This window comes from Scyliorhinus torazame, chromosome 18 (genome assembly GCF_047496885.1).
Source record: "Scyliorhinus torazame isolate Kashiwa2021f chromosome 18, sScyTor2.1, whole genome shotgun sequence".
Lineage (NCBI taxonomy): Eukaryota > Metazoa > Chordata > Chondrichthyes > Carcharhiniformes > Scyliorhinidae > Scyliorhinus > Scyliorhinus torazame.
The window spans coordinates 1,733,255-1,794,202 of record NC_092724.1 but is presented as its reverse complement, the minus strand read 5'-3'; the positions used below and the strand labels follow the sequence as shown (position 1 = coordinate 1,794,202).

Sequence of the window (60,948 nt, the reverse complement as noted above, 5' to 3'; positions counted from 1 at the left end):
GGGCACTGGGCTGTGTGGGGGGGGCACTGGGCTGTGTGGGGGGGGGCACTGGGCTGTGTGGGGGGGCACTGGGCTGTGTGGGGGGGGCACTGGGCTGTGTGGGGGGGGCACTGGGCTGTGGGGGGGGGGCACTGGGCTGTGTGGGGGGGGCACTGGGCTGTGTGGGGGGGGCACTGGGCTGTGTGGGGGGGGCACTGGGCTGTGTGGGGGGGGCACTGGGCTGTGTGGGGGGGGCACTGGGCTGTGTGGGGGGGGCACTGGGCTGTGTGGGGGGGGCACTGGGCTGTGTGGGGGGGGGCACTGGGCTGTGGGGGGGGCACTGGGCTGTGGGGGGGGGCACTGGGCTGTGGGGGGGGGCACTGGGCTGTGTGGGGGGGGCACTGGGCTGTGTGGGGGGGGCACTGGGCTGTGGGGGGGGCACTGGGCTGTGTGGGGGGGGCACTGGGCTGTGTGGGGGGGGCACTGGGCTGTGTGGGGGGGGCACTGGGCTGTGTGGGGGGGGGCACTGGGCTGTGTGGGGGGGGCACTGGGCTGTGTGGGGGGGGCACTGGGCTGTGGGGGGGGGGCACTGGGCTGTGTGGGGGGGGCACTGGGCTGTGGGGGGGGGCACTGGGCTGTGTGGGGGGGGCACTGGGCTGTGTGGGGGGGGGCACTGGGCTGTGTGGGGGGGGCACTGGGCTGTGGGGGGGGGGCACTGGGCTGTGGGGGGGGGGCACTGGGCTGTGTGGGGGGGGCACTGGGCTGTGTGGGGGGGGCACTGGGCTGTGTGGGGGGGGCACTGGGCTGTGTGGGGGGGGCACTGGGCTGTGTGGGGGGGGCACTGGGCTGTGGGGGGGGGCACTGGGCTGTGTGGGGGGGGCACTGGGCTGTGTGGGGGGGGCACTGGGCTGTGTGGGGGGGGCACTGGGCTGTGTGGGGGGGGCACTGGGCTGTGTGGGGGGGGCACTGGGCTGTGGGGGGGGGCACTGGGCTGTGTGGGGGGGGCACTGGGCTGTGGGGGGGGGCACTGGGCTGTGTGGGGGGGGCACTGGGCTGTGTGGGGGGGGGGCACTGGGCTGTGTGGGGGGGCACTGGGCTGTGTGGGGGGGGCACTGGGCTGTGGGGCCTCCCAGGCCGGGCCGGCTTGAGCAGCTGATAGCCTGAGTTTCTCAGGCGGCGGGGAAGCGTCCCGGCCGCTCCGAGCTCCCCGCCGCCATCTCACGCTGGCCTCAGCTGCAGGCGGCGCTTCGGCCCCTCACTCGGGAGGAATGCCTGCCTGAGAGCGCCTCCAGCGACAGCGCCTCCAGCGACAGCGCCGCGGAGGACGGAAGAGGAAGTGCAGCAGCTCGGGGGGCCCAGGTCGGAGGTCACAGGGCAGGGCGGGTACGGCTGACCCGGGGGGCGGGGCGGGGTGTGACAGGAGACGCCGGGGGAACAGGGGGGCTGAGGGAGGCCTGAGGGGGGGAGCACTAATTTCCGGACGGAGGAAATACCATTGCGGAACAGCGCAGTGCCGCAAAGCGACTGCATTTGCGACATTTGGAAAATAGTTTGCCTGTTGCCGCGCAGTTTTTTAAATGTGGGCGTGGCCGCAGCACGTGGATGTCATCACGCTCGTGACGTCACACAAAATGTCTGCCCGGCAGTTTCCGGTGTGGCGGCCCAGCATCCATGGCGGTGCCAGCGGCAGTTTCCGGTGTGGCGGCGCCGCCTTCCCCGACTCCGCACATTCAGCGGTAATCACTGCATCCGGCAGCTCGGCATTTGTCTCGCAAACGTTTGTCATTAATGCCAGAAACAACTTGATCACGAAGCATTGAATCAGCAACGGTGGGAAATTTATACGACAGTGCGCTTAACTTTCAAGCAGTGATAAAAAAATCTATCGATTCCTCTTTCATAGAATTTACAGTGCAGAAGGAGGCCATTCAGCCCATCGAGTCCGCACCATCTCTTGGAAAGAGCACCCTACTTAAGCCCACACTTCACCCTATCCCCATAACCCAGTAACCACACCTAACCTTTTTTGGACACCAAGGGCAATTTTGGACACTAAGGGCAATTTATCACGGCCAATCCACCTAACCCGCACATCTTTGGACTGTGGGAGGAAACCGGAGCACCCGGAGGAAACCCACGCAGACACGGGGAGAACGTGCAGACTCCGCACAGTCACCCGAGGTCGGAAATAAACCTGTGATCCTGGCACTGTGAGTCAGCAGTGCTAACCACCGTGCCGCTGTGCCACCCACTGCTTATCTCCTAGGCAACGTGATCAGTTCCTGGAAACAAGATGCTTTATCAGAAATCATCTTCCTGGTAGTGTAGTTCTTAAACGGACTATCAATCAACACATTGACCATCAAACAATATTTCACAAGGTGAATTGTTTTTGAAATATTGGTTTCATTTAGCAATTTAATAGCAGTAACATGCCACTAATATCAGTGAAATTAATAACCAGTGTGATCTAATTTTTTATGGTTTTAGTTGAACCAGGAATATTAGTCATTCTTTGCAGAATGGTGCAATGGGATCTTTTAGCTTTTCACTTAAATCACCAGAACACAAAGACCTTAGTATGAAATGAAAATCGCTTATTGTCACAAGTAGGCTTCAATGAAGTTACTGTGAAAAGCCCCTAGTCGCCACATTCCGGCACCTGTTCGGGGAGGCTGGTACGGGAATTGAACCGTGCTGCTGGCCTGCCTTGGTCTGCTTTAAAAGCCAGCTCTTTAGCCCTGTGCTAAACCAGCCCCTTAATTTGCGATACAACACACCTGAAAGTGTAACATTTACTCAGTCTGGAGAAAGTTCTGAGATCTTGGTGTGTATCTTTTTAGTCTCATCATGGTCGCGGAGTTAAGCTGACATACAAGAAAGAAAGAGCCAGTAAGTTGCATTAGAGTTACCCTGGTCTTTCTAAACTGAAGTTATGGTGTTGTGATGCTCTTTGTTTTGTATTCTAGCTGAACATGAAACACATTTCCTAGAGTAAAATACAAGATTATTTTAATCAAATTTCCATATTTGCAAGTTCCAGTGTTATTTTGGTAGCTGTTATACCATATGGGCCAACTTCTCACCTCTCCAAAAGTAACATTTAACCATCTTGCAAGTTGCTTCACCAGTGCATTTTTTCTCTTCCTCTTCTCTGTCTTATGCTCCCAAAAGAAGGCATAATTATGAAGTTCTTGCCCTGCAAAAGTATGCTTTCAGTTCCCGAATCTCAATAAAGTTCTTTATGACTCTCTGGAGGTGGTGAATGATTTCAAAATATTTTTTTTTAATATGCATGGGTTGTGGGTGTCCCTGGCTGGACCCGCATTAATTGTCCATCCCTCACTGCCTTTGAACTGAGTGCTATTTAAGAGTCAGCCGCATTGCAGTGGGTCTGGAGGTCACATGAAGGGCAGACCGGGTAAGGATGGCAGATTTTCTTCCCGAAAGGGCATTAGTGAACCAGATGTGCCACTGTCTCTGGGTGTTTGCTTGGCCCACCTGCCCCGCTGCCGGGGAACCCACTGCCAGGAGTTGACCTTGGCAGGACAGGAAGAGGGAGGGGCCAGAAAATCCCACCCAATGAGTATATGGGGGGAATTTAATGTTGGTGAGTGTGTGTGTGTGTGGGGGGGGGGCTCTTTAACTCTTTAAAGTGAAAAACCTTTGGTGCAGGTTTATTTTTGAACAGGATAATATTTCATTGAGCATTCACCCCTGAATCATTTTTCACAACAATACTGGCTTTTTTACTGACAGAAAAAGAATTCATCTCACCAGCAGTCAGTTGCAGATACTCCAGATCGCAGCCTTAAATGTCAGAAAGGAGCTCCTGGACTGTTTTGACTTACTTTCCTCCAAAGGACACAGGCAGCAACCAGCAGTGAGACAAGACAAACAATGGAAATCCATAAAGTCTACACTGACCCTCTGAAAGAGGATGCTACCTATGCCCATGTACCTGCCCTATCCCCGTAACCCCACCTAGACGTTGGGCTCTAAGGGGCAATTTTAGCATGGCCAATCCACCTAACCTGCACATCTTTGGACTGTGGGAGGAGACTGGAGCACCCGGAGGAAATCCACGCAGACACGGGGAGAACGTGAAAACTCCATACAGTCACCCAAGGTCAGAATCAAACTCAGGTTCCTGGCATTGTGCTAATTACCTTAAATTGCTGTCTTCTGTCCTCAACCCTTTCACTAATGAGAACAGTTTTGCTGCCAGCTCTGGCTGGTCCCCTGATGATTTTGGACACCTCTATCAAACCTCCTCTCAACCTTCTCTTTGCTGAGGAGAACACACAAGATTCTCCTATCTATCCATGCATCATGTTGTGAGGCACTACTACCATCCTGAATGGAATAGATTCAGAACAGTTCCTGCAACTCCAGACTGGGCATCCATGAAGCGCTGTGGGCCATCAGCAGCAGCAGAATTAAATTCAACCACAACCTGCCACCTCACGGCCTGGGATATCCCCCACTCTACCATTACCACCCAGCCAGGGGATCAACCCTGGTTCAATGAAGAGTGCAGGAGGGGATGCCAGGAGCAACATCAGGCATACTGAAAAATGAGGTGTCAACCTGGTGAAGCTACAACACAGGACTACTTGTTGCCAAACAGCATTAGCAGCAAGTAATAGACAGAGCTAAGCAATCCCATAACCAACGCATCAGATCTAAGCTCTGTAGTCCTGCCACATCCAGCAGTGAATGGTGGACAATTAAACAACTCACTGCAGGAGGAGATTCCACAAATATCCCCATCCTCAATGATGGAGGAGCCCAGCACATTTGTGCAAAAGACAAGGCTGAGGCATTCGCAACAAATTTCAGCCAGAAGTGCCAAGTGGATGATCCATCTCGGTCTCCTCCAGAGGTCCCCAGCATCACAGATGTCAGCCTTCAGCCAATACGATTCACTCCACGTGATGTCCAAATGGCTGAAGGCACTGGATACTGCAAAGGCTATGGGCCCTGACAAAATCCCAGCAATAGTACTGAAATAATAATAGCTTATTGTCACAAGTAGGCTTCAATGAAGTTACTGTGAAAAGCCCCTAGTCGCCACATTCCGGCACCTGTTCGGGGAGGCAGGTACGGGAATTGAACCCGCGCTGCTGGCATTGTTCTGCATTACAAGCCAGCTCTTTAGCCCATTGTGCTAAACCAGCCCCCAAGACTTGTAATCCAGAACTTGGTGCACCTCTAGTCAAGCTGTTCCAGTACAACTACAACATGAAAGGTTGCCTGTGTAGAAAAAGCAGGACAAATCCAATCAGTCAACTGCTGCCCCATCAGTCTACACTCAATTATCAGTAAAGTGATGGAAGAGGTCACCAACAGTGCTTTGAAGCAGCACTAGCTTAAAAATAATTAGCTCGGTGGACAGCACAGTGGCGCAGTGGTTAGCACTGCTACCTCACGGCGCCGAGGGCCCGAGTTCGATCCTGGCTCCGGGTCACTGTCCGTGTGGAATTTGCACGTTCTCCAGTGTCTGCGTGGGTATCAACCCCAGAACACAAAGATGTGCAGGGTAGCTGGATTGGCCGCGCTAAATTGCCCCTTAATTGAAAAAAAATTATTGGGTACTGTAAATTTATAGAAAAGAAAAATATAAAAATAATTAGCTCACTGACGCTCGGTTTGGGTTCCGTCAAGGGCAACTTGGCTCTGACTTCATTAGAGCCTTGGTTCAAACACAAAGAACTGGACTCCAGAGGTGAGAGTGACTGCCCTTGACATCAAGGCAGCATTTGACCAATTATGGCATCAAGGGGTCCTAGACAAATTGGTGCCAATGGGAATTAGGGAAAATATTCTGCTGATTGGAGTCATACCTGGCACAAAGGAAGATGGCTGTGGTTGTTGGAGGCCAATCATCTCAGCTCCAGCACATCACTGCAGGGGTTCCTCGGGGTAGTGTCCTAAGCCCAACATCCTCAGCTGCTTCATCAATGACCTCCCTTCCATCATAAGGTCAGAAGTGGGGATGTTTGTAGATGACTGCACAATGTTCAGCACCATTCACAACTCCTCAGATGTCCAAATGCAGCAAGACCTGGACAATATCCAGGCTTGGGCTGACAAGTGGCAAGTTATATTCGCGTCACACAAGTGCCAGGCAATGGCCATCTCCTACAAGAGAGAATCTAACCACCACCCCTCGACATTCAATGACATTACCATGGCTGAATCCCCCACAATCAATACCCTGGGAGTTACCATTGATCAGAAACTGAACTGGACTAGCTACATTAATACTGTGGTTACAAGATAAGGTCAAAGGCTAGGAATCCTGCGGTGATTCACTCACCTCCTGACCCCCTAAAGCCTGTCCACTATCTACAAGGCACAAGTCATGAGTGCAATGGAATACTCTTCATTTGCCTGGATGAGTGCAGCTCCAACAACACTCAAGAAACTCAACACCATCAAGGACAAAGCAGCCCACTTGATTTGCACCCCTCCACAATCACTCAAACCCTCCACCACCGACTAACACCACCCTGACTTGGAAATATATCGCTGCTCCTTCATAGTCACTGGGGCAACATCCTGGAACTCCTTCCCTAACAGCACAGTGGGTGTACCTGCACCTCAGGGGACTGCAGTGGTTCAAGAAGGCAGCACCTTTTTTTTTTTAAATTTAGAGTACCCAAATCATTTTTTCCAATTAAGGGGCAATTTAGCGTGGCCAATCCACATACCCTGCACATCTTTGGGTTGTGGGGGCAAAACCCACGCAAACACGGGGAGAATGTGCAAACTCCACACAGACAGTGACCCAGAGCCGGAATCGAACCTGGGACCTCAGCGCCGTGAGGCAGCAATGCTAACCACTGCGCCATCGTGCTGCCCGATCCACCATCTTCTGAAGGGTAACTAGGGATGGGCAATAAATTCTGGCCTAGATATCATAGCCTACATCCTTTGAATGATTAAAAAAAACTGAAGACACTCATCCCATTGCGATGGAAACATTCCTGTAAATATTTTCTACAGCCCCTATAAAGCCCATATCCCCTTTCTGATCCCTTTCTGTTATTTCCTTTTCATTATATTATATGCATGTAGAAAACATTTGGATTCCCTTTTATGTTAGCTGCCAATTCCTTCTCAAACTCTTTTTGCCTCTCATGTTCTTATTCATTTTCCCTCTGAACTTTCTATATTCAACTGGGAAATTATGGTCAGAGTCGTGGCTATAGAACATAGAACATAGAACGATACAGCGCAGTACAGGCCCTTTGGCCCACGATGTTGCACCGAAACAAAAGCCATCTAACCTACACTATGCCATTATCATCCATATGTTTATCCAATAAACTTTTAAATGCCCTCAATGTTGGCGAGTTCACTACTGTAGCAGGTAGGGCATTCCATGGCCTCACTACTCTTTGCGTAAAGAACCTACCTCTGACCTATATCTATTACCCCTTAGTTTAAAGCTATGTCCCCTCGTGCCAGCCATTTCCATCCGCAGGAGAAGGCTCTCACTGTCCACCCTATCCAACCCCCTGATCATTTTGTATGCCTCTATTAAGTCTCCTCTTAACTTTCTTCTCTCCAACGAAAACAACCTCAAGTCCATCAGCCTTTCCTCATAAGATTTTCCCTCCATACCAGGCAACATCCTGGTAAATCTCCTCTGCACCCGCTCCAAAGCCTCCACGTCCTTCCTATAATGCGGTGACCAGAACTGTACGCAATACTCCAAATGCGGCCGAACCAGAGTTCTGTACAGCTGCAACATGACCTCCTGACTCCGGAACTCAATCCCTCTACCAATAAAGGCCAACACTCCGTAGGCCTTCTTCACAACCCTATCAACCTGGGTGGCAACTTTCAGGGATCTATGTACATGGACACCTAGATCCCTCTGCTCATTCACACTTTCAAGAACTTTACCATTAGCCAAGTATTCCGCATTCCTGTTATTCCTTCCAAAGTGAATCACCTCACACTTCTCTACATTAAACTCCATTTGCCACCTCTCAGCCCAGCTCTGCAGCTTATCTATATCCCTCTGTAACCTGCTACATCCTTCCACACTATCGACAACACCACCGACTTTAGTATCGTCTGCAAATTTACTCACCCACCCTTCTGCGCCTTCCTCTAGGTCATTGATAAAAATGACAAACAGCAACGGCCCCAGAACAGATCCTTGTGGTACTCCACTTGTGACTGAGCTCCATTCTGAACATTTCCCATCAACCACCACCCTCTGTCTTCTTTCAGCTAGCCAATTTCTGATCCACATCTCTAAATCACCCTCAATCCCCAGCCTCCGTATTTTCTGCAATAGCCTACCGTGGGGAACCTTATCAAACGCCCTATAGGGCAGCACGGTGGCACAGTGGTTAGCACTGCTGCCTCACGGTGTCGAGGACCCGGGTTCAATCCCAGCCCCGGATCACTGACCGCGTGGAGTTTGCACAATCTCTCCATGTCTGCGTGGGCCTCACACCCACAACCCAAAGATGTACAGGGTAGGTGGATTGGCCACGCTAAATTGCCCCTTAATTGGAAAGAAAGAATTAGGTACTCTAAATTTATATCAAAAAAGAGTCGCCGCTATTTCCTCCCTTGCTTCTCCTATCAGCCCGGGATACATTTAGAACATAGAACATACAGTGCAAAAGGAGGCCATTCAGCCCATTGAGTCCGCACTGACCCTCTTAAACCCTCACTTCCACCCTATCCCCATAACACCTCCTAACCTTTTTGGTCACTAAGGGTAATACATCATGGCCAATCCACCTAACCTGCATGTCTTTGGACTGTGGGAGGAAACTAGAGCACCCGGAGGAAACCCCCGCAGACACGGGGAGAACGTGCAGACTCCTCACAGACAGTGACCCAAGCCAGGAATCGAACCTGGGACCCACTGTGAAGCCACAGTGCTATCCACTTGTGCTACCGTGCTGCCCAAAGTCCATCCAGTCCAGATACAAAATACTTGTTAAGAACCATGTGCACTTCTCCCAGCTCTCTACATGCATTACTGACTGCTTTGGTCTTGAATAGGCCCCACTCATCCTTTGTTATCCTCTTGGTTTGATGTATTTCCAAAACATCCCTTGTTTTCCCTTGGATTTATTTGCCAATATTTTTTTGTGCCCTTTTTTTGCTTTCCTTATTCCTTTTTGTTAATTTCATCTCGGCATTTTCTTTATTCCTTTAGACTTTCTACAATTGTGAGTTCTCAGTATTTGATACAAGCTTCTTCATCTAGTTTTATCCTTTTCCATAACTACTCTAATACCTCCAAAATACTCTCCCACTGACACTTCCATCACCTACCCACATCATTCCCTCAACATCCAGAACTACCCCTTTGATTGTGCTTCCACCACACTGGCTAAATATTCTGAGCTATGAAGAGAGGTGGGTTAAACTGCGCTTGTTTTCTCAGCAGAGAAGGCTCATAGAGGCATGGACGGAGTGGATAGGCAGCAGCTGGTCCCCTTAGTTGGAGGGTCAATAACGAGGGCGCATAATTTTAAGGTGAGGGGCAGAAGGTTTAGAGGGTCGTGGGAAGCTGGAATGCACGGCCTGGGAGGGGAATTGGGGCAGGGAACCTCACAATTTTTAAGAACTTGGGCAAGTGCTGGGAAGTGGGATTAGTGTAATTAGTCTTTTTTTTTGTCTGTGCAGGCTTGATGGGCCAAAGTGCCTGTTCTGTACAGTATGATTCTGTGATTGAGAATTCTGCACTCTATACTTTTCACACTGATTTTATCCCAGTTAATTTTATATTTTGATTTGTCACATGCACTGAGGTACAGTGAAAAGTGTTGTTCTGCATACAGTCCAGATTGTTCCATACATGAAAACGTGGAACATACGATAAAGAGTGCAATTGAAACCTATTACTGCCTTATTACTTTTGAACTTCTCCAAAGTTTACCTACTTATTTACTCTTGTATTTCCCTCTGACTGGGTGTCTATAGCATACTCCCAGCAGTGTGATTGCTCTATTTTTGTTCCTCAGTTCAATGCAGACCAGTTCTGAAATGCCTGTTCCTGTGCTGCAAATCCTACGTAATTCTGTGCAAATGTGAAGTGATGAATTTGGAGAAGAGGGGGGGAGGGGCAGTATTAACTAAACGGTGACACTTAACAGAGCCACCTGTAGATTTACGTACACAAAACGTTGAAGGTTACAGGACAGATTGAGAAGGCTGTTGGGAATAAAACACATATTAATAGTGGAATTGAAGAGCCAAAGGGAGACTAGGACCCGGGGGCACAGCCTTAGAATAAAAGAGAGTCACTTTAGAACAGAGATGAGGAGAAATTTCTTCAGCCAGAGAGTGGTGGGTCTGTGGAATTCATTGCCACAGAGGGCGGTGGAGGCCGTTGAGTGTCTTTAAGACAGAAGTTGATAAATTCTTGATTTCTCGAGGAATTAAGGGCTATGGAGAGAGCGCGGGTAAATGTAGTTGAAATCAGCCATGATTGAATGGTGGAGTGGACTCCATGGGCCGAATGGCCTTACTTCCGCTCCTATGTCTTATGGTCTTAAATGATCTTCAACCTTTCAGAAGACTGGTTAAGGGCTCAGCTTGCAAACCGTGTTCAATTCTGCGCACCACACTTTAGGAAGGCTTTGGAAAGAGATTTACTAGAATGATAATGAGGGGTGACTTTGGGAAAGTGGAGAGACTGGAAAAGCGGTTTGCCTTGGACCAGAGAGTTTGAGGCCATTTGATTGAGGCATTCAAATTCAAGCGATTTTTGAGAGTAATAAATAAGAAGGGGGGTCAGTAACCCCTGGACATAGATTTAAGATGACTGGAAAAAGAACCAAGAGTGCTGACGTGAGGAAACATCCCCCCCCTTCATGGTACCTTGTTGCGATCTGGGATGCATGACCTGGAGTGGAAGTGGAAGCAGATGCAATAGTAACATTTGAAAGAGAATTGGATACATACTGGAAGAGAACAGGCCTATGGGGAAAGAGCAGGATTCAGCTCTGTTAAAGGGCTGGCACAGGGATAACGGGCCAAATGGTCGCCTTATAAATTGCATCAATCTGATTCTGGGAACGGAGTTATATTCAATATAACTGCTCAAATTCAGAACACTGCTTGACAAAGAGAAAAAAAAGCATTGCCAATGCCACATTAAAATCCTTTAACATGGAGGTGAAAAGTTTTTTTTCCAGTTTGCAATATACACTAGGGGACGTGTTTCCGCAAAGCCAGGAAAGCTGTTCTCACCTTGTAATGAAACTCCAAAATGCAGTCACAAGAGCTCCTCAGTGGCTTGTTTGGTGTAATTGCGAGGATGTGTCCAGGGTTCTGTCCTTGGAATGTTGAGCTGATGGAGTAACTGTAGGGGGCATGCTACATTTCACTCAACGGAACTGGACTGGGGACACTCAAAAGGTGGGCATGGGGACGGACAGAAGGATGTCATGGTTTCTACTCTTGATTGCTATTCGCAGCCCTCAAGAGATTGCTGGGGGAACTGCCGGAGGATGGATCAAGGTGCAGTAAAATCTCTGTTCATTCTTTGTCGGACTCGTTGCAGGGTAATTTGAATAAAGTATCTGCCCAATTTTCATCACTTCCAGGGCTCCTGCCTCCACAGGGATATTCCTGCCAGGATAGAATAAATAGCACCATTGTGGTAACTAAAAGGATCTGAAAACATTTGAAAATCTCTAAGCCAGGGCAGAATTGCTTATGCTGCTCTCGAAAGGTAGTTAGATCATTCAGATGGCGACTGGGATGTGACATCATTCCAGTCGAGGGTCTCACTTGAGCAGGGCGTGATTCCCAGAACTCCATATTCCCTGTGCCATGGGAATTGTTCTTGGCCACAGAGATTTTGGCAGTTGGCATTATTTTGCCAATGCTCACTCTTCCAGCGATGCCCACAAAGGATAGATGGGAGAGACACAAGTGCATTCACCTGTTTCTAATGCAAATTGGGAAGAGACATAAAAAGTGGTGGATCCCAAATACCAATAATTGGGTTATGCCTGAAATTATTCCTTCACCCTTGATAACAGTTTTGCACTGCCAGGGTATAGCAACTATCACACCCATCAGAAAACTGCAAATGTGTCACATTCATTGGCTACTTTCTGAAGAAATGCAGTTCAACTGACATTGCTAATCCCACAAAGGATGAATTACCCACCCAGTTGATCTGTTTTGATAACTGTTCAGAGTTGCAAGTGATGTCAGAATTCCCTGTTCTCTACAAAAAGTGGCACAAAATCCTACTGTTCACCAGAACCGCTTCAACTTTGATTAGGAAAGTGCATCTGAAGTCCTCCAAAAGAATAAGACTGCCAAACAAAATGCAATACGGTGCTCCCTCCATCATCGCACTTGTCAATGTGGATGAAATGTGTATTACATACCCATGTTTTGGAGTTAAGACTTGGACCCACAATCTTCTAGGCTTAAGAGGCCAAGAGTGCGAGTGAAAGAAAGTTTGGAGATGCTGGCATAATGTCACCCAACAGCCCAGGCTAACGCTCTGGGGATATGGGTTCAAATCCCACCCCACCATGGCTGCTGGTGGAATTTAAATTCAATCAATAAATCTGGAATTAAAATCTAGTCTCAGGAATAAAGACCGTGAAACGATCATCAATTATCATTAAAAATCCATCTGGTTCACAGATGTCCTTTATGGAAGGAAATCTGCCATCCTTTTTTAAAAAATATATATTTATTAAAGTTTTTTAACACAATTTTTCACCCATACAAACATAACCCCCCCCTCGTAACAAAATAACAAGAAATTGCACAGAGCAAGATATATACATGGTAAAATGATACGTTACATAGCTTTGTACACTGGCTCTCTCCCGCACGTGCCAGTTTCCCAAATCCTTCATGTTATCTCTTGCTCATCCACCCTCCCAGGCAATCCCCCATTCCCTGGCACCCCCCCACCCCCCCAGGATGCTGCTGCTGCTGACCGCCCTTCCTCTAACGCTCCGCGAGATAGTCTAGGAACGGTTGCCACCGCCTGTAGAACCCCTGCGCAGGCCCTTCTCAAGGCAAACTTAATCCTCTCCAGCTTTATGAACCCAGCCATGTCGTTTATCCAGGCCTCCAGGCTGGGGGGCTTCACCTCCTTCCACATTAGCAAGATCCTTCGCCGGGCTACTAGGGACGCAAAGGCCAGAATGCTGGCCTCTTTCGCCTCCTGCACTCCCGGCTCGTCCACTGCTCCAAATATTGCTAGCCCCCAGCTTGGCTTGACCCAGACTTTCACCACCTGAGATATTGCTCCCGTCACTCCTCTACAGAACCCCTCCAGTGCCGGGCATGACCAAAACATATGGACATGGTTCGCCGGGCTCCCTGAGCACTTTCCACATCTGTCCTCCACCCCAAAGAACCTACTCAACCTCGCCCCCGTCAAGTGCACTCTGTGAACAACCTTAAATTGTATCAGGCTGAGCCTGGCACATGAGGAGGAGGAATTAACCCTACCCAGGGCATCAGCCCACAAACCTTCCTCGATCTCCTCCCCCAACTCCTCCTCCCATTTACCCTTCAGCTCCTCTACCAGCGTTTCCCTCTCCTTTCATCTCCTGGTGTATAGCCGGCACCTTGCCCTCCCCGACCCATACACCCGAGATCACTCGGTCTTGAATTTCTTGTGCCGGGAGCAACGGGAATTCCCTCACCTGTCGCCTCACAAACGCCCTCACCTGCATATATCTAAAAGTGTTTCCCGGGGGTATCTCAAACTTCTCCTCCTGTGCCCCTCGGCTCGCAAACGTCCCGTCAATGAACAGGTCCCCCATTCTTCTAATCCCCGCCCGATGCCAACTCTGAAACCCCCCGTCCATCTTCCCCGGAACAAACTGGTGGTTACCCCTGATCGAGGACCACACAGAGGCTCCCATTGCACCCCTGTGCCGTCTCCACTGGCCCCAGATCCTTAGCGTTGCAGCCACCACCGGGCTCGTGGTGTATCTTGTTGGCGAGTGCGGCAGCGGTGCCGTCACCAACGCCCCCAGGCTCGTTCCTTTACAGGACTCCATCTCCATCCTCTTCCATGCCGCCCCCTCTCCCTCCACAACCCACTTGCGGATCATCGCCACATTTGCTGCCCAGTAGTAGGTCCCTAGGTTTGGCAGCGCCAACCCTCCTCGGACCCTACTGCGTTCCAGGAACCCTCTCCTTACCCTCGGGGTCCTATTCGCTCACACAAACCCCATTATACTCCTACCTACTCTCTTAAAAAAGGCCTTGGTGATCACGATGGGAAGGCACTGAAACACAAACAGAAACAGAAACCTCGGAAGGACCACCATTTTGACCGAATGCACTCTACCCGCCAGCGAGAGCGGTAACATGTCCCACCTTTTGAAGTCCTCCTCCATTTGCTCCACCAATCTCGTCAGATTCAGTTTATGTAGGGACCCCCAACTCCTGGCTATCTGGATCCCCAGAGACCGAAAGCTCCCCTCCACCCTCCTCAGCGGTAGATCCCCTATCCCTCTTTCTTGGTCCCCTGCCTGTAGTACAAAGAGCTCATTCTTCCCTACATTGAGCTTATAGCCCGAAAACTCCCCAAACTCCCTTAGAGTCTGCATGACCTCCATTGGATCCGCCACGTACAGCAACAGGTCATCCGCATAAAGCGACACCCGATGCTCTTCTCCCCCTCGGACCACCCCCCTCCATTTACTAGACTCCCTCAATGACATGGCCAAGGGTTCGATCGCCAATGCAAACAACAGGGGGGGGACAGAGGGCACCCCTGCCTCGTCCCTCGGTACAGCCGAAAGTACTCCGACCTCCGCCGGTTCGTCACTACACTCACCACCGGGGCTCTGTAAAGGAGCATAACCCAACTGATAAACCCTCCCCCGAACCCTAACCTACACAGCACCTCCCAGAGGTACTCCCACTCTACTCGGTCAAAGGCCTTCTCCACGTCCATAGCTGCCACTATCTCCACTGCTCCCTCCTCCGATGGCATCATTATCACGTTTAAGAGCCGCCGCACATTGGTGTTTAGTTGCCTGCCCTTTACGAATCCCGTCTGGTCCTCGTGGATCACCCCCGGGACACAGACCTCGATCCTCGTGGCCAGCACTTTTGCCAGCAACTTAGCATCCACATTGAGGAGTGAGATCGGCCTGTATGATCCACATTGCAGTGGGTCCTTGTCCCGCTTTAGGATCAAAGAAATCGTCGCTTCCGACATTGTCGGGGGCAGGGTCCCCTCCTCTCTTGCCTCATTAAAGGTCCTCACTAGTAGAGGGGCCAACAGGTCTACATACTTCCTGTAGAACTCCACCGGGAACCCGTCCGGTCCCAGGGCCTTCCCCGCCTGCATGCTCCCCAAACCCTTGCTCAGCTCCTCCAACCCAATTGGTGCCCCTAAACCAGCCACCTCTTGCTCCTCCACCCTCGGGAATCTCAGTTGGTCTAGGTTCGTCTCATCCCCTCTTCCCCCGCTGGGGGCTGGGATCTGTACAGCTCTTCATAGAAGGCCTTGAATACCTAGTTTATTTTCGTTGCACTCCGAACCGTGGCTCCCCTTCCATCTTTGACTCCCCCTATTTCCCTCGCTGCCATCCTCTTGCGGAGCTGGTGTGCCAGCATCCGACTAGCCTTTTCCCCATACTTGTAGGTCGCCCCCTGCGCCTTCCTCCACTGTGCCTCTGCCTTCCCTGTGGTCAACAGGTCAAACTCCGTCTGGAGCCGTCGTCTTTCCCCAAGTAATCTCTCCTCCGGGGCCTCTGCGTATCTCGTGTCCGCTCTCAAAATCTCCCCCACTAACCTCTCCCTTTCCATGCCCTGTCTTCTCCCTACGAGCCCTGATGGAGATTAGCTCTCCCCTGATCACCGACTTCAACACCTCCCATACCACCCCCACCTCCCCGTTGGCCTCCAAGTACCTTTCGATGCACCCACTCACCTTCCCACACACCACCTCATCTGCCAGCAGTCCCACACCCAGCCGCCACAGCGGGCGTTGGTCCCTCTCCTCTCCCAGCTCCAGTTCCACCCAGTGCGGGGCGTGAACCGAAACGGCTGTGGCCAAATACTCCGTCCCCTCCACCTTCGGGATGAGCGCCCTGCCCAGAACAAAAAAAAAATTTATCTCCAGGAGTAGGCTTTGTGCACATGGGGGGAAAAAAGAAAATTCCCTGGCCTGCGGCCTTGCAAACCTCCATGGGTCCACTCCCCCCATCTGATCCATAAACCCCCTAAGCACCTTGGCCACCGCCGGCCTCTTTCCAGTCCTTGATCTGGAGCGGTCCAGTGCTGGGTCCAACACTGTATTGAAGTCCCCCCCCATTATCAGGCCTCCTGCCTCCAGGTCCAGAATGCGCCCCAACATGCGCTTCATGAATCCAGCATCATCCCAGTTTGGGGCGTATACATTTACCAACACCACCCACGTCCCCTGCAACCTACCGCTCACCATCACATATCGCCCTCCATTATCCACGATAGTCTTGGCCTCAAATGACACCCGCTTCCCCACCAATATTGCCACTCCTCTATTCTTCACGTCCAGTCCCGAGTGGAATACCTGTCCTACCCATCCCTTTCTTAACCTGACCTGGTCCGCCACCTTCAGATGTGTCTCTTGGAGCATAGCCACGTCTGCCTTCAGTCCCTTTAAGTACGCGAACATTCGGGCCCTCTTCACCAGCCCGTTCAGGCCCCTCACGTTCCACGTTATCAGCCAGATTGGAGGGGCTCTCACACACACCACCCCCCCCCCCCGACTAGCCATCTCCTTTTCTAGGCCAGTCCCGTGTCCGTGCCACCCTCACCCTCCAGTCCCCCAGCCCCGACCACCTCTTCTGTGTCCCATTCCCTTTCGGCCAGTGCAGCAGCAACCCTTCCCCCCCCCCCCGCTAGACCCCTGTCTAGCTTTTTTGCTCCCATACCCCACCCCCGCTAGACCAGTCTAGCTTTTTTGCTCCCCCCCCCATATCACTCCCGTAAGTCAGCTGACACCTGCTGAACCCGGCTTCCCCCGCCGTCCCATTGACCTCCCCGTGTGAGAGTGTCCCAATCAGTATGCATTCCTCCATTCCCCTTCCCGCCTTTCTTTCCTCGCGCGGGGGAACCCCACGCTTTCCAAAGCCTACCCCGCCCCCTCTGGCGCAGCTCCTGTCGCGGCCTTGTCTCTCTCCCCCAGCCCTTGTAACATTTCCTGCGTGTGATTGACCCCCTATATGCAACAACCATCACACATCAAACCTCAAACAACCCCCCACCCTCACAAACCCTCAGTTTGAGTCTAACTTTTCGGTATGTATGAAGGTCCACGCCTCTTCAGGCGTTTCAAAATAATAGTGTTGGTCCTTGTGTGTGACCCACAGTCGGGCTGGCTGCAGCATTCCGAATCTCACTCCTTTCTGGTGCAACACCGCTTTGGCCCGGTTGAAACCTGCTCTCCGCTTTACAACCTCCGTACTCAAGTCCGGGTATATTCGGATCTCTGCATTGTCCCACTTGCTGCTCCGCTCCTTCTTGGCCCACTTCAGGACCCTCTCTCTGTCCGTGAACCGGTGAAATCTCACCACCATCGCCCTTGGCGGCTCATTTGCCTTGGGCCTCCTCGCCAGCACCCGGTGTGCCCCGGCCAGCTCCAGCGACCCCCGAAGGGGCCTTCACGCCATCATCGCCCCGAGCATAGTGCTCACGTATGCCCCGGCATCGGCCCCCTCCACTCCTTCAGGGAGACCCAGGATCTGCAGGTTCTTTCTCCTCGACCTGTTCTCCAGGTCTTCGAATCTTCCCGCCCACCTCTTGTGTAGCGCCTCGTGCTGCTCCACTCTCACCGCCAGGCCCAAGAGCTCGTCCTCATTCTCACTGACTCTTTTCTGTACCTGCTGGATCTTTACCTCCTGGGCCTTCTGGGTCATCCCTAGTCCTTCAATTGCCGACAGCATAGGCACCAGCATCTCCTTGCGCAGCTCCTCGAAGCAGCGCTTGATGAACTCCTGCAGCTCCGGCCCGCACTCCGCTTTGTCCCCGGCCGCCGCCATTTTGTTTTTTCCCCTCGCTTCTCCCGCTGCTCCAATGCCGCTTTTCTGGTGGTTTCACTTCTGGTCCGGTCCATAAAAGTTGACGGGGGACCTCTCTCTTCCCTTCCCCACGGGTTGTCTTCGGAAAAAATTCCGTTGGGGCTCCTCTAACGAGCCCGAAAGTCCGTGATAGCGGGAGCTGCCAAACCCTGCGGCTTAGCTCCGCATAGCCGCAACCGGAAGCTCAGAATCTGCCATCCTTATCGGTCTGGCCTACATGTGACTCCAGACCCATTGCAATGTGGTTGACTCTTAGCTGCCCTCTGAAATAGCTGAACAAAACCACTCAGGTCAGATTTTTTTTTTTTTAAACCGTACATGGGCTCTATGACGTCAAATAGTTCAGCACTGGCTAAACACAGGGACAGTGAGGAACATAAGGGGCAGCACTTCGAGAGCCTCCGTCATCTCTGGAGCATTCCTAGGGCAGCACTGTGGCGCAGTGGTTAGCACTGCTGCCTCAGTCCCAGGTTCGATCCCAGCTCTGTGTCATTGTCCGTGTTGAGTTTGCACATTCACCCCGTGTCTGTGTGGGTTTTGCCCCCACAACCCAAAGATGTGCAGGGTAGGTGGATCAGCCACGCTAAACAACCCCTTAATTAGAAAAAATGAATTGGGGACTCTAAATTTATATTTAGAGTTCCCAGGCAAATCTGTGCAAAAAGGGTGAGGAATAAAATTACACCAAATAAACATTTTTGTTCAGAAAGGCCAGAATTTCCAGTCCGCAGGTAGATATTTAATCCCTTATTAAAAAATCCATGTGTTTTAATCAGGACATTTGTTTATTCACTGTGTACAAAATTCAGTCATCCATGCAAAATTTCAAACAACAATCTGTAATGCTTCATAGCTTACTGTATTAGCACATGTACTAATATAACCGATTGCCAGAAAGTTATAAAATACAATATCCATAAAATGACTAAAAAAGTAAAATAAAGCTTCCAGTAATACCAACTTCTAAATGGGTACTACACAGACTTGAAACACAGGGATAGTGAGGAACAGCATTCCTTTAGGCACATTTAATGGTAATTCCTGAATAAGTGGCTGTTTTTCAAAACTGTTTCTAATTTGAGAAAATTAAGTTTTTTTTTTTTTTAAATTGCTAAACTTTGACAGACTATATACAAAGATCCAGTTCATATTCCACAATAATCTGCACTTACTATTCAGTGTTATTCCCAGCAAATTTAATGTTATTTAAAAATAAAGCTCATGAGATCATAGTTTTCTTTAAATGTAAGAAGGCCAGTTTAAAAACCGTTTGATTGCTAATTCCTTGTCGCAACTTCCTCCTTTTCCTGATTACTCAGGATAGAAATGGATTGCGTTAACCTCAATAGAGCAAGGAAATTTCCGATCTGTCCGGAGTTGAGTGATCGATCTCAGGGTAAAAGCAACACTGCCTAGGAGGTGGGGAGAGAAAATAAAACCTCAGCTTGGATTTTTGCTCCTGACTATTATGCACTTTTGGGCATCAGATGAGGACATTATTGCATTTGAGACATTTGCTGCCCAGTCTCTCTCCCACACATATACACGCACAAGACTGTGTTAAATTGTACATCAGTACGAGAGAGACAGAAAGAAACAAAAATTAAGAGGGAAATAAAGCATATTTTCTCACATAATTCTATATACAAAAATAAGAATAAGTTTGCCCACACAATATTAATTACACAGAATACAATAACAGAATTTTAAAAAAATGTGCAATATATTCTGCAAACCAGGAGGGCATCCCTTAGTGGGTCTAGCATCAAGATTCCTCTCAAGAGCAAATATTGTTTTTGTGGGCCTCGATCACACAGGAATCATACCAAACCACTTTCCCGTCTCAAATCAGAGAATGCTGGAAAGTGGGAGACATGAAACATCCAAGTCAAAATTGGCCTACAATTTAAAATGTTACAATTTCACACATAACAGCTGATTTGAGAAGTGGAGTAATTCATCCCCACACTCGTGGAAATAGCAACTTTACAATTGGCTCACAAGAAACAGTGTCTACTTAATCTGAAATCCTAATGTTAGACCTTCACCTCTGCCCATGGCTGGTCTCGCTGTATTGGATATTTATTTTATTGCAAATAAATGGTAAGCTGCCCGCAGCTGTGGATGAAGATTATGAAATACAAACTGGAATGTTACAATCCTTACATTCTTAAATACTAACATCGCAATGCTTGGCATTCCTCACACCTCATTAGCAACACCTACAAATAAAATAATAAGTACACTACAAATAGAGACTTCTTGGGTACTTTCCAGCTCCTCAGCTCTAAGCAGCACCGTGGAGTGGTCGGATGGTGCAATAAGTAGCAAGCTTCTCCAATATCAATATGAAAAACAGTGTGTTGACCAAGTTGTATTGAGTCTCTTGCAATCTTCTTTTAAAATAAATTTAGATTACCCAATTATTTTTTCCAATTAGGGGGCAATTTAGCGTGGCCAATTCACCTACTCTGCACATTTTTGGGTTGTGGGGGCGAAACCTACACAGACACGGGGAGAATGTGAAAACTCCACACGGACAGTGACCCAGAGCCGGGATCGAACCTGGGACCTCAGCATAGTGAGGCAGCTGTGCTAACCACTAGGCCACCGTGCTGCCCTACTCTTGCAATCTTAGCTCCAAAAAGGCAGACCTGTGGCCGCCCCAGTCAGACAGGACAATCAACTATGATCCACCCAGACAGAAAGAAAGCAAGCTTTATCTCAAATGTGGGGGAGATTGATATGTTATGCGCTATTGGCAAAGTGATACAAAAATCAATCTTTAACTCTGGGAAATAAACCATATTTATGCCAGCATCACACATCTGCTCAGTCTCGAGAACATTAAAACTTCTCTTGCTAAAGCCATGTTACCTGGATGGTGGAGTGGGTCAAAACACTGAAAATTCAACTCTAGTGGGATAGGGCTGCTCCTTGACAATAATAATTGTTTGTCACAAGTAGGCTTCAATAAAGTTACTGTGAAAAGTCCCTAGTCGCCACATTCCGGCGCCTGTTCGGGGAGGCCGGTACAGGAATTGAACCCGCGCTGCTGGCATTGTTCTGCATTACAAGCCAGCTGTTTAGTGCACTGTGCTAACCCAGCCCTCCTTGCTATTGATAGTAGTGGGCATTGCCCAATGGGACAAACTAGGATTTGTTTAAAAAAAAAAGATGGCAACAAATGATTTAAATTCATGAAATTGAATAAGCAATTTAAAAATTTAATGAGGGCTAATTTATTTAAAAAGCTAATCATGGGGCGACATGTGGTGCAGTGGTTAGCACTGGGACTGCGGCACTGAGGATCCAGGTTCGAATCCCGGCTCTGGGCCACTCTCCGTGTGGAGTTTGCACATTCTCCACTGAGTTTCACCCCCACAACCCAAAGATGTGGTTAGGTGGATTGGCCACGCTAAATTGCCCCTTAATTGGAAAAAATAATAATAATTGGGTGCTCTTAAATTTATAACAAAGAAAAAGTTGATCATTCTCATCTTGCCCTTTTTATACTAGCAGATAGAGGATTGGCCTGGCAGCATGTTCTTATGAATCAGTTCCACATCCTCCGGACACTAATAATTATAAAACTGTTGCGCAATTATGACGTCCTTTCGATGAAGTTGACAATTCCACAGATAAGTTAACAGCACCCGAGCATCACTGCTTGGCCCCCATAATATCCAGATGCAGCAGGGACGCTGTGTCAAAAACTAGCGAGACGAGGGAGTGAAATTTCCCTTTCAAAATGGATACTATCTGATGTTATTAAAACTGCATTCACAGCAAATGGAGCATCTCAAGAGGTAAGTATTCCCATGATGTCATTTAATGTGCTTCTCCTCTACTTTTCTGAAGAGGAATTTCAGCTTATGATTTAAAAAGTCATTTGTTAGATTTTTATTTTCTTCCATCTTTATCCTGATGCATGAAATTGAATTCATTTTTATTATTATTTTTAAAAAATAAATAAATTTAGGGTACCCAATTATTCTTTTTCCAATTAAGGGGCAATTTAGCGTGGCCAATCCACCTAGCCTGCACATATTTTGGGGAGTGAGGGTAAAACCCACACAGGGAGAATGTGCAAACTCCACACTGACAGAAATAATTGAATTCATGATAACATGAGATCGGTAATACCTGCCACAATTCAATGCAAGCGTTCACTGATTATGTCAAGATACAGATAAATCTAACAGTGTCCACTATCAGCACCTGTATGAGTTTTTAAAAATCCTGAAGCTAAGATACCTTGTCTTGCGACATCTCGAGTGATGTCCAGACTCAAGATTAAAAATATACATCAGGAGGGGAGATACAGCTGCCCAGAGTTTTTTTTATTCAGAATATTTTGTAAAATGTTTTTGTTTCACCTGGAGAATTGAAATAGAGGCATTACTATTGATTACAGCATATACTCTACTTCCTGAAACACAACTGGTTGAGAGGCGTGTGCAATAGTGCATGAGCTATTTATAATAAAAGTCATTAGTGTAACTTTAAATCACTACCTTAAAAACATGCTTTCCACAAATATTTACATTACTTCTTAAAGTTATATTTATAATTCCCCCCCCCCCCCCCAAACACACAGCTAGCAATTTTAGTAAGAGTAGAACACTTAATATATCTTCCTTTTTGGTAACTGATCAACAGTTTACCATAAGCAAATTACTGGGAACAACACTGTTCCCATTTCACACACTGAACAGGTACAAAACTTAGATACACACACGCTCCACATATGTATGGTGAAATGTATGCATTAGCAACACGGCCCCGAGTAGAAACATTACAAAAATACCTTATATGTAGGAGCACTTTAAGGCAGTATCACACAACTCCACAGCTACATCATTTTTGCACACAGATGACTCGAACAGGTAACTCCAGTTAATCACCTTTCAATCCAGTGAAAGCTTTGACTCTGTGCCTTGCTTCATGTGCAACATGTGTTTGTCAGTTGTCAGCATGATGATCTCAGCAATTAACCTGTAAAGTATCCTGAACCCTTCTTTCTACCAACTTTATCGTAAATTTCCCTGAAAAAGTGGTCACAAGTCGGGAAGTGTACAGGGATACAAAATACTGCTGGAATCAAGTAATCTGAATAAAGATGTCCTACTTGGGTACATTTTTTCCTAGCAAACCAGGTCACAATGAAGTTAATCCACTGTCACTGTAGAAACCATGTTTAAAGCTTGATTTCTCATGCTAGACCCTTAGGCATATTTTATCTTTAAAAAACAATTGATCACATGTACAGCCATGTTTCGGATTGAATGGTAGTTATTTGTAATCTTAAAATCTCACAGCAACAGAGTTAAATTGAGCTATAAACCAGAAGATTTGCAAAAGGCTGGTAACCTCATAATTACATTGCTGCCGTGCTCAGTCTGACCTTCTCGCCACGTTAAGGATCATCATACCCGCAGTACAATTACTATACATTACTTGCATACGGAAGCACAGACACGTTTCAGCACTCATTGTACTAAAAAGCAACCCCCACCGCCCCCCCCCCCCCACTCAAACCAAAATAAAGACATTGAAGAAGTACCTGCGAGAGGTGTACCAGTGTCCAGAATAGCAGTGTGACGTCTGTTTCTGTGACATGTGGCAAGATCCTTTGTAGCCCTGAGACAGGTCAATTAAATAGCTGCAAATCATTGCCACTGTAGGAATCCTGCAATTTACAGTAATTTGCTCCCTGAGTTAAACTCAATGAGATCTCTCCAAGGAAGGAAACTTACCGAGTTAAACTGAGCTGCAAGATCACAAATCAGAACTGGTGTGAGAAACCAAGCAACGTTTTTAATTCCTATTTGAACATAGTATGAAAACGGTTATAAAATCTGAAAGACTGTGAAGACGTGATTTTATTTTTACATTCCCTGCTCCAGTTAAAACTGCCCTGAAGTGTCTTGCTTTTGATGTGCTATCAAGCTTTAAGTTACCATATTACCGCACAGTGGCGCTGTATGTGGCTGTTTGGTTTACTTGGGGAAGCTGTGTCTCGGTCTCTGTCTGCGTGACTTTGATTTCAGAAAAAGTTATTAAAAATGGGTCAATTTTTGACTAGGTTGACTAAACAATGTACTCAAAAGCCTGTCTGGAGTTACTGCAATAAATTAGAAATTTAAAAATAAAAATGGGTAACAGGTCCAACTAGGGCAGATAATAATGAGGACAATATTAAGGTTCATAGCTCACACTATTTTACTCTCATACCAATCCAACAAAGAAGCTCACTGCTGAACTTCAGTCGCTGGCCACAGTCAATGAGTGTGCAAAAACAAAGCATATGAAAAAGACCTTCCCCAACACTAGTCTGCAAAGATCAAATTGTTCGAAAGCAAAGATCTACAAGCACAGTCCACACATGCGAGGAGGGTGGGATGTTAGACTCTCAGTTCAACAGTACATTTGGTGCCACCTGGGTTCCTTCCACCCCCCCCCCCCACCTTTGGTCTAATTGAACACAGGATCAGTAGGAGGATTGACAATGGAAGGGGGTGCCAGCATGTTGGGGGGTGATGCACTTCTGCTGTTTGGCTTGACGATCATGTTGGGCGTGAAGTCTGGGTGTCGGCGAGCGTGCTTCATCAAGTGGTCGCTGCGCATGAACCTCTTCTCACACATGGGGCACCCGAATCTCTTCTCGCCCGTGTGGGTCCGATAATGTCGAGCTAGCTCATCTGAACGGGCAAATTTCTTCAAACACTGTGGCCAGGTGCAAGGAAATGGTCGCTCCCCTGAAAGAGAAAATGGAAGAGAGGGATTGTGAGCTGAATTTAAACAAAAGCAGGGGAATGATTTTAGTGTATTCTCGTTTCAACTCATGGATGTAATTGTCCTCTCCTTCCCCATGTTGGCACTAAACAATTGGTGGGTGGGTTCCAAGCTGCCTGTATCTTTCTGAACTAAATGGGGGTCAGTTCAATCTAACTCATGGCAGGAAACCCACACGATTGGGGAACATGATTCTCACACACTGCCCAGTGTCTCACGTTCTGCCAGTGTGTGGAATCAGGCAGGATGTAAAATCAGTATTGCAGCAGTACAATAAATTCCCCATGAGGTGTTAGATTAAAATCAACCCCTTCAGTGTCAGTGCACTATTTAACAAAAGTAAAATTCATGGACAATCAAATGCTTAACAACCGGAAAGATGTGTGCTGGAGTTAGCTGATCTCAGAAGAGCAATGCACTCTCTCCTGGATAGGGAACCTTGAAAAAAGCTTGATAGCTTTGAGCTAAGTACACTTGATGTCATTTACATCCTTTGATAAGATTACTCCCAGCCATCACGTTTCTCGAGAAATAACTCAACAACATGCGGGATTCTCTGTGGCCCAATGCCGAAATCATAATTGGCGATTGGGCGGAGTATCGATTCAGACATGGGAATTGGGGCCAGCGCCAGTCTGCGATTCTCTGCCCCCTCCAAACCAGCATCGTGACACGCGACGTACGCAGTCAATGCCGTTGGTGCCTCATCTGCCGACCCACCCGCGGTGCTCCACCACGGACTGGCCGAGTTCCCGGAGGCGCGGGAACATGTGGTCTGAGCCAGCTGCGGATTGTGTCCAGCGCCGCCACACTCGGCTGGGATCCGTGCCGCTGGCCGGGGGGGGCGTCTGCCAGGGCTGTGGGTTGACCAGGGGGTGGGCTGTGGGGTCACGGTCGGCGGATCAGGTTACACGCACGGCCAGCGCCATGTTGTATGGCATGACCGGTGTAGGTCATCAGTCGTGCGCATTCTCGACGTGACCAGTCAGTGTTTCACGCGGTACCCGCGGTAGCCCCTCACCGGTACCGGAATCAGCGAAGGGTTTGCACTGGTTTCTTTGACGTGAACTTCCCCATGGATTCTCCGTTTGAGCTGGCACTTAGCCGCAGGAACGGAGAATCCCGCCCAAAGATTGTGTTGATATCATAATATTGGCTCCTTCCCACATAACAGAAAACAATGACGGACTCAAACTTTTAACAGAAAACCTTGACGGACTCAAACTTTTATATCATTTTAGAAAGCACAAGATAGAGGCCAGTTACAATTACCTCTCATGTCAATGTCTTATCAATTACATTGTTAAAGGAAACAGGTGATGGGTATTTGAACACTTAAACTGGCATGCGACACTGAGGAATGTTGACACTGGATAAAGTCAATAAACTCTCTCAATAAGGAAAGGCTGTATCTTAGTTTTGACTTCACTAACTGGCTTGACTTCGGTTAAACTTTTTCCATTTAATGTGATCACAAATTGTAATGCTTTCCCTTCAGATTTACTCCGCTACAACCTGGAATGAAGTCCCTCGGGATGACACGCAGACTATTAATTCAGTCAATTCTGAGCCAAAGAGAAACAGAATTAAATCAAATAATTTGAATCAAGTAATAAACACTGCAAAGCAGGAATTTAGTACTTAAAAATTATCTCCCTGAGCATTTGAATTCATTAACTGAACTCAAGTAGACTGAACCAGGAAATAGATGCAATTGTTTGTCAAGACCACAAAAGCTTCAATAAAAGCACCATCAGTCGAATGTCAGGTTTATTCATCTCCTCCCATCTGTCTACTCTCAAATTAAAAGGACTGTTCACTAATCCATCACATCACCTAATCTCCAATAGAGCTCTCATTTCAAGTAGCTGAACCTGGATTAAGGAACAGCTTGTTATGGAGTCACTGAAAACACTAAACAAAGCCAGGTTAATGATACAAGGCACATAAATTAACTTGCACTTAGATATGCAGCTGCTTGGGCAAGGGGTAGTATCGGGATTACAATGTACAGCAAGAGCTGTTGCCCTTTCCCTGGTGTTGAATTCATTAGTCTCAACAAGAATGATTTGTAGCTGTTTTGTGCTCCTTTGTTAATCTGATAAAACTGCTTTCAAATAAATAAATCAGAAATCTATTTAAAACTGGATCTCACCTATCCAATACATATATATATTTTTTTTAAAGTTGAACTTTGAGACAATTTCCTCTTCAAGAGTTGCCGCAGCACCTTCTAGTTCTTGAGCCTTTCCCAGCACATCTGTGTCTCACAGAGAGCACCTTGCCAGAATTCAACGAAGTCAAGCTTTCATTATCGAGCGAGGTCATTTCAGTTCAGGAGGGCCTGAGCTGCAGAAGTTGTGCTGGGACCATAGTCAATCCTGTGGTTCACACCATGACAGAGTGACAATTTTCTTGGTTAAAGATTAGTGATGAGGTTTCCCTACACTGACCTTCTCAGCAGAGATGGTCTGGCAACTCAAGAATAAAAATCTAATTTTCAAGTAGATGAATGCAGTAGTACAGCGGTTATCACAGTTGCTTCACAGCTCCAGGGACCCGGGTTCAATTCTGGCTGGGGTCACTGTCTATGCAGAGTCTGCACGTTCTCCCCATGTCTGCCTGGGTTTCCTCCGGGTGCTCTCCTACAAGTCCCGAAAGACGTGCTTGTTAGGTGAATTGGACATTCGGAATTCTCCCTCAGTGTACCCGAACAGGGGCCGGAGTGTGGCGACTAGGAGATTTTCACAGTAACTTCATTGCAGTGTTAATGTAAGCCTACATGTGACACTAATAAAGATCACCAGCTGTTTGTTAACCTAGCAAGGAAAGCTATCCCGCAATATAAGGGAGATTCATCGCATCACAGCCCAAAGTCACACCTGAAGTTTATTACAGAATTATCATAGCTCAGTGCACTGTATTAGCAATGCTGAGATAGATCTGTACTGAAAGATACTAAAATCGTTAGTGAAAGCCTAATCAAGCATATTAATTTGTCTGTAACCTTGTGCGAGATAGGTCCATCAAGAAAAACAAAAACATTGGGTTAATACTCTGCGAATATGGAGGTCTTGTTGGGCAGTGTTCCTGCCTCAAGCAGAGGCTCCAGGTTAGAGTCCCACCCCACGATTAAATCACCAGGGAAATCACGTTCATAACATGGCCAAGCAGGTTGATTATTAATTTGTTAATCCTTCCAACACAAGTCAATAGCAGATGGACAAGGCAGGAGACACACCTGGTCAGCCATATGATGGAAGGAATGGTGGAACCTCTACCACCAACCAGAGCTCAAGGCTGCAACATCCACATAAATGGCCATGCTGCCATGGTACTGTGGCTTCACAGCACCAGGGTCCCAGGTTCAATTCACCCCCGGGTCACTGTCTGTGCGGAGTCTGCACGTTCTCCCCGTGTATGCGTGGGTTTCCTCCGGATTCTTCGCACAGTCCAAAGACGTGCAAGTTAGATGGATTGGCCATGATAAATTGCCCTTAGTGACCAAAAAAGGGGTAGGAGGGGTCATTGAGTTGAGGGGATAGGGTGGAGGTGAGGGCTTAAGTGGGTCGGTGCAGACTCGATGGGCCGAATGGCCTCCTTCTGCACTGTATGTTCTATAATAAGACAAAATCCCTGAATGAATTGTAACACCACCACTCCCTTAATGTCCCAGAGTAATACTGCTATTATAACACAAAGCCAGACAAACCAGGAATGTCACAGATTGCACCCTTGTTCTGTGATGAATGATCTTGGTAGTGACGTGGGCTCTACAACTAGTTCACAGTTAATCAGAGAGAAAAACAGTGAATGTTCTTAACCCCAAATCTAAATACTAGCCTCCTCGTGAGGTGTTTGTGCATGGACACCAGCAAAGGACGTTTACAACCACCTTGGTAACAAGCTGAGTGACACTCGGTTCAGTGTCAAATGCTGAGCGGGCTTATGTCATGAAACCACACCACAATTCAGGTACCATCCACAAGAGAGGAGAGTAGTAAGGGATGGGAGAAACAAAATGACGGAAGACAGGTTACAAAAACTTCATGCAGGGGAATGGAGGGGTTTCTAATGCCAGGGTAGATACAAATAATCTAATTGCTCTGACGGGGGAAACTTGACACAAGGGGGCATAATGTTAAAATTAGAACAAAGGCGCTTGGGAGGGAAAACAGGAAGCATTTGTCTTACACAGTAGCAGACATTTGGTATTTATCCCCTGAGAATCTGTGGGTATTAGGGCAATAGCCTTCAAGATGAAGATAGATAAGACTTGCTGGGCATGAACATGAAGGAATATGGTGCTACAATGTAAAAGTGTGTTGGAGGTACAGACCAACCATCTCTGACTGAGCGGCATGGGGCTGAATGGCCTACTATAGTTCCTAATGTTCCTATGACTGGTCTTGATCCCAGTATTGCAAGTTGGGAATCAACAGATAGGCACAGTATAAAAGCACAGGAGGATGTCACAGTGGGGAAAAAGGAAATACCCAAGGGATTGGTGGATTTTTAAACCCTCAGCGAGCAGAGGGGTCCTCCTCACCTCTACCAAATATTTGTGAAGAGGGAATAATTCTCTCAGCTCCAATCCAAACCCCAATTCATTTTTGCTTCACACACAGCTGGAATTCCCTGTCTGGTAACAGATGTAAGTCACCACATTGAGCCAGCTGAGACACCAAAACTAAAGGGACAGAACTGCCTGGTTCTACCTGCAAACTGTTTCACACTGCATTGTCCTTTTCAACAAGTTGGAAAGCGGGTGCAGAGTGCGCACTGCAAACTATTTATATATTTTTCTGCCAATTATTCAAAGTGAATATTGACTGTATTTCTAATGATAAGAGTTGTTATTGTTCCTCTCTTCCTGAAGGGATAATGGTGAGTGTCAGCTGACTGTTTGATCAATGGGGCCTTGAAGGTGAGCTCGATACTGCCAATCACACACACTCCAACTGAGACGAGAGGTGCAGAAATAATTGTTGTACCTTCGCACTGAGATCAGTTAACTTGGCTCAGGCCAGGAGACCAAGCCTGGGACCCTGTGCGTAACGGAATACTCAATCCCCATTTACTATAATGAAGATTTGCCTCAAACTCTACACCTATTTTAAGGGCAGCACGGTGGCACAGTGGTTAGCACTGCAGCCTCACATCGCCGAGGTCCCAGGTTCCATCTTGGCTCTGGGTCACTGTCCTGTGTGGAGTTTGCACATTCTCCCCATGTCTGCGTGGGTTTCACCCCCACAACCCAAAGATGTGCAGGGTAGGTGGATTGGCCACGCTAAATTGCCCCTAAATTGGAAAAAATGAATTGGGTACTCTTAGCTCTACACCTATTGACCAGTTTAGCCCCCAGGGCTACAGAGAGGCATCTAGGAAATTCCACCAAAGAGCTGGATTGGTCACAGTGGCCTCCAGCTGCATTGTAATCTTGTATTTTTTATCTTTAGTACGCTCGACCTAAATGGAGTTGGTGTATTTGGTGACCGCTTTCGTGCCTCGAAGGCGCCATGTTTACTTGGCCTGTTCTCCCGGCAGCATGAGGCGCATGGTGCCCTGGATCTCATGAGCGAAGATGGTGTAATGAAGGAGGTGCGAGGCCTCGGAGGCGATGCGCTCAAAAATGTTGACCATGAAGGAGTTTATGATGCACAGTCAAGATCTGTTACCATGAAATGCTATGAGCTGCTTAGTCATGAGACGGATCACTGCCAGCCTCCCAGGTGGTCTCGGTTCACTGCAGTTTGCCTACTGCGGCAACCAATCCACAGCAGATGTTATCTCTCTGGCCCTACAATCAACTCTCGAACATCTCGACAACAAGGACATCTACGTCAGACTGCTGTTCATAGACTACAGCTCCGCCTTCAACACCATTATCCCAACTCTGTAACCTTGGACTTGACCCATCTGTGCAGCTGGATCCTTGACTTCCACACCAACAGACCGCAATCGGTCAGGATAGGTAACAACACTCCTCCACAATAGCCCTGCAAGGATGTGTGCTCAGTCCTCTACTGTACTCCCGTACACACAGGACGGTGTGCTGAGATTCTACTCCAATTCAATCTATAAGTTCGCAGATGATACGACTGTGGTGGGTCGTATCTCAAACAACGACAAATCAGACTACAGAAGGGAGATAGATCACTTGGTTGCATGGTGTACCGAAAACAAACTCTCTCTAAATGTCGTAAAGACCAATGAACTGATCATCGATTTCAGGAAGCGTAGCATGACACACATTCCCATCTGCATCAATGGCTCCGAAGTAGAGAAGGTCGATAGCTTTAAGTTCCTGGGAGAAACCATCACCAACAGTCTGTCCTGGTCCACTCACGTTGATGCAACAGTCAAGAAAGCCCAACAACGTCTCTACTTCCTATGGAAGCTAAAGAAATTCGGCATGTATGCATCGACTCTCACAAACTTCTACAGATGTGCCATTCAAAGCATCCTATTGGGCTGCATCACAGCCTGGTATGGCAACTGCTCAGCCCAAGATCGCAAGAGACTATAGTGTGGTGAACTCAGCCCAAATCATCACACAAGCTTGCCACCCTCATATTGATTCTGTATACGCCTCCCGCTGCCTCAGGAAGGCAGACAGCATTGTCAGAGACCCCTCCCACCCAGGCACTGCCTTCTCCCAGACCCTTCCATCAGGCAGAAGGTACAGATCCTGCACATCCAGACATAGGAACAGCTTCTTCCCCACAGCTACAAGACTCCTCAATGACTCTCTCTTGGACTGAGCTGTTCCCTGTAAGGACACTGTTCACGACACCCTATGCTGCTCTTGTTTGGCCTTGTTCTGCGCACTGTAACCAATCACTATTTGTTGATGCACCACTATCAATGTACTCTGTCGATTATTCTTTTGTCTACTATCGAGGTAAAGTCCCTCGATGGAAGGCCCTCAGCATTCCCTTGGCCGCAGAAAAATACTTTTCACTGTACTTTGGTACATGTGACAACAAATATCAATCAATCTATCTGGGTGGAAGGGGGAACCTGGTACATGCAAGTGGAGTGGCTCTGCTTCTGGGATTCCCTCAACTTCTTTGTGATTTCAGCTAGTAACTGGTCGTACACTCTGCATGACACCAGCTCTTAGCCGCCACCTCTGGCATTCTGCTCCACTTCAACCAACTCAAATAAACTCTTCCAAGCCACGTTCTACTGCTTGTAAGAGGGTCAATCAGAACATGCACTTGGAATCACAGCAATAGATTGGTCTGTGGTCTGCTGGTGATGCTATTCATTTGTAAATCTGTTACAAGGGGCACAATCTTCCAAAAAGGAAGTTCCTTGGTGAGCGTGTTTAGCCGCGTGCTTCCCGGCACTCTGTGCTGAGAAACACGTGGCGTGTTGAATAAGGGGCCTGAACGGGAAACGTGCGGCTGAGGCTGTACACAGCCCCTTTCATTTTTACAATGGAGAGCTTTGTGCGCCGGAACTGCCAGTTGTAATGGCATCCTGATCTCCGAGGCCCACACAAAAAAAAAACTCCCCCGGCCCAAATGCAAAATGAGGGGAAGCAGGCACCCACCTTCCACAGCCCCCCCCCCCCCCCCCCAAACACCCACAGGGGGCAACCCCGGGCCAATTGGGCATGCGCAAAAACTGCCAGCTTGGCAGTGTTAACCTGGCAGTGACAAACCAGCTGGCATTGCCACCGTTGCACATTGGCAGAGCCCAGGTGGCACTGTCAGAGTGCCCAGATGGCACCGGCAGTACTAGGGCACCACCCTGTCCAAAGGGCATGCAGTTGGGGGCTTCCGATCCCCTGGGAGGCCCCCCACGAGTGCCGTTCCACCTGGTCCCCGTTCGTGGGGACTAACGCGAAGCGGCGCTCGCCCGAGGTCTCCGAGACGAAGGAATTGAATCTCAAAGCCTCGGGTACCTCTGGAATCTGCACATTAGAGTAAGGCTAACTGCCTCGTTCTAATATACAGATTTGCCAAAAAGTGACTCCGCTCATTGTGGGCAGGATTTACATTTCACGAGATTGCATTGAATCTCGAGGCGTTGCGAGCTGCGTGGATCCCGGGGTCCCCCGGCTTTCACGGGCCACGTTGCGCCGCAGCGAGCTGCTTTTTCCAGCACAGTGTGACCGGAGGCTCGCGTCCACAGTTTCAGTAATCATTCACCTATCAGATTCATCTTTGGTTCATTCTAAAAGGCAGGATAGGCCCTTGACAGCAGTCACGATACATCGCTTGAAACACCACAGCACACAAGGGTACAGAGCAAAGGGCAGGAAAATGGCATCCGAATAGGTAGGTAAACAGCAAAAAAAACAACAAAAACAGCAAATGCTGGACAATCTCAGCAGGTCTGGCAGTGCCCGAGCAGAAAGAGCAGAACTAAAGTTCAGAGCTTGAAACACTACAAGTGATCCAGACTGGAAATGTTGTCCCCTTCTCCCTCCAGAGATACTGAGTGCAGCATTTCCTATCCATGTCCCAGTATCTGCAGTAACTGGTTTGGTGTGAGGGGGGTTAAGTGCTGGCTGGCTGGGCTGAAGGGTCTTCATTTAGCCAGTGTGACCCAGCGGGCGGAGGGGGTGGACACCCAGTGCTAAGCTCAGTCACACCCCCTGGAAAGGCCCAGCCCCCTCTGGGATGGGAGGGGCTCTTGAACCTCCAGTGGGGGGGGGGGGCGGGGGGGGGAGAGAGAGGAGAAGGTCAGACCGCCTCCCCATCACATTGTTATTCATTTTTAAAATGGAGGAAATCCCAGCGTGGCCTTTTCTGGGGAAGGCGGGATCCCTGTCACGCCCCCGCGAAGCTGGAGGGGAGCCCACGACAGGAATTGCCCACCCCCTCCACTCAATGTCCTGGGGGTGGGGGCAGGGACAATCCCGTTGCCGCGACAGAATCCTTCCTCCCCCCCCCCCCCCGAACAGTGAGCGGAACCAGACAGACATCCCGAACATCAACACTGACACCACCTGAGGGGGGTGACAGTACGAGGTGTGGGTGGGTGGGGTTTACCTGTTTGGGTTCTGGGGGGGGGGGGGGGGGGGGGGGTTGTTGGCATTTGGGGGGGGGTTGGTATTTGGGGGTAGGGAGTTACCGGTGTGCATTCGGGGGGGGCCTTAGGAAAGGAAGGTGAGTGGGAGGGTGAGGGGGTAATTGGGGGGGGGGGGGGTGAGGGGGTGATTGGGGAGGGGGGGGGGGGGAGATTGGGGGGGGGGGAGATTGGGGAGGGGGGAGATTGGGGAGGGGGGGAGATTGGGGAGGGGGGAGATTGGGGAGGGGGGAGATTGGGGAGGGGGGAGATTGGGGAGGGGGGGAGATTGGGGAGGGGGGGGAGATTGGGGAGGGGGGGAGATTGGGGAGGGGGGGGAGATTGGGGAGGGGGGGGAGATTGGGGAGGGGGGGGGAGATTGGGGAGGGGGGGGGGAGATTGGGGAGGGGGGGGGAGATTGGGAGGGGGGGGAGATTGGGGAGGGGGGGGAGATTGGGGAGGGGGGGAGATTGGGGAGGGGGGGAGATTGGGGAGGGGGGGGAGATTGGGGAGGGGGGGGAGATTGGGGAGGGGGGGGGAGATTGGGGAGGGGGGGGAGATTGGGGAGGGGGGGAGATTGGGAGGGGGTGGGGGGAGATTGGGGAGGGGGGGAGATTGGGGAGGGGGGGGAGATTGGGGAGGGGGGGGAGATTGGGGAGGGGGGGGAGATTGGGGAGGGGGGGGAGATTGGGGAGGGGGGGGAGATTGGGGAGGGGGGGAGATTGGGGAGGGGGGGGAGATTGGGAGGGGGGGGGGGGAGATTGGGGAGGGGGGGGAGATTGGGGAGGGGGGGGAGATTGGGGAGGGGGGGGAGATTGGGGAGGGGGGGAGATTGGGGAGGGGGGGAGATTGGGGAGGGGGGGGAGATTGGGGAGGGGGGGGAGATTGGGGAGGGGGGGGAGATTGGGGAGGGGGGGGAGATTGGGGAGGGGGGGGAGATTGGGGAGGGGGGGGAGATTGGGGAGGGGGGGGGAGATTGGGGAGGGGGGGGGGAGATTGGGGAGGGGGGGGGGAGATTGGGGAGGGGGGGGAGATTGGGGAGGGGGGGGAGATTGGGGAGGGGGGGGAGATTGGGGAGGGGGGGGGAGATTGGGGAGGGGGGGGGAGATTGGGGAGGGGGGGAGATTGGGGAGGGGGGGAGATTGGGGAGGGGGGGGAGATTGGGGAGGGGGGGAGATTGGGGAGGGGGGGAGATTGGGGAGGGGGGGAGATTGGGGAGGGGGGGAGATTGGGGAGGGGGGGAGATTGGGGAGGGGGGGAGATTGGGGAGGGGGGGAGATTGGGGAGGGGGGGAGATTGGGGAGGGGGGGAGATTGGGGAGGGGGGGAGATTGGGGAGGGGGGGAGATTGGGAGGGGGGGAGATTGGGGAGGGGGGGAGATTGGGGAGGGGGGGAGATTGGGGAGGGGGGGAGATTGGGGAGGGGGGGAGATTGGGAGGGGGGAGATTGGGAGGGGGGAGATTGGGAGGGGGGGAGATTGGGAGGGGGGGGAGATTGGGAGGGGGGGGAGATTGGGAGGGGGGGGAGATTGGGAGGGGGGGGAGATTGGGAGGGGGGGGAGATTGGGGAGGGGGGGAGATTGGGGAGGGGGGGGAGATTGGGGAGGGGGGGAGATTGGGGAGGGGGGGGAGATTGGGGAGGGGGGGGAGATTGGGGAGGGGGGGGAGATTGGGGAGGGGGGGGGAGATTGGGGAGGGGGGGGGGAGATTGGGGAGGGGGGGGGAGATTGGGGAGGGGGGGGGAGATTGGGGAGGGGGGGGAGATTGGGGAGGGGGGGGAGATTGGGGAGGGGGGGAGATTGGGGAGGGGGGGGAGATTGGGGAGGGGGGGGAGATTGGGGGGAGATTGGGAGGGGGGGGAGAGGGGGAGATTGGGGAGGGGGGAGATTGGGGAGGGGGGGGAGATTGGGGAGGGGGGGGAGATTGGGGAGGGGGGGGAGATTGGGGAGGGGGGGGGAGATTGGGGAGGGGGGGGGAGATTGGGGAGGGGGGGGGAGATTGGGGAGGGGGGGGAGATTGGGGAGGGGGGGGGAGATTGGGAGGGGGGGGGGAGATTGGGAGGGGGGGGAGATTGGGGGGGGGGATTGGGGGGGGGGGAGATTGGGGAGGGGGGAGATTTGGGGAGGGGGGAGATTGGGGAGGGGGGAGATTGGGGAGGGGGGGGAGATTGGGGAGGGGGGGAGATTGGGGAGGGGGGGAGATTGGGGAGGGGGGGAGATTGGGGAGGGGGGGAGATTGGGGAGGGGGGGGGAGATTGGGGAGGGGGGGGGAGATTGGGGAGGGGGGGGAGATTGGGGAGGGGGGGGAGATTGGGGAGGGGGGGGAGATTGGGGAGGGGGGGGAGATTGGGGAGGGGGGGGGAGATTGGGGAGGGGGGGGAGATTGGGGAGGGGGGGGAGATTGGGGAGGGGGGGGAGATTGGGGAGGGGGGGGAGATTGGGGAGGGGGGGGAGATTGGGGAGGGGGGGGAGATTGGGGAGGGGGGGGAGATTGGGGAGGGGGGGGAGATTGGGGAGGGGGGGGAGATTGGGGAGGGGGGGGAGATTGGGGAGGGGGGGGAGATTGGGGAGGGGGGGGAGATTGGGGAGGGGGGGGAGATTGGGGAGGGGGGGGAGATTGGGGAGGGGGGGGAGATTGGGGAGGGGGGGGAGATTGGGGAGGGGGGGGGAGATTGGGGGGGGGAGATTGGGGAGGGGGGGGAGATTGGGGAGGGGGGGGAGATTGGGGAGGGGGGGAGATTGGGGAGGGGGGGGAGATTGGATCGGGGGGGAGATTGGATCCGGGGGGGGGGGGGGGAGATTGGATCCGGGGGGGGGGGGGGGGGGGAGATTGGATCGGGGGGGGGGGGGGGGAGATTGGATCGGGGGGGGGGGGGGAGATTGGATCGGGGGGGGGGGGGGAGATTGGATCGGGGGGGGGGGGGAGAGATTGGATCGGGGGGGGGGGGGGGGGGAGATTGGATCGGGGCGGGGGGCGGGGGGGAGATTGGATCGGGGGGGGGGGAAGAGATTGGATCGGGGGGGGGGGGGGGAAGAGATTGGATCGGGGGGGGGGAGATTGGATCCGGGGGAGGGGGGGGGGAGAGATTGGATCGGGGGGGGGGGGGGGGAGATTGGATCAGGGGGGGGGGGAGAGATTGGATCGGGGGGGGGGGGGGGGGGGAGAGATTGGATCGGGGGGGAGTGGGGGAGATTGGATCGGGGGGGGGGAGATTGGATCGGGGGGGGGGGGGGAGATTGGATCGGGGGGGGGGGGGGGGGGAGATTGGATCGGGGGGGGGGGGGGGGAGATTGGATCGGGGGGGGGGGGGAGATTGGATCGGGGGGGGGGGAGATTGGATCGGGGGGGGGGGGGAGATTGGATCGGGGGGGGGGGGGAGATTGGATCGGGGGGGGGGGGGAGATTGGATCGGGGGGGGGGGAGATTGGATCGGGGGGGGGGGGAGATTGGATCGGGGGGGGGGGGGAGATTGGATCGGGGGGGGGGGGGAGATTGGATCGGGGGGGGGGGGAGATTGGATCGGGGGGGGGGGGGGGGAGATTGGATCGGGGGGGGGGGGGGGAGATTGGATCGGGGGGGGGGGGGAGATTGGATCGGGGGGGGGGGAGATTGGATCGGGGGGGGGGGGAGATTGGATCGGGGGGGGGGGGAGATTGGATCGGGGGGGGGAGATTGGATCGGGGGGGGGGGGGAGATTGGATCGGGGGGGGGGGAGATTGGATCGGGGGGGGGGGGGAGATTGGATCGGGGGGGGGAGATTGGATCGGGGGGGGGAGATTGGATCGGGGGGGGGGGAGATTGGATCGGGGGGGGGGGAGATTGGATCGGGGGGGGGGAGATTGGATCGGGGGGGGGGAGATTGGATCGGGGGGGGGGGAGATTGGATCGGGGGGGAGATTGGATCGGGGGGGGGGGGGGGAGATTGGATCGGGGGGGGGGGGGGGAGATTGGATCGGGGGGGGGGAGATTGGATCGGGGGGGGGATTGGATGGGGGGATTGGATAGGGGGGGCTGGATTGGGGGGGGTTGGATTGGGGGGGGGGGAAGAGTGGGGGGGTGGGGGGGGAGGAGTGTGGGGGGGTGGGGTGGGGAGTGGGGGGGGGAGAGGGGAGGGAGATTGGGGGGGGGGGAGTGTGGGGGGGGGGAGGAGTGTGGGGGGGGGAGGAGTGGGGGGGGGGGAGGGAGGAGATTGGGGGGTTGAGGGGGGAGGGAGATTGGGGGGGGGGAAGTGTGGGGGGGAGGAGTGTGGGGGGGTGGGGTGGGGAGTGGGGGGGGGGAGAGGGGAGGGAGATTGGGGGGGGGGGGGAGTGTGGGGGGGGGGGGGGAGTGTGGGGGGGGGAGGAGTGTGGGGGGGTGGGGAGTGTGGGAGGGGGGGGAGTGTGGGGGGTGGGGGAGTGTGGGGTGGGGGAGTGTGGGGGGGGGGGAGTGTGGGGGGTGGGGGTGTGGGGGGTGGGGGGGGAGATTGGGGGGGGGGGTGGGGGGGGAGATTGGGGGGGGAGTGGGGGGGGGGAAGTGTGTGGGGGGGGGGGGGGGGAGTGTGTGTGGGGGGGGGGGAGATTGGGGGGGGGGGAGAGATTGGGGGGGGGGGGGGGGTTACCTGTGTGTGTTCTCCGGTGCGCTTTCAGATGCGAGGATTTGCCGTAAACTTTGCCGCAGCCGCGGAATTCACACTGATGCCGTTTGGCGGCGGCGCCTCTGTCCGAGCGGCGGCACCGGCGGCTGCCCGAGCCAGGGGTGGGGGTCCCGGGGGCGGGGGTCCCGGGGGCGGGGGTCCCCGGGCCGGGCCCCCCCTCAGACTGGGTGGTGTAGCCGCTCTCCGCCGAGCTGCTGCTGTCCGAGTTGGAGGAGACGGGGCGGGATTTCTGGAGCCGGGCGAGGATCCCGCCGCCGCCCCGCAGCGTCTCCCGCACCTCTTTGTCCTCGCTCCAACTCTCCTCATCGTCCGCCCCGGGCCCCCCCGCCCCGGGCCCCCCCGCCCCGGGCCCCCCCGCCCCGGGCCCCCCCGCCCCGGGGACCCCCGCCCCGCTCCACATGGACATCAGGCACTCGGCCGCGAAGTAGTCGGGAGCGGCGAAGGCGGCCATGGTGCTGGGATCTTGCTGTGCTCCCCGGCGGCTGGACTGAGCGCGCTGCCCGCCGCCCCGCCGCTTTGTCTGGGAGGGGGCGCGCGGGAGGGGGCGGGGCCTGAGGGGGCGGGGCGCGCGAGGCGGGGCGGGCGGGGGGCGGGGCCTGAGGTGGAGTGAGAACGCACGGTGGGCGGGGCGAGCGGGGTGCGGGGAGGGGCGTGATGGGCGGGGCCTGAGGGGGCGGGGCTTTCCTACCAAATCCCCGAGTATCCCCGCCCCCATTACGCGGGCGGGGGGCCAGCGGCCGTTTGGCGCCGTTCCCGCCCCGGGCCGATTCTCATCGGATTCTGGTCAAATTGACGGATGATGTGGAGTGTGCGGGGGGGAGGAGCTCGGAGACAGAAATGTAGCTGGGCGGGGCTGGAAAGTGGGCGGGGCTGTAAAGTGGGGGGAATGGGCGGGGCTGGAAAGTGGGCGGGACTGGAAAGTGGGGGGAATGGGCGGGGCTGGAAAGTGGGCGGGGCTGGAAAGTGGGGGGAATGGTCGGGGCTGGAAAGTGGGCGGGGCTGGAAAGTGGGGGGAATGGGCGGGGCTGGAAAGTGGGCGGGGCTGGAAAGTGGGGGGAATGGGCGGGGCTGGAAAGTGGGCGGGGCTGTAAAGTGGGGGGAATGGGCGGGGCTGGAAAGTGGGCGGGACTGGAAAGTGGGGGGAATGGGCAGGGCTGGAAAGTGGGCGGGGCTGGAAAGTGGGGGGAATGGGCGGGGCTGGAAAGTGGGCGGGGCTGGAAAGTGGGGGGAATGGGCGGGGCTGGAAAGTGGGCGGGGCTGGAAAGTGGGGGGAATGGGCGGGGCTGGAAAGTGGGCGGGGCTGGAAAGTGGGGGGAATGGGCGGGGCTGGAAAGTGGGGGGAATGGGTGGGGCTGGAAAGTGGGGGGAATGGGTGGGGCTGGAAAGTGGGGGGAATGGGCGGGGCTGGAAAGTGGGGGGAATGGGCGGGGCTGGAAAGTGGGGGGAATGGGCGGGGCTGGAAAGTGGGGGGAATGGGTGGGGCTGGAAAGTGGGGGGAATGGGCGGGGCTGGAAAGTGGGGGGAATGGGCGGGGCTGGAAAGTGGGGGGAATGGGCGGGGCTGGAAAGTGGGGGGAATGGGCGGGGCTGGAAAGTGGGGGGGTGGGTGGGGCTGGAAAGTGGGGGGAATGGGTGGGGCTGGAAAGTGGGGGGGAATGGGTGGGGCTGGAAAGTGGGGGGAATGGGTGGGGCTGGAAAGTGGGGGGGAATGGGCAGGGCTGGGAAGTGGGGGAAATGGGCGGGGCTGGAAAGTGGGGGGAATGGGCGGGGCTGGAAAGTGGGCAGGGCTGGAAAGTGGGGGGAATGGGGGCTGGAAAGTGGGGGGGAATGGGCGGGGCTGGAAAGTGGGGGGGAATGGGTGGGGCTGGAAACTGAGGGGAATGGGTGGGGCTGGAAAGTGGGGGGAATGGGCAGGGCTGGGAAGTGGGTGGGAATGGGCGGGGCTGGAAAGTGGGGGGGGAATGGGTGGGGCTGGAAAGTGGGGGGGAATGGACGGGGCTGGAAAGTGGGGGGAATGGGCGGGGCTGGAAAGCCGCCACATTCTCCGTGGAGGGCGGGGGGGGGGGTGGTAGTGCAGAATCGTGAATAGTGAATTTTTTGGGAAGAAACACAATTCAAACGCAAAGCTTCTCATCAAATGAGCGATGCGGAAAGAGTGCAGCTCCTACCTGGGTTTGGGGGGGCTGGGTGGTGGTGGGGGGGGGGGGGGAGGGGGGGTACAGACACAGGCCATTTGAGCCAGGAGCCCTGCTATCCCTTCTCTGCCTTGCCAGCTCCTCTGCTGCTCCCTTTCACTTTGCGCATCTCAATGATTTTTCAGTGCCACATTCCCAACACTCTCTGAATAAAGGAATGTGGCCTGGATTTCCTGTTAAGTTTATGATGATCCCCCCACCTCATCTCCCGCCCCCAGTCCCCACCTCATCTCCCGCCCCCAGTCCCGGGCAACTGGGATATCTCTGCATCTGTCCCATCAAAAATGTTTTATAATCTTGAGGATCTGTCAGGTCACCTCTCAGTTTTCCCTTTCGTAAAGAAAAGTCCCAGCTTGTTCAGTTTTTCTTTAGTATAACCCTTTCTTGTGCCCCCTTTCCATTCAACACCAGGGGGGTGGAGGATCAGAAATGCATACATGGTGGCAAATATGGATTAATAATTAATTAATTAATTTTGACAGTCATCCAGACTGGAAATGTTAGCTCCCTTCGCCCTCCACAGAGGTTGTCGGGTTCAGATTCCAGCGTCTGCAGTATCTCAGTGGATTAATTAATGTTGCCTTGTGTTTTGTCAGATAGATTTTGCCCCTCAATCTTTTAGCCCAGCTGGAAAAAAAACAGTGCTTGGACGCAAAAGATATCAGCCTTGGTTCAGTGGTAGCCCCTGAGTGTCCAGGTCATGGGTTCAATCCTGCATTTGAGTAGCCAGCACGATCAGTGTGTTGCACTGTTTGATGTGCTGTTTTTCTCTGAATGGATGTTAAAGTAAAGCTTTGTATAACCTAATTCAAGGACTATTCGTAAAACAGCTTGGGTTGCCCTAAAATACAGACCAACAATCTAAAGCAGATCATCTGACCATTGATCTCATTGCTGTTTGTGACATCTTGTTCTGTCTACAGTCACTCCAGTAGAGCACTTAATTGGTTGTGAAATGCTTCGGGATATCTCCAGGATGCAGATGGTGCTCTATAAATGCAAGTTCTTTATTTTACAACAACAAACAACAACGTGCATTTATAAAAGTGTCTTTAACATAAAACAGAACAAGTTTTTCACCAAGACAAATTTGGAGATATTTGGACCACTGGGGACGTCTGCAGTGCCCTTTGAAGAGATCGAAAGGCTGCGGCTGTCTTTGCAATCCAGTGGGTCCACACTTGTCCAGTTTCCCCTCTGCTCCCCTAACCCCTAGCTGCCTACCAGGACGCTGTCATAGAGGTCGACATCACAGAAAAGGCTCTTTGACCCATCGCATTTGCGCCGGTCAAAAGCAATCACGTAACTATTCTAATCCCATTTTCTAGCTCTTGGTCCATAGCCTTGTCTGCCTTGGGATCGCAACTGCACATCTAAATACTTCTTAAATGTTATGAGGGTCTCTGCCTCCATCACCCTTTCAGGCAGCGAGTTCCAGACTCCCACCCCCTTCTGGGTGAAAGGTTTTTCCTCACATCCCCTCTAAACCTCCTGCCCCTTATCTTAAATCTCTGCCCCCTGGACATTGACCCCTCCACCAAGGGGAAAGGTTTATTCTTGTCTACTCTATCTATGCCCCTCATAATTTTATACATCTCAATCATGTCCCCCCTCAGTCTCCTCTGCTCCAAGGAAAACAACCCCAGTCTATCCAATCTCTCTTCATAACTAAAACGCTCCAGCCCAACACCCAGGTGAATCTCCTCTGCACCCTTTCCAGTGCTATCACATCCCTCCTATAATGTGGATCCCAGAACTGCTCACAATACTCTGGCTGTAGCCTAACCAACGTTTTATACAGTTCCAGCAGAACCTCCCTGCTCTTAAACTCTATGCCTCGGCTAATAAAGGCAAGTATACCATGTGCCGCCTTAACCACTGTATCCACCTGCTCTGCTACTTAAGGGACGGGTGTACATGCACACCAAGGTCCCTCTGATCCTCGGTGCTTCCCAGGGTCCTGACGTTTATCCTGTATTCCCGTGCCCTGTTTGTCCTGCCCAAGTGCATCACCTCACACTTATCCGGATTGAATTCCACTTGCCACTGATCAGTCCATCTGACCAGCCCGTCTATATCCTCCTGTAATCGAAGGCTATCCTCCGCATTATTTACCACCCCACCAATTTCCGTATCATCCGCGAACTTACTGATCAACCCTCCTATATTCATATCTAAATCATTTATAGAAACCACAAAGAGCAAGGGCCTCAACACTGATCCCTGCGGTACCCCACTGGACACAGACTTCCAGTCAGAAAAACACCCCTCGACCAGTGCCGGCAGGATTTTAGAATGTAACCATAGAGAATAGGTGCAGGAGTAGGCCATTCGGCGCTTCAAGCCTGTTCCACCATTCAATATGATCATGGCTGATGTGCAAATTCAGTATCCGACTCCCGCTTTCTCTCCATTCCTGTTGATCCCTTTAGCCGCAAGGGCCACGTCCAGCTCCCTCTTCAATATATCCAATGAACTGGCCCCAACAGCTTTCTGTGGGAGAGAATTCCACAAGCTCACAACTCTCTGAGAGAAGTTCTTCCTCATCTCAGTCCTGAATGGCTGACCCCTTATTCTTAGGCTGTGACCCCGAGTTCTGAACATTCCCAACATTGGGAACATTCTTCCTGCATCCAGCCTGTCCAGTCCCATCAGGATTTTATATGTTTCTATGAGATCCCCTCTCATTCTTCGAAACTACAGTGAGTACAAGTCCAGTCGATCCAAGCATGTCCCTGTGGGTGACAATCATAGGTTTGCCCCAGCTGGGTTGGATGCGAGGTTCCAGGGATGGCGGCATGTGGAGATAGAATACTTTGAGGGATTTATTTGTTGGAGGGAAGTTTGCAGACCTGGAGGTGCTGGAGGGGATGTAGCAGTTGCCGAAGGTGAGTGGGTTCAGGTATCTGCAGGTTAAGGACTTCATGAGGAAGGAGGTGCCTTCGTTTCCAGCACGGCTACCCCCGGTACTGCAGGACAAACTCCTGTCCGAAGAGGAGATAGGCGAGGGAAAGGTCTGGGATATATGGGGAGCTGTTGAGAGAGAGAGTGCCTCAGTGGAGGGGGTTAGGTGAAAGTGGGAGGAGGAGCTGAGGGGGTCCTGGGGGTTGGAGTGTGGAGTGAGGCTTTGTGGAGGGTTAATGCATCCTCGTCATGCGCAAGACTAAGTCTCACCCAGATTGAAGTGGTGCACAGGGCCCACACAACGGTGTCCAGGACGAGTCAGCTCCTAGGGTGTGGGCGGTGTGCGGGTGGGCCAGCGAACCATGTCCAAAAATGTTTTGTGGTGTCCGAGGTTGAGGGGGTTTTGGACGGGATTTGCAGACATAATGTTTTGGGGGTAATGGTAGCTCTGATCTGGAGGGACTGGGACACTCCCATAGTGTGTTCGGGCTTGGGGGGAGGTTGGGGGTCGCTTCGGAAGCCTCGGAGATTGGGATGCCATTCAAAAATGGTGCTCAATCTCTCGCTACAATGGGGAGTTCTGGTGAGTGGAGCTCCACAATGTACAAAACGTGGCTATGTGCATCCTCGGCTGCGCATTTCCCGCTGAGGCCCTTATAGAACACGAGTCACGTTGTATAGCCTCGTATTATTCGGCACTGCGAGCACCAGGAAACAGGCGGTTAAACGCGCTCGCTGGGGACTTTGTTCCCATTTGGTTGAATCCAGCCCTAGTTTTCAAGGTCTTATTTTTGTAATTCATCATTTGTTGCTTAAAAATTTTTTTTTTCCAATTACAGGGAAATTTGCATGGCCAATCCACCTGCCCTGCACATCTTTGGGATGTGGGGGTGAGAGTGGTTCATTATTTGTAAGTGCTATATTCTGTAACAATGAGGAATGGATAAGAAGGGCCCTGGAGTAATTGATCTGATTTTATATTAAGTATCTTCCGAAAGGTTTAATTATATTTAAATGGGTATGTCCTGGCAGGAGAGCTCCAACCGTGGTGTGCACCTCTTTCTCTATGTGGGAAACCGGGAACATGTCCAGTGCCTTGGCCAGTATGTGTACAGGAAGTGTCTCCAGGTACAGCTCCTGGAAGCCCAAATTCAGAGTTGGAGCGGCGGCTGGGGACACCGTGGAGAATCCACGAGGAGGAGAGCATCGTGGACAGCACATATAGAGAGGTGGTCACACCGCAGGCTCAGACTCCACAGGCAGGAAGGGAATGGGTGAGCACCAGGCACAGCATGAGGACTAGGCAGGCAGTGCAGGAATCTCCTGTGGCCATTCCTCTGCAGAACAGATATACCGCTTTGGATACTGTTGAGGGGAATGGCCTCTCAGGGGAAAACAGCAACAGCCAAATTCATTGCACCACGTTAGTTCTGCTGCAGTGTGAGAATGCAATAGTTATAGGGGATTTGATTGTAAGGGGAATAGACAGGCGTTTCTGTGGCCACAAACGAGACTCCAGGATGGTATGTTGCCTCCCTGGTGCTAGGGTCAAGGATGTCTCGGTGTGGTTACAGGACATTCTGAAGGGTGAGGGTGAACAGCCAGTGGTGGTGGTACACATTTATCCAAATGACATAGGTAAAGGAAAAGAGATGAGATCCTAAATATAGGGAGTTAGAAAGTTGAAAAGAAGGACCTCAAAGGTAGAGTTCTCAGGATTACTACCAATGCCACGTGCTAGTCAGGGTAGAAATAGCAGGAGGAACCAGATGAATACGTAGCAGAAGAGATGGTGTGAGGGGGAGGGTTTTAGATTCCTGGGATATTGGGACCACTTCTGAGGCGGTAGAACCAATAAAACTGGATGGGTTACACCTGGGCAGGACCGAGACTGATGTTCTCGGGGGAGTATTTGCTAGAGTGGTTGGGGAGGATTTAAATTATTATGGCAGGGGGATGGGAATCTGTGCACGGAGTCAGAGGAGGGGGAAACGTGGACAAAAACAAAAGACAGAAAGGGGAATAAGAAAAGTGATAGGCAGGGAAACCAAGAGCCAGAATCAAACAGGGTCACAGTGAAAAATATTGGGAGCGAGACAAGTAAAGTTTGAAAGACAAGCTTAAAGGCTTTGGCTTAATGCATGGAGCATTCACAATGAAGAGGAGGACATAATCGCACAAATAGACGTAAACGAGTATGATATAATTGGGATTGCAGAAACATGGCTGCAGGGTGACCAGGGATGGGAATTGAACATCCTGGGATAGTCACTGTTTCGGAAGGACAGACAAAAAGGAAAAGGTGGTGACATGGCAGTGCTGGTTAAAGAGGAGATTAACGCAATAGAGAGAGGGATATTAGCTCTGACAATGTGGAAGCTGTATGGGTAGAGCTGAAAAACACCAAGGGCAAAGAACATTAGCGGGCATCGTATACAGACCTCAAAACTGCAATGGTGGTGTGGGGAATGGCATTAAACAGGAAATTGGAGACGCAGGCGATAAAGGAACATCTGTAATTATGGGTGATTTTAATCTTTATATAGATTAGACAAATCAAGGGCAGCAGGGTGGCACGGTGGTTCGATCCCGGCCCCGGGTCACTGTCAGGGTGGAGTTTGCACATTCTCCCCGTGTCTCCGTGGGCCTCACCCTCAGAACCCAAAGAAGTGCAGGGTAGGTGGATTGGTGATGCTAAATTGCCCCTTAATTGGAAAAAAAATAATTGGGTACTCTAAGTTTATGAAACAAAAATAGATTGGGCAAGTCAAATTAGTCACAATACTGTAGAGGAGGAATTCCTGGAGTGTATACGGGATGGTTTTCTGGACCAACATGTTGAGGAACCAACTAGAGAATAGGCCATCCTTGACTGGTTACTGTGTAAAGAGAACTGAATCATTCACAATTTATTTGTGCGAGACCCCTTGGGGATGAATGACCATAATATGATGGAATTTTCCATCGAGGTGGAGGGTGAGGTAGTTGATTCTGAGACTAAGGTCCTGAATCTAAATCGAGGAAACTAAGTATCTGAGGAAGGATGTTCTTGCTGTTGAGAGAGTGTAGCCAAGGTTTACCAGATTGATTCCTGGGTTGGCAGATCTGATACATTTTTTCCCCCATTTTTCTTTATTATAAATTTAGAATACCCAATTATTTTTTGTTTTCCAATTAAGGGGCAATTTAGCGTGGCTAATCCACTTACCTGCACATCTTTGGGTTGGGGGGGGGGGCGAGTCTGATACATGAAGTAATCTCCCACAAGTGGAAACACCCTCCTAGTCTCAGACTCAGTCCCATATTTATGCTCCTGAATAAACCTGCGGGAATCAGTCCTTGGTTGGTGGGTGCGGGCGGGAAAGTGAGCGTCAGGTAAACCTGGAGATTCCCAGCCCAGGAGGGGAGAGGACCAGTGTTTTTTGTGTGTGGCTCAGAGAAAGGTTCATGCTGCGCCAGGGCCACAAGGGAACAGAAAAATAATTAATGAACATCTTTGGGCCTCTTCTGGCCTTGGTTTGGAACCTGGTAGGTTTGGACTGGTGGGGTAGTGATCATTACTCCTCTGATCAGGGATTAGGCAACTATCATGCAACAGGTCCTGGTGGGGTCATCAGAGCTCGACCTGCATATTTAAGAGGATCTCCCATGTTTCAGGTGCACAACTCCACAACTAAACACCCCATGCCCTCTGCCCCATGGTATTCCCCATCGACCTGATCTCTTCACTGACATGACCCAGTCTCCACCTGCACCTTCCCACCCCGATCCAGCACCAAATCCCCTATTGACCCAACCTCACCTCGCCCCCTCCCCCTACCCAATACTATCACCTCACCGAACCGCGACAGTTCCTTCTTGGTATTCATTGCTCCTGTTCTGAATTCAATATTCACTCTGTTTACTTCCAATCAACATTTTCATTTAGATTATTCAGGCACCAGTACAATTGGAGTAGCTATCAGTTCCTTTTTATTGGCTTTCCCAGTTGTGATGAGTGTGAGACATTGGTATCTATATTGTATTATGTGTGTCTGGTGCAGTAATGGTTTTAAAAAGCCTGGGTTAGGGCGTACATATCTGCTGCTGTAATTTATTTTAAAATTCCTGCTTTAAAGGAAAGCTGCAAAGGGGTGTAATTAAGATGTTGTAAGAGTGAGATCATCATTTCAAACCATGCTTATGTTTAAAAGGAGAAGCTATTAAGTCATTGGGTTATGGGATTTGAGTGGGGTAAAGATGACATGGTAATGGGAGGAGCCAGGTTTGTGGCTGTCAGATTTTGAGTTAGTGTTGCTGGAGGCTGTGATCTGAAGAACAGTTTCTGGAGAAAGCTGTTAGGAATTCTTTAGCCAGAGACTGGCAAGTAATCCTGTGTTTTCTAACTTTATTCAAAAGTTTGTTTTTTAACCTCTGATGGGTTGTGCTTGATTGGAGATGAGGAATGTAGCAGCTGGGAGGCAAAGTGTTGCGTTTTATTGTTAAGCATTGTTTAACTGGTAATTGGAAGCTATATTTCTGTTCTGTTAAAGGTAGTTTAAACCTATGTTAATAATAAAGTTTGTTTTAATATACCGTGTCCCTATTTGTGCGTGGAATCACTCCTGGGGCAAAGTATGCTTTCCTCACAATGTTATAATTTTAAAAAAGTGATTGGGGTTCTTGTCCGGTATCCTCGCAAACGTTGGGGTCTGGTCCGGGATTATAATTAAAGGAAAAGATTCTTAAGATACAGCATCACTCCAGTTTTAAATAAAAAATCAGAAGATGAGCAGGTGAACACACTGCTTTACTCAGTGGGCCCGGTTGTGGACAACATTATTGCAAGACAGGGAATTAATGAATCATCAACAAAATTTGAACATGTGCTAAAATCATTCAACACTTTAAAAAAAAAATTTTATTTAAAATTTAGAGTACCCAATTCATTTTTCCAATTAAGGGGCAATTTAGCGTGGCCAATCCACCTACCCTGCACGTCTTTGGGTTGTGGGGGTGAGACCCACGCAGACACGGGGAAAATGTGCAAACTCCACACGGCCAGTGACCCAGAGCCGGGATCGAACCTGGGACCTCGGCGCCGTGAGGCAGCAGTGCTAACCACTGCGCCACCGTGCTGCCCCATTCAACACTTATTTTAATCTAAAAAGCAATAAATGTGCGTATACGGACCCCTTCCAGATCGCCTTCAGCCTTGGATATGCCCAAACATGTGGGCGTGATTCGTGGGCCTCCCTGCACACTGCCCACACCTAGCCTCTACCCCCTCAAAGAAACGCCCTATGTATCACTTTAAACTGGACAAGGCTTAGCCTCGCACACGACGAGGACGCATTCACCCTCCACAGGGCTCTGCCCACGTCCCGGCCTCCACCTCCCCTCCCAGCTCCTCCTCCCACTTGCGCTTTATGTCCCCCACCAGGGCTCCCTCCCAATACATCAACTCCTTACAGACATCGGACACCTTCCCCTCCCCTATCTCGTCCCTCAACAGCACCTTGTCTTGCAACTCCAGGGGTGGCAGCAGGAAAAGACGGAATCTCTCTCCTCACAAAGTCCCAAACCTGCAGGAACCTAAACCCGTTCCCCCCGGCAACTCGCACTCTTCCTCCAGGTCCTCCACCTTCGCAAATTAGCCCCCTATGAACAGATCGCCAAATCATCCAAAGCACAGAACAATTTTAAAGGGATTCCTTTGCAGGATTCCCAGCCTTTGGCCTGCTCTTGTAGCCACATTACCTATATGGCTGGTCAAGTTAAGTTTCTGGTCAATTTAAACATATGGAATACAATGTTGACAAATGTGAGGTTATCCATTTTGGTAGGAATAACAGCAAAAGGGATTATTGTTTAAATGATAAAATATTAAAACATGCTGCTGTGCAGAGAGACCTGGGTGTGCTAGTACATGAGTCGCAAGAAGTTGGTTTGCAGGTGCAACAGGTGATTAAGAAGGTGAATGGAATTTTGTCCTTCACTGCTAGAGGGATGGAGTTTAAGACTAGGGAGGTTATGCTGCAATTGTATAAGGTGTTAGCGAGGCCACACCTGGAGTATTGTGTTCAGTTTTGGTCTCCTTACCTGAGAAAGGAAGTACTGGCGCTGGAGGGTGTGCAGAGGAGATTCACTAGGTTAATCCCAGAGCTGAAGGGGTTGGATTACGAGGAGAGGTTGAGTAGACTGGGACTGTACTCATTGGAATTTAGAAGGATGAGGGGGGATCTTATAGAAACATATAAAATTATGAAGGGAATAGATTGGATAGATGCAGGCAGGTTGTTTCCACTGGCGGGTGAAAGCAGAACTAGGGGGCATAGCCTCAAAATAAGGGGAAGTAGATTTAGGACTGAGTTTAGGAGGAACTTCTTCACCCAAAGGGTTGTGAATCTATGGAATTCCTTGCCCAGTGAAGCAGTAGAGGCTCCTTCATTAAATGTTTTTAAGATAAAGATAGATAGTTTTTTGAAGAATAAAGGGATTAAGGATGATGGCGTTTGGGCCGGAAAGTGGAGCTGAGTCCACAAAAGATCAGCCATGATCTCATTGAATGGCGGAGCAGGCTCGAGGGGCCAGATGGCCGACTCCTGCTCCTAGTTCTTATGTTCTTATATGTGTATTTTTACTCACATTTTTCACTTTATACGATACAAAATAACAAGAAAGAGTAAACAGAATTATATACATAAAGAACCAAACACATCAAATATCTCCTCACAAAATCTAATCCCCCCCCCTAACAACTAATGGCGACAAACTTCTTGAAGTAAACAATGAATGGCTGCCCTCTCTGGAGAACACCTCGATTGTTCCCCTCACCGTGCACTTAACTTTCTCGAGGTGTAAGAACTCCATCAGGTCTCCCATCCACACCGACGCACTGGGAGGAGATAGAGACCCCTCATCCCAATGATAATCTCCAGGATGTTAATAGTGGGGGATTTAGCAATGATATTGCCATTGAATATCAGGGGCGGTGGTTAGGTCCTCTCTTGTTGGAGGTGGTCATTTCCTGTCGCTTGTGTGGTGTGAATGTGACTTGCCACTTGTCAGTCCAAGCCTGGATATTGTCCAGGTCTTGCTGCATTTGGACATAGAAACATCGAAAATAGGAGCACGGGCCGCACGGTGGCACAGAGAGAGGCGGACCCGGAGATTTGAAACAGCAGGAAAGGGCAGCACGGTGGCACAGTGGTTAGCACTGCTGCCTCACAGCGCTGAGGACCTGGGTTCAATCCCGGCTCTGGGTCACTGTCCGTGTGGAGTTTGCACATTTTCCCCATGTCTGCGTAGGTTTCACCCCCACAACCCAAAGATGTGCAGGGTAGGTGGATTGGCCACGCTAAATTGCCCCTTATTGGGAAAAATGAATTGGGTACTCTAAATTTATTTTTAAAAAAGAAATAGGAGCAGGAGGAGGCCATTCGGCCCTTCCAGCCCACTCCACCATTCATTTTGATCATGGCTGATCATCCAATTCAATAGCTTGATGCCGCCTTCCCCCCATATTTTTAAATCCCTTTCACCCTAAGAGCTATATCTGACACCCTCTTGAAACCTACAATGTTTTGGCCTCAATTACTTCCTGTGGTAGCGAATTCCACAGACTCACCACTCTCTGGGTGAAGAAATGTCTCCTCATCTCCGTCCTAAATGGTCTCCCCCGTATCCCCAGACTGTGACCTCTGGTTCTGGACACACCCACCCTCGGGAACATCCTTCCTGCATCTCCCCTGTCCAGTCCTGTTAGAATTTTATAGGTTTCTATGAGATCCCCCCTCATCTGAACTCCAGCGAATACAATCCTAACGAATTCAATCTCTCCTCATACGTCAGTCCTGCCATCCCAGGAATCAGTCTGGTAAACCTTCACTGCACTCCCTCTATACCTGGAACATCCTCAGATAAGGAGACCAAAACTGCTCACAGTATTCCAGGGGTGGCCTCACCAAGGCCCTGTGTAATTCAGCAATTGGTGTATGATGCCACCCAGGTCTCGATTCACATTCCCCTCTCTGAAAAAGTGCTGTCCCTACCCCATTCCTCCACCCTAACCCACCTAACCTGCACATCTTTATAACCATACAGATAATAAACTGCCTTCCTGTTTTTGCGTCCAAAGTTGATAACCTCACATTTATCCATTTAGCAACTGCCATTTATTTGCCCACTCGCTCAACTTGTCCAAATCACACTGAAGCATCTCTGCATCCTCCTCACAGCTCACCCTCCCACCCAGCTTTGTGTCATCTGCAAATTTGGAACTATTCCATTTTGTTCCCTCATTTTAATCATTAACATATACTGTGAATTGCTGGGGTCCCAGCACCAATCCATGCCAGCCCCCCACTGATCACTACCTATAAATTCGAAAAAAGACCAATTTATGCCTACTCTTTGATTCCTGTCTGCTAACCAGTTTTCTATCCATCTCAATACATTACCCCTAATCCCATATGCTTTAATTTTACACGATAATCTCTTATGTGGGACTTAATTGAAAGTCTTCTGAAAGTCCAAATATACAACATCCACTGGCTTCCCCTCATCAACTCTACTGGTTACATCCTGGAAGATTTCCAGTAGAGTCGTCAAGCATGACTTCCCCTTCATCAATCCATGCTGATGCTGTCCGATCCTGTCACTGTTTTCTAACTGCTCTGCTATAAAATCTTTGATAATGGACTCCAGCTCTTTTACCACTACCGAAGTCAGGCTTACTGGTCTATAATTTCCTGTTTTCTCCCGACCTCCCTTTTTGAACAGTGGGGTTACATTAGCTACCCTCCAATGTGCATGAACTGTTCCAGAGTCTTTAGAATCCTGGAAGAGACTTCCGGGTGCGGCTATGCAGAGCTAGGTCGCATATTCGGCAGCTCCCACTTGGAACGGACTTTTGGGCTCTTTTACAGGGCCCCCACGGCATTTGTTTGACATTTCCCGGTGTGGGAAGAAGACTGCAACATTCCCCTGACAGTGTCCCCCAGGAATGTTGTGTCTTTTGGCTACCAGACCCGGCAGAAACAGTAAAAGATTTGGCTTTGGCTGCAGGTTTAGACAAGGGCCTCTTCCAGCATGCAGGCGGGGGAAGGGCAAGCTTAAAGCTGCAATCTGGCTTGACTCTATCAAAGGTGAATTCTAGCAGCAGAGGGAACAACTGTGAAAGGATCTACCAGGGCCATTGAAGAAGCAGGGACGAGGCTTCCGGTGGCGGCCATGGAGGAGTAGGTCGCGCATTGGGCAGCTCCCGTCTGGAACTGACTCTCAGACCTTTTTCAGGAGTTTCCATAGAACAAAGAACAAAGAACAAAGAAATGTACAGCACAGGAACAGGCCCTTCGGCCCTCCAAGCCCGCGCCGACCATACTGCCCGACTAAACTACAATCTTCTACACTTCCTGGGTCCGTATCCTTCTATTCCCATCCTATTCATATATTTGTCAAGATGCCCCTTTTTAAACGGACCAGAAGTGTAACGGCCAAAGGAGCGGCACTGGAGCAACGGGAGAAGCGAGGGAAAGAAAACAAAATGGCGGCGGCCAGGGACAAAGGGGAGCTGCAAGAGTTCATCAAGCGCTGCTTCGCGGAGCAGCGCGAGGAGATGCGCAAGGAGATGTTGGCGCCTATGCTTTCGGCAATTGAAGGACTCGGGATCACCCAGAAGGTCCACGAAGCTGAGATCCAGGAGGTACAGAAAAGAGTCAGTCAGAACGAGGACGAGCTCGTGGGCCTGGCGGTGAGAGTGGAGTAGAACGAGGCGCTACACAAGAGGTGGGTGGGAAGACTCGAAGGCCTGGAGAACAGGTCGAGGAGAAAGAATCTGCGAATCCTGGGTCTCCCTGAGGGAGTGGAGGGGGCTGATTCCGGGGCATACGCGAGCACGATGCTCGAGGCGATGATGGGCAGGAAGGCCCCTTCGAGGCCGCTGGAGTTGGACGGGGCACATCGGGTGCTGGCGAAGAAGCCCCAGGCAAATGAGCCGCCAAGGGCGATGGTGGTGAGGTTCCACCGGTTCACGGACAGAGAGTGGGTCCCGAGATGGGCCAAGAAGGAGCGGAGCAGTAAGTGGGACAATGCAGAGATCCGAATATACCCGGACTGGATCACGGAGGTTGCAAAGCGGAGAGCAGGTTTCAACCGGGCCAAAGCGGCGTTGTACCGGAAAGAAGTGAAATTCGGAATGCTGCAGCCAGCGCGACTGTGGGTCACAGACAAGGGCCAACACTATTACTTCGAAACGCCTGAAGAGGCGTGGACCTTTGTACAAGCCGAAAGGTTGGACTCTAACTGAGGGTTTGTGAGGGTGGGGGGATGTTTTGAGGTTTGATGTGTGATGGTTGTTGTATATAGGGGGTCAATCACGCGCATGAAATGTTACATGGGCTGGGGCAGAGGGACAAGGCCGCGACAGGGGCTGCGCCAGAGGGGGCGGAGCAGGCTTTGGAAAGTGCGGGGTGTTTTCCCGTGCGTGGGAAGAAAGGCGGGAAGGGGAACGAAGGAATGCATATGGATTGGGAGACTCCCACGCGGGGAGGTCAATGGGACGGCGGGGGAAGCCGGGGTCAGCAGGCGTCAGCTAACTTACGGGAGTGACATGGGGGGAGCAAAAAAGCTAGACAGGGGTCTAGCGGGGGGGAGGGCAGGGGGGGGGGGGGGTGGAAGGGTTGCAGCTGCACTGGCCGAAAGGGAATGGGACACAGAAGAGGTGGTCAGGGCAGGGGTCCCCCGGCTGGGGGACTGGAGGGTGAGGGTGGCACGGACACGGGACTGGCCTAGAAAAGGAGATGGCTAGTCGGGGGGGGGGTAGGTGTGTGTGAGAGCCCCTCCAATCTGGCTGATAACGTGGAATGTGAGGGGCCTGAATGGGCCGGTGAAGAGGGCTCGAGTATTCGCGCACTTAAAGGGACTGAAGGCGGACGTGGCCATGCTCCAAGAGACACACCTGAAGGCGGCGGACCAGGTCAGGCTAAGAAAGGGATGGGTAGGACAGGTATTCCACTCAGGACTGGACGTGAAGAATAGAGGGGTGGCAATATTGGTGGGAAAGCGGGTGTCATTTGAGGCCAAGACTATTGTAGCGGACAATGGAGGGCGATATGTAATGGTGAGCGGTAGGCTGCAAGGGATGTGGGTGGTGTTGGTAAACGTATACGCCCCGAACTGGGATGATGCAGGATTCATGAAGCGCATGTTGGGGCGCATTCCGGACCTGGAGATAGGAGGCCTGATAATGGGAGGGGACTTCAATACAGTGTTGGCTCCAGCACTGGACCGCTCCAAATCAAGGACTGGAAAGAGGCCGGCGGCAGCCAAGGTACTTAGGGGGTTTATGGATCAGATGGGGGGAGTGGACCCATGGCGGTTTGCAAGGCCGCAGGCCAGGGAATTTTCTTTCTTCTCCCATGTACACAAAGCCTACTCCCGGATAGATTTCTTTGTTCTGGGTAGGGCACTCATCCCAAGGGTGGAGGGGACGGAGTATTCGGCTATAGCCATTTCGGACCATGCCCCACACTGGGTGGAACTGGAGCTGGGAGAGGAGAGGGACCAACGCCCGCTGTGGCGGCTGGATGTGGGACTGCTGGCGGACGAGGTGGTGTGTGGGAAGGTGAGGGGGTGTATCGAAAGGTACTTGGAGGCCAACGACAACGGGGAGGTGCGGGTGGGGGTGGTATGGGAGGCGTTGAAGGCGGTGATCAGGGGAGAGCTAATTTCCATTAGGGCTCATAGGGATGAGACAGAGGGTATGGAAAGGGAGAGGTTAGTGGGGGAGATTTTGAGAGTGGACAGGAGATACGCAGAGGCCCCGGAGGAAAGATTACTTGGGGAAAGACGACGGCTCCAGACGGAGTTTGACCTGTTGACCACAGGGAAGGCGGAGGCACAGTGGAGGAAAGCGCAGGGGGCGACCTACGAGTACGGGGAAAAGGCCAGTCGGATGCTGGCACACCAGCTCCGTAAGAGGATGGCAGCGAGGGAAATAGGGGGAGTCAAAGATGGAAGGGGAGCCACGGTTCGGAGTGCGACGAAAATAAACAAGGTATTCAAGGCCTTCTATGAAGAGCTGTACAGATCCCAGCCCCCAGCGGGGGAAGAGGGGATGAGACGATTCCTAGATCAGCTGAGATTCCCGAGGGTGGAGGAGCAAGAGGTGGCTGGTTTGGGGGCACCAATTGGGTTGGAGGATGCAGGCGGGGAAGGCCCCAGGACTGGACGGATTCCCGGTGGAGTTCTACAGGAAGCACGCAGACCCGTTGGCCCCGCTACTGGTGAGGACCTTTAATGAGGCAAGAGAGGAGGGGACCCTGCCCGCGACAATGTCGGAAGCGACAATTTCTTTGATCCTAAAGCGGGACCAGACGGGATTTGTAAAGGGCAGGCAACTAAACACCAATGTGCGGAGGCTCTTAAACGTGATAATGATGCCATCGGAGGAGGGAGAGGCGGAGATAGTGGCAGCTATGGACGCGGAGAAGGCCTTTGACTGAGTAGAGTGGGAGTACCTCTGGGAGGTGCTGCGCAGGTTTGGGTTCGGGGTAGGGTTTATCAATTGGGTTAAGCTCCTTTACAGAGCCCCGGTGGCAAGTGTAGTGACGAACCGGCGGAGGTCGGAGTACTTTCGACTGTACTGAGGGACGAGGCAGGGGTGCCCCCTGTCCCCCCTGTTGTTCGCATTGGCGATCGAACCATTGGCCATGTCATTGAGGGAGTCTAATAAATGGAAGGGGGTGGTCCGAGGGGGAGAAGAGCATCGGGTGTCGCTATTTGCGGATGACCTGTTGCTGTACGTGGCGGATCCAATGGAGGGGATGGAGGAGGTCATGCAGACTCTAAGGGAGTTTGGGGAGTTTTCGGGCTATAAGCTCAATGTAGGGAAGAGTGAGCTCTTTGTATTACAGGTGGGGGACCAAGAAAGAGGGATAGGGGATCTACCGCTGAGGAGGGCGGAGGGGAGCTTTCGGTATCTGGGGATCCAGATAGTCAGGAGTTGGGGGGCCCTACATAAACTGAATCTGACGAGGTTGGTGGAGCAAATGGAGGAGGATTTCAAAAGATGGGACATGTTACCGCTCTCGCTGGCGGGTAGAGTGCAGTCGGTCAAAATGGTGGTCCTTCCGAGGTTTCTGTTTGTGTTTCAGTGCCTTCCCATCGTGGTCACTAAGGCCTTTTTTAAGAGAGTAGGCAGGAGTATTGTGGGGTTTGTGTGAGCGAATAAGACCCCGAGAGTAAGGAGAGGGTTCCTGGAACGTAGTAGGGCCCGAGGAGGGTTGGCGCTGCCAACCTGGGGAGCTACTACTGGGCAGCAAATGTGGCGATGATCCGCAAGTGGGCTATGGAGGGAGAGGGGGTGGCATGGAAGAGGATGGAGATGGCGTCCTGTAAAGGAACGAGCCTGGGGGCGTTGGTGACGGCACCGCTGCCGCTCTCGCCAGATACACCACGAGCCCGGTGGTGGCGGCAACGGGGCCAGTGGAGACGGCACCGGGGTGCAATGGGAGCCTTGGTGTGGTCCCCGATCAGGGGTAACCACCGGTTTGTTCCGGGGAAGATGGACGGGGGTTTCAGAGCTGACATCGGACGGGGATTGGAAGAATGGGGGACCTGTTCATCGACGGGACGTTTGCGAGCCTAGGGGCACTGGAGGAGAAGTTTGAGTTACCCCCGGGAAATGCCTTTAGATATATGCAGGTGAGGGCGTTTGTGAGGCGACAGGTGAGGGAATTCCCGTTGCTCCCGGCACAAGAAGTTCAAGATAAGGTGATCTTGGGTGTATGGGTTGGGGAGGGCAGGGTGTCGGAATACACCAGGAGTTGAAAGAAGAGGGGGAAGCGCTGGTAGAAGAGTTGAAGGGTAAATGGGAGGAGGAGCTGGGGGAGGAGATCGAGGAAGGTCTGTGGGCTGATGCCCTAGGTAGGGTTAATTCCTCCTCCTCGTGTGCCAGGCTCAGCCTGATACAATTTAAGGTGGTCCACAGAGCGCACTTGACGGGGGCGAGGTTGAGTAGGTTCTTTGGGGTAGAGGACAGATGTGGAAAGTGCTCAGGGAGCCCGGCGAACCATGTCCATATGTTTTGGTCATGCCCGGCACTGGAGGGGTTTTGGAGAGGAGTGGCGGGAGCAATATCTCAGGTGGTGAAAGTCCGGGTCAAGCCAAGCTGGGGGCTAGCAATATTTGGAGTAGTGGACAAACCGGGAGTGCAGGAGGCGAAAGAGGCCGGCATTCTGGCCTTTGCGTCCCTCGTAGCCCGGCGAAGGATCTTGCTAATGTGGAAGGAGGCGCAGCCCCCCAGCCTGGAGGCCTGGATAAACGACATGGCTGGGTTCATAAAGTTGGCGAGGATTAAGTTCGCCTTGAGAGGGTCTGCGCAGGGGTTCTACAGGCGGTGGCAACCGTTCCTAGACTATCTCGCGGAGCGTTAGATGAAGGTCGGTCAGCAGCAGCAGAAACCTTGGAGGGGGGGACGGACGTCCTGGGAGGGGGGTGGGTGGGGGTGGGAGAGGGGGACTGCCTGGGAGGGTGGATGAGCAAGAGATAACATGGGTTGGGGAAACTGGCACGTACGGGTGAGGGCCAGTATACAAAGCTGTGCAAATATATCATTTTGCCATGTATATATCTTGCTCTGCGCGATTTCTCGGTTTCTTTTTGTTACGGGGGGGGGTTATTGTTTGTAAGGGAGAAAAATTGTGTTAAAAAACTTTAATAAATATATATATATTTTTTAAAAGAATCCTGGAAGATGACCACCAACGGGTTCACTATTTCCAGGGCCATCTCCTTAAGTACCCTGGGATGTAGATTATCAGACCCTGGGGATATATCGGCCTTCAATCCTATCAATCTATCCAACACCATTTCCCTACTAATTTCCTTCAGTTCCTCCCTCCCTGTGTTCCCCAACATTTCCCCAACATTTCTGCTACGTTATTTGTGTCCTCGCCCATTTCTTTCCAGCTTGTGGATTATTAGCCTGTAGTGTGCCACCTCTCTATATGTGCTGCCGATGATACTCTCTGCTTCGTGGACTGCTTCAGTGTCTGAGGAATCACGGATGATGCTAAACATTGTGCAGTCATCAGCGAATATCTGATCTTATGATGGAAGATGGTTGGGGCCTTGGACACTTCCCTGAGGAACTCCTGCAGTGATGTTCTGGAACTGAGATGATTGACCTCCAACCACCACAACCATCTTCTTTTGTACGAAGTCTTACAACACCAGGTTAAAGTCCAACAGGTTTGTTTCGATGTCACTAGCTTTCGGAGCGCTGCTCCTTCCTCAGGTGAATGAAGAGGTCTGTTCCAGAAACACATATATAGACAGATTCAAAGATGCCAAACAATGCTAGGAATGCAAGCATTAGCAGGTGATTAAATCTTTACAGATCCAGAGATGGGGTAACCCCAGGTTAAAGAGGTGTGAATTGTATCAAGCCAGGACAGTTGGTAGGATTTTGCAGGCCAGATGGTGGGGGATGAATGTAATGTGACATGAATCCCAGGTCCTGGTTGAGGCCGCACTCGTGTGCGGAACTTGGTTATAAGCTTCTGCTCGGCGATTCTGCGTTGTCGCGGGTCCTGAAGGCCGCCTTGGAGAACGCTTACCCGGAGATCAGAGGCTGAATGCCCTTGACTGCTGAAGTGTTCCCCGACTGGAAGGGAACATTCCTGCCTGGTGATTGTTGCGCGATGTCCGTTCATTCGTTGTCGCAGCGTCTGCATGGTCTCGCCAATGTACCACGCTTCGGGACATCCTTTCCTGCAGCTTATGAGGTAGACAACGTTGGCTGAGTTGCACGATTATGTACCACGTACCTGGTGGGAGGTGTTCTCGTGTGTAATGGTGGTATCCATGTCGATGATCTGGCCACGTGAGACAGTGAGGACCGTGGTGCTACAGACATATCGTGGAACAGCCTGTTGGCATTCCTAAGCAATGGTTCTGCTGTCTGGACAGGTTGCGGGGGGGGGCTACAATTCTCAAATTTCTCACCAGATTGTGTGTCCTCAAGTATGTTGTAATCTGCTGCCTCTGACAAAATCTCATTTCTACGAGGGTGCAACCAATGTTCAGGAGAAAAATTAACATTTCCATAATACCTTTCAGAATCACTGGACTCAAAGTGTTTTACAGACAGTTAAACACTTTTGAGTTGTAGCTATTGTTGTGATGCAGGAGGTGCAGCAACCAATCTACACAGAGCACTAATAGCAACATGATAATAGTCAGATAATCTGGTATGGGGCCTTGCTTCAAAGTCTCATTAGAAAGATAGCTCCTGTAACAGTGCAGCACCTCCCGTACTGCACTGGAGTTTCAAACTTCAGTTTTGTACCCCAATCCTGCAGTGGGACTTGAACCCAGAACCCGGTGACTCAGGGGGAAGAATATTCCCAACTGAGTCCTGGCTAAGGAGGCAGAGAGGAGTGCCCGCAGCCCCCCCGCCCGCAGCCCCCCCTCCCCCGGCTGAGGAGGCAGAGAGGAGTGCCCGCAGCCCCCCCGCCCGCAGCCCCCCCTCCCCCGGCTGAGGAGGCAGAGAGGAGTGCCCGCAGCCCCCCCGCCCGCAGCCCCCCCCCCTCCCCCCCCCCCCCCCCCCCCCCCCGCCCCCCGCCCCGGCTGCTGGGCGGGGGAGAATGCAGGTGGCTCCGTAGATGCCCTTCAGCAGCCCTGAAGCTTGAGGACGTGGCTTCAGATTGAAGCAGCTCATTTTTGGGAGTGAGCTGCCTGCGGGATCGATGGCAGCGTCACTGCGGCAGTGACAGTGACAAGATCATGAATGGCGGATTCCTGAGGGAGTGCAGGAAATCCGGACACCATGAAGCCACTGACCCAGAACATGGGCGGCACCTCACTGATCCTGGTCATCTGCTGGAGGACAGATTGGTGGAGTGCTGTGTGAGCCCGCCCCTTTGAGCATTGATCTACTCACATTGTACAGCAAGAAGTAAGGATCCCATGGTCTCTGCCTAAGATTCCACTACAGCTCGGAGGTTGTGGTGGCTGCACTGGAAGCGGAGATGGCAGCTATGAGATGGTGCGTCCTGACTGGGCCACACTTGCTGTTATATAATGACAGAAGAATATAGGAACATTAGAAAAAGGAGCAGGAATTGGCTCCTGGAGTCTGATCCACCATTTAACAAAATCATTGATCTTCTGCATCTTCCTGCACTACCCCCGATTCCCTTAATACCCAAAACTCTGTAAACCACTGCCTCAGACCGGAAATCCTCTCATCGACTGAACATCCACTGATCTCACAGAGAATTCCAAAGGTTCACAATCCTTTGCTTGAAGACATCTCTCCTCATTTCAACCCGAAATATCTGATTGTTTATTCTAAGACAGTGACCCTAAGTTTAA

The 60,948-nt window shown here is 51.6% G+C and overlaps 1 protein-coding gene and 1 long non-coding RNA gene across 2 annotated transcripts; one reads left to right on the top strand and one right to left on the bottom strand.

Annotated features, from left to right (window-relative positions):
* The first annotated feature begins 1,454 nt into the window (after positions 1-1,454).
* On the top strand, positions 1,455-31,697 carry LOC140394890 (uncharacterized). The gene is made up of 2 exons (XR_011936066.1): positions 1,455-2,360; positions 30,293-31,697. It is a non-coding gene; the product is annotated as an uncharacterized lncRNA (long non-coding RNA).
* Positions 18,753-39,027, bottom strand: LOC140394889 (uncharacterized). Its single transcript, XM_072482046.1, has 2 exons — positions 38,454-39,027; positions 18,753-24,796 (listed from the first exon to the last, which is right to left on the bottom strand). The coding sequence occupies exons 1-2, from the start codon at positions 38,938-38,940 to the stop codon at positions 24,513-24,515; spliced, it is 771 nt and encodes a 256-aa protein (XP_072338147.1). The 5' UTR covers positions 38,941-39,027; the 3' UTR covers positions 18,753-24,512.
* Between the last annotated feature and the right edge of the window lie 21,921 nt (positions 39,028-60,948).

Excerpts from the sequence above, each read along its gene's own strand:
- LOC140394889 (XM_072482046.1), bottom strand. The coding sequence starts at position 38,940 with ATGGCCGCCTTCGCCGCTCCCGACTACTTCGCGGCCGAGTGCCTGATG. Across the intron at positions 24,797-38,453 it reads GCACCGGAGAACACACACAG|GGGAGCGACCATTTCCTTGC; the intron begins GTAACCCCCCCC and ends TTTCTCTTTCAG.